Below are 72,089 nucleotides of genomic sequence, written 5' to 3' on the forward strand. Positions count from 1 at the left end.
GACAGAGCACATCATGACATATTAAGAGACCCAGACATAGACAGCCGCACCATATGATATCCACACTCACACACACACACACAGACACCTCAGTGTTGACAGTGCTGGTTTTCAATGAGCCATTCCCTAACCCTGCACTTGAATGAGTGATATGATGTGGACACTCTAATTGTTTGAGGTATTGAGTTCCATTGGTGGGATGCTCTGTATGAAAAGACGGCCTGGCCAAATACACTTTTTTAGAAAGGGATTGTACAGTCCCCCCTTGCCGCACCTCTAGTGTTCCTGGTTGAGGCAGACTTGAGGTTGATGAAACCGGACAAAGGAGGAGGAGCCAATCCACACTTTATTTTAAAAACTAGACAGACGTTTTGATATAGAGTCAGGTTTTCCCAACTGAGTAGATTATATTTTTTTAGAATGTGACAATGATGGTACCTGAATGGTTTCTTGTCTAGAATTTTTATTGCTTGTTTGTATAGTGATTGAAGTGGTTTCAGAATGGTGGAATGTGAATTGGACCAGGTTATCAAACAGTATGTGATGTGGGAAAGAACCATTGAATGAAAATATAGCTTTGCTGCCTCGGTTGAAAGGAAGTTTCTTATGTACCTGAAGTTTGATAGGCTGAACTTTACCTTATTACAGACTTTTTTTATGTGATTTTTGAAGCTAAGGTTTGGGTAATCCTAAATACTTATATTCTGATACTGTAATTTCTGACCGGAGATAAAGATATCCTGCTCTGCAACTTCTCTGTGGCCCTTGGAGAAGAACATACAGACAGTCTTAGAGACATTCAATTGTAAACAGCTGTTCTTAAGCCAGGATGTGACATTCACCATGACATTAGACAATTTTGTTGCAACCTCTTCTGTGGTTTTACCGTGTGTAAAGATCACCGTATCATCAGCATACATCAGTACATCACATTGGCCACACACAGAAGGCAAATCGTTAATGTACATGCTGAACAGGATTGGACCCAAGACAGAGCCATGCGGGACACCAGTTGACAGACAGATGGCAGTAGATTTATGATTTTCAATGTTGACAAGTTGGGAACGGAATGAAAGGTATGATTTGAAGAGGTTGAGGAACTCTATGGAGAAGTTGAAATTTACCAGCTTTTGGAGTAGAATAGTATGGTTAACAGTGTTGAAAGCTTTCCTTAGGTCAAGGAACACAGCCCCCACAACCCCACCCCTGTCCATTGAAGCTTTAACTCTCTCTAAAAAGAAGCATGTTGCTGTTTCTGTTGAATGGTTAGCCCTGAATCCAAATTGCATTGGGTGCAGTGGGAAGGAGCTGTTATTGAGATGATCAGTGACCTGTTTGACAATCAGTTTTTCAAACACCTTGGACACTATGGGTAGAATACTGATGGGTCTGTAATTGGATGTCATGAGAGGGTCACCACTTTTAAATAAAGGGACCACAACTGCAGGCTTCCATGGGTTAGGAAAACTCCCTTGATTGAAACCCATATTGATTATATGGGTCAGTGACTTCACTATAGAGGAGTTTATCTCTTTCAGCATGAGTGTGTCCATGCCATATATATCCTTAGCTCTTGAGGATTTGAGGGATGTAATTATATTTGCAACGTCTATCTCAGTGACTGATTTTGGTACGACTGCTGGTTCATTAATATTGACAGTAGATGGCAGATTAGGAGTACTGTCTTGAACTGCGAAGCTTTGGGCTATTGCGGCCACAGACCTTCAGTTCAATTGGCTTAATTGCAGCTTTGTTTTGACCAGTTAATTTCTTGATCTGACTCCATAACCTTTGAGTTACCGTGGTCATTTTCAATAATTGAGATGAAGATATCTGCTTTTCCTTTTCTCAGTTCCCTTGTTGTTTTGTTTCTCAACATTAAAAATGTTTGTCTATCGTGAGACAGCTTTGATTTTGTGGCAATTTTTAAAGCATTGTCCCGTTCCTTCATTAGTTTCTTGACCAAATCTTCTTGATAACTCCCTATACGGGTGGAACGACCAGTGACGTCAGACTACACCTCCCTATTGAGATACAAACGTACTGGGCCAGTTTAGTTCCGTCAAAAACCAGTCTGCTCTCCAGATGCCAACTGAAACAAAGCATGTTATTGACCAACAGCTCAACAGATGACTCCGGTGTGGCTACTGCCTCGTTAGTCGACAATGGTCGACATTTTGGCTCAAACCGGTGAGTCAATTGTCCCTCAGCCTGGGGGCTCTGTTTGATTCCAGATAAAAACACATTCCTCTCATTTGGAAATATCAATTGTTTTTGTCATTTAGCTGAACACGTTTGTCCAAAGTGACTTACAAGTTCTGTACAACAATTCAGCAGGAAGGGTACAACTCTGGCAGCTAAGGGTCAGTGAGATTGCCTATTTTGTTTGATTCAGGCTGTGAGCACAGCAGGTCTTTGATTGATTGAAAATTGGATTAACAGATTGCAGAATGGGACAATACAGTACAGCTCAATACAATTGTTAAGGGGATGCAGACCAGAGAAAGACTTTCGTCTTGTTTACATCAGGGTCCCCCATTTTCAATTCATCTTAACACATATGAATGAATAAAAACGTTATTTAACAGATTGCAGAATGGGTACAATACAGTACGGCTCAATACATACAATTGTTAAGGGGATGCAGACCAGAGAAAGACTTTCATCTTGTTTACATCAGGGTCCCCCATTTTCAATTCATAGTGACATTTATGACATACACAACATATATGACATCATGACATTTATGGCATAGGGACACATGACATACAAGTATATAGTACTGTTACATTTGTGACATATACGATATGCAAATATACAGTACTGTTACCCATTGATCCTGACAGAGTATATACATATGATGGGTAGGGGACTGTACATTAGGAGGGGGTGGTGGGAGAGAAATATACATACGGTGGGGAGAGAATATATACATACGGTGGGGAGGAGACATACATGACATACAGATAGACAGTACTGCTACATCTATACATTTATGACATACCAGATTTACAAATACAGTACTGTTTGTAATACAAAAAGAGTCTAAAAAAGAGACTATATACATTTGATGAAGAAACTGTATATTGGAGGAGGTTGGGTAGTTGGGGTGGAGGGGGGGGGTGTACATTGGATGTGGTTGGGTGGGTGGGGTAGGCGGGGTAATCTACACCTACACAATGCAGTAATGGTTCAACCCCTTTCGGTCCCGACAAGGTATTTGTGTTACACAACCTGAACCCGTGTTTGATCCCTTTGGGAGGAGATATATTCAAACAGAGAAAAGGTCAGTAGAGGCGTGTCTTTCTGGGCCTAATAAAAAGGAGGAGGAGGAGAACACAGGTCCAAGAAGAAGAAGAAGAAGGAGAACACAGGTGTGAACAGATCAACTCAGAAGGTAAGACATGAAACTTTCAGGAACTTTTGCAGCCAATTTTTGTAGGTCAGGTAATGTTACCAAAAGAATATTTGACAGAAACATTTAATGACTTACAAGGGACTGTTTTTGTTGTTGTTTGTCTTCAATCATGCTACTTGGCTGTGTTCACTGTGTTCTCAGTCTTGTACTGGTGTTGTTTGTGGATAATTGAGCTTTGAATTATTGGTGATTAATTATTGGTTCCCATCACAGTCAGGACAGCTGAAACCACCACAGTCAGGACAGCTGAAACCATCACAGTCAGGACAGACAGCTGAAACCATCATTATTTGTTCCCGTCACAGTCAGGACAGCTGAAACCACCACAGTCAGGACAGCTGAAACCACCACAGTCAGGACAGCTGAAACCACCACAGTCAGGACAGCTGAAACCACCACAGTCAGGACAGACAGCTGAAACCATCACAGTCAGGACAGACAGCTGAAACCATCACAGTCAGGACAGCTGAAACCACCACAGTCAGGAAAGACAGCTGAAACCACCACAGTCAGGACAGACAGCTGAAACCACCACAGTCAGGACAGCTGAAACCACCACAGTCAGGACAGACATCTGAAACCACCACAGTCAGGACAGACAGCTGAAACCACCACAGTCAGGACAGCTGAAACCACCACAGTCAGGACAGCTGAAACCCGGCCAATTTTTCAACTAAAAACACATTTCTTCCAAACATATCTGGTAAAAAACCCATAATTGTACTATTATATAATACCCCTCTACTATGCTTCTATACTTATACTACTACTTCTCATGGTAATTATGTCTATGCTACTATGCACTCAACACTGTAGCACTCAAGTTCAACATTGTTTGACTCTTTGGATAAACGTGTTCAGCTAAGTGACTAAATGTAAGTCTCTTTGGATAAAAGCATTCAGCTAAATGAATAAATGTAAGTCTCTTTGGATAAAAGCATTCAGCTAAATTACTCCCTCCCTCTTGCAGAGACCAGTCGCATATCTTTTTCCTCTCCCTAGACCTTCAAGGTCGTTCCTCTCGCCGGCCCTAACTGCCTCCCTGTCGGTGTGGATTCTACTTTCTTCAACAGACTTGGCTCCCTACTCAACTACAATGGATCAACTAGTAAGCTGGTCATTTGCAGCAATTGATCGAATTTTCTCTTCAAAGAAGCAGACCGCACCTGAATCGGGTTGGAATAAATGGTGCTCAATATGCCTTGTTTCTCTTGGAATTGAGGATGTTGATCACATCATGTACATCATCACAATCCTACTGATCGGCTTGGGAGCGATCGCAATCTGGATTTGTACAAGAATAATCGGGAAAAGAGACGAACAAAAGGATGATAACCGTGTGGACCGCTGCCTGACAGATGTGGCCAGACTGGAAGTCTCCGACATGGAACTTGTTAAAACCCACAAGGAACTTGTTAAAAGAGTCGCTGTCCATTCATCTGACGAACAATTGAGAGGTCAAGTCCAGCTGGGGGTCGCGCAGGACATTAAGGAATCATTGTCTACTACTCAGTGGCGGTTGGAATGCCCCACGGGCCCTGAGGCGAGATTGACAGCTCTTGACAGCTCGGGCCAGCTCGGGCCCCCCCCCCCCCCCACCCACACCACCTGACCCGGCACCGGGACATCCCTCCCTCCTCCCACGTGTGCGCAATACGGACATTAATAAGAACGCTTCAATAAGGAAAGTCACGGAGCATGGAGGGTCACCGGGACATCCCTCCCTCCTCCCACGTGTGCGCAACACGGACATTAATAAGAACGCTTCAATAAGGAAAGTCACGGAGCATGGAGGGTCACCGGGACATCCCTCCCTCCTCCCACGTGTGCGCAACACGGACATTAATAAGAACGCTTCAATAAGGAAAGTCACGGAGCATGGAGGGTCACCGGGACATCCCTCCCTCCTCCCACGTGTGCGCAACACGGACATTAATAAGAACGCTTCAATAAGGAAAGTCACGGAGCATGGAGGGTCACCGGGACATCCCTCCCTCCTCCCACGTGTGCGCAACACGGACATTAATAAGAACGCTTCAATAAGGAAAGTCACGGAGCATGGAGGGTCACCGGGACATCCCTCCCTCCTCCCACGTGTGCGCAACACGGACATTAATAAGAACGCTTCAATAAGGAAAGTCACGGAGCATGGAGGGTCACCGGGACATCCCTCCCTCCTCCCACGTGTGCGCAACACGGACATTAATAAGAACGCTTCAATAAGGAAAGTCACGGAGCATGGAGGGTCACCGGGACATCCCTCCCTCCTCCCACGTGTGCGCAACACGGACATTAATAAGAACGCTTCAATAAGGAAAGTCACGGAGCATGGAGGGTCATAAAAAAATAAAGTGATCAAATCGCTTTTGTCTTCTCTCTTCTACTGTGAAGCCAAGCTTGGTCATGCAGGTCTCTCTCCTATGATCCCAATATCTCTCACACACAATTCTGGAAATTCCTGGAATAGTGGAATAAAACAGGAAAAACGTTTCAGCACCACGGAGAGTGTTCTCTGCACTGCAGCGGCGGTATATAAAGCAGGCCCCAGGCTCGCCACAACAGTGGATTTAAAAGCCTTTCATAGATAATTCATTTGTATCGCAACGGAGTCATGGATCTAGTCGTGCCACGTAGCATTATGTCGAATAAATTCAAATAGAATAAACAAGTCTAAAACAAAGACTTTTAAACGAAGTTTAGCCTATTAAATCATTTTATAAGCGTTCGTTTATTTGTGGTCTGCGTGAGAACACTGAAGCAACAATCTGCAGAACACCAGCCCAGCCCAGCCCTCCCCTCCCCTCTCCTCTCCTCTCCTCTCCTCTCCTCTCCTCTCCTCTCCTCTCCTCTCCTCTCCTCTCTCTGTCCCCACGCTGTCAGGCTTGATTGATTGATTGAAAACTTTATTAACAGATTGCAGAATGGGTACAATACAGTACAGCTCAATACACACAATTGTTAAGGGGATGCAGACCAGAGAAAGACTTTCGTCTTGTTTACATCAGGGTCCCCCATTTTCAATTCATCAGGACATTTATGACATACATGACATACAGATAGTCAGTACTGCTACATCATGGAGGAGAGGAGAGGAGAGGAGGAGAGGAGAGGAGAGGAGAGGAGAGGAGAGGAGAGGAGAGGAGAGGAGAGGAGAGGAGAGGAGAGGAGAGGGCTGGGCTGGGCTGGTGTTCTGCAGATTGTTGCTTCAGTGTTCTCACGCAGACCACAAATAAACGAACGCTTATAAAATGATTTAATAGGCTAAACTTCGTTTAAAAGTCTTTGTTTTAGACTTGTTTATTCTATTTGAATTTATTCGACATAATGCTACGTGGCACGACTAGATCCATGACTCCGTTGCGATACAAATAAATTATCTATAAAAGTGCCCTATCTTTTAAATCCATCCACTGCTGTGGCGAGCCTGGGGCGAGCCTTTATCGCTACCGGGAAAACATAGGGGGAACATAGGGGGCCCGGAGAACATAGAACCCTTTTGGAACATGGGAAACATAGGGGGCCCGGGGAACATAGGACCCGGGCCCCGGGGCATGGCGCAATGCAGTCTGTCATCCAGTCCCACGAACGAACGGCAACTCCATTCAGTCCCGGGCCGGGCCCGGGCCCTAGACCCCCCGCGGGCCCTAAGGCGGCTGCCTCAGTCGCCTCGCCTATAAATCCGCGGCTGCTACTACTGCACCCCCCCCACACTCTCAAGTCTGGTGTAGAATTGAGGAATGCCAAGGTCTGTGCACGTGGCCCCGAAAGGGGAGTCAGACAAGATAACAACTGGAATGCGGCATTTCCCTTACCCAACATCTCACCTCCCCCACCAGATCTGGCTCGGCACTCCCACCCCCCCCACCCCCAACCTCCACCCAGACCTCCTCCCCTCTCGTGTGTACGCCTAGCGCCGTAAGAACTTTTCTGGACGGCTGCCAACAGTATGCGTATTGTAGGAGTGGATCCTAATACTGTCTCCCGATCCCGCCCGTCCATCCATCCCTCCCTCCCTCCCTCCCTCCCTCCCTCCCTCCACCTGGCGCGACGACACTTTGTTTAACTACTCAGTTGTTGATGCAGCCTGACTATCGCATATGGCGTCTCAGGCATTCTGTAGATGACATGTGTCAACAAATGTACATGTCTGTGTGAATTTATGCTGTGCCGTTGTTACTGTAAAAATTTAATGATTGTGATGTTGTTATTATTATTAATGAGACGATGAGCTGTATGTGTGTGTCGCTGGAATTTCCCCAAGGGGATTAATAAAGGAATATCTTATCTTATCTTACTAAATGTAAGTCTCTTTGGATAAAAGCATTCAGCTAAATGAATAAATGTAAGTCTCTTTGGATAAAAGCATTCAGCTAAATGAATAAATGTAAGTACATTTTTGTAAATATTGGACCAGAATTAGCGGGAAAAATCCCAGATCCAGTGACTCCTGAAGACATAAAAGACAATTATATTGAAAGAAATCCTAGTTCAATGTTTCTGGAAGCGGTAGATGAAAATGAAATGATAGAAACGACTAATACATGTAAAAACAAGACATCTACAGACAGTAATGAAATAGATATGAAAATAGTAAAAAAATTCATTTCAAACCACTCACGCACATCTGCAATTTATCATTCAAAACTGGTCGATTTCTGAATAAAATGAAAATAGCAAAAGTCATACCTCTGTTCAAGACTGGAGATAAACACCACTTCACAAATTATAGGCCTGTTTCTCTACTTCCTCAGTTTTCAAGAATATTAGAAAAACTCTTCAACAACAGATTAGATAAATTCATTGATAAACATAATTTACTCACCGATAGCCAGTATGGATTCAGAACACACCGGTCAACATCACTAGCATTAATAGAACTCATTGAAAAAATCACAAATTCCATAGATAAAAAAAAACATGTAGCTGGAGTATTCATTGACCTAAAAAAAGCATTTGATACTATTAATCATGATATATTAATCAGGAAATTGGAGAGATATGGGATCAGGGGGGTAGTATTGGACTGGGTGCGAAGCTATCTAAATAAAAGACAACAATTTGTGACAATGAGATTATAAATCTGAATGTTTGGACATTGCTTGTGGTGTCCCCCAGGGGTCAGTGTTGGGTCCAAAACGGTTCATCTTGTACATTAACGAGATATGTAAAGTATCCAATATATTTAAATGTATTTTATTTGCGGATGACACTAATCTTTTTTTTTCTGGTGAGAATGTCCAGCAGCTTTTAGAGGTCATCACATCTGAAATGAAGAAATTGAAGGAATGGTTTGATAGAAACAAATTATCATTGAACTTGAGCAAAACTAAAATTATGTTGTTCGGAAACTGTATATTGGATACTCAGCTACAAGTTAAAATAAATGTGATTATTGAAAGAGTTTATGAAAATAAATTCCTAGGTGTAATAATAGACCATAAAATCTGTTGGAAACCTAACATAAAACATGTCCAATCTAAACTCTCACGAAGCATTTCAGTCATGAGTAAAGTAAAGCACATTCTGGATAGAAAATCACTCTACATTCTCTACTGTTCACTAGTTTTACCATATTTAAATTACTGTGCTGAAGTCTGGGGAAACAATTATAAATCTACACTACAACCACTTTTTATACTCCAAAAAAGGGCCATAAGGATAGTTCACATTGCAGGTTATCGTGATCACACTAACATATTGTTTTTGGAGTCAAAGACATTGAAGTTAAATGATCTTGTGGAATTTAAAACGGCACAATTAATGTATAAAGCAAAAAGTCATGCACTTCCAAGAAACATTCAAGAATTGTTCTTTGATAGGGAGGGGGGTTATAATCTGAGGGGAGAACACAATTTAAAAGTGCTAAATGTACGCACTACCATGAGAAGACACTGCATCTCGATATGTGGAGTGAAACTGTGGAACAGTCTAAATGTGGTGCTAAAGAAATGTCCAAACATGAGACAATTCAAACTGATGTATAAGGAAATGATGTTCACAAGGTACAGGGATGAGAAAGGGACTTGATATTCACGGGTGTTTACATTTTTATTTTTATTTCTTTCATGTTTTACATATATAGTTTTTGTTTTTTTGTTTTGCATATATATATATATTTTTTTCTTTTTTATGTTTTAAAATAGTACACTCATTTGAGTGGAAAAGGGGTAGGATTAAATAAGTGTATATACTTTTTCCTACTCCTTTTCGAACATGTAGATTGAGTTGTATTTTGCTTTTGTTATTGTTTGTTTGTATTCATTGCATGTTCGAAATAAAGATTTAAAATTAAAAAAAAAAAGTCTCTTTGGATAAACACGTTCAGCTAAGTGACTAAATGTAAGTCTCTTTGGATAAACACGTTCAGCTAAGTGACTAAATGTAAGTCTCTTTGGATAAACGTGTTCAGCTAAGTCACTAAATGTAAATAATTCACCGGATTCCATTTGTAAGCAGCCTCTTCTCTTGTGATCTCCTTGCCTCCTTCCCTCCAGATGAATCCACTCGTCGTTGCGTTTGTGTTGTGTGCCCTCAGCGCCATGGCGCACGGTTCTGCAGAAGACATAGGTAGGTAATAATGGAACCACTAACGGTTCGTACTCATTCATCCATGTTGGAAGACAATGTCACATTGAAGTGAGTGAGAAACACAGTAATGACGATGCCTCTCCTTCCCCACAGACTGGTGTTACCATGAGACAAACTGCAGTAAGTACCTTTACCTGCTTTCTTTGTTTAAAGGACCACGGCAACTTTATGGTCTGTATCCACTTCCATTCATTGTGCTAAGCTAGGCTAGCTGGTTTGTATCTGCTTCCATTCATTGTGCTAAGCTAGGCTAGCTGGTTTGTATCTGCTTCCATTCATTGTACTAAGCTAGGCTAGCTGGTTTGTATCTGCTTCCATTGGGAGCATGTCTAAGTTCCCCGGGTCCTATGTTCCCCTGTTCCCCGCTTGATTGATGTTTGACCATTTTAAACCACCAGCCCCGATTCCAAACTCTAACCTTAACCAACTTCGAAAGAGGGCCTAAGCTTAACCAGTTCGAAACAAGGCGGACATTAATAATTAATAAAATAATAAAAATGTATAAAATGTTCAATCAATTAATCAATCAAGCAAGGGGAACATAGGATCCGGGGAACATAGGACCAGGGGAATTTAGGGATGATCCCCTTCCATTCATTGTGCTAAGCTAGGCTAGGCTAGCTGGTTTGTATCTGCTTCCATTCATTGTGCTAAGCTAGGCTAGCTGGTTTGTATCTGCTTCCATTCATTGTGCTAAGCTAGGCTAGCTGGTTTGTATCCACTTGCATTCATTGTGCTACAGTAAGCTAGGCTAGCTGGTTTGTATCCACTTGCATTCATTGTGCTACAGTAAGCTAGGCTAGCTGGCCTGTTCTTTTTCCATTCATTGTGCTAAGCTAGGCTAGCTGGTTTGTATCCACTTGACTTCATTGTGCTACAGTAAGCTAGGCTAGCTGGTCTGTATCTGCTTCCATTCATTGTGCTAAGCTAGGCTAGCTTGCCTGTTCTGTTTCCATTCATTGCGCTAAGCTAGGCTAGCTTTCAGCAGGATATCTTTCTACTGAACGCACAGAGAGAAAACTGGTTTCTATCTTCTTGTCTGACTCTGGAGAAGACGATAAGATAATTTCCCATAATGTTGGCGCGTTCCACTTTAAACACTCACTCTTTAACATTCACTTTAGACACACATTTTTTTTAACACTCCATCATATAATATAGATGTATTACTAAACTATACTATATTTTGTATCCAGGTGACAGCCACTGGCCCACTATCGCCCCAGACCATTGCAATGGTTCCAGACAGTCTCCCATCGACATCATGTCGGCTAATGCCATCGAGGACTCTGCCCTCACTGCCTTCTCCTTCGTCAACTACGGCAACACCTCTGCCCTGTACGAGATCGAGAACACCGGCAAGACAGGTGAGCAACGATGGGGACCCTGTATTGAGAAAGGATAGGGACTGTATTGAGAAAGGATAGGGACCCTGTATTGAGAAAGGATATGGACCCTGTATTGAGAAAGGATAGGGACCCTGTATTGATAAACTATATGGAACATGTATTGATATACGATCGTATTGAGTCACATAAAAAGGAACAAAAATAAACAGGATAATTAGTAGTAATTTAAGTACTTTACTGTACATATAAAACCATTGAAACAATAGGAAAAAAATGCAGGTGCGTTGAAAAAGGAGTCCAAAGAAGTGGGCGCAGACGAGTGTTTTGAGCCCCAGATGTTCATTAACCCCTGCATCGCTTCCCCTCAGATGCACATCGTGAACCTCAAGTCGTCCTAGGCTGGCTGCCCTCGGCTTCTTCATCGAGGTGAGGGTGTGTGTGTGTGTGTGTGTGTGTGTGTGTGTGTGTGTGTGTGTGTGTGTGTGTGTGTGTGTGTGTGTGTGTGTGTGTGTGTGTGTGTGTGTGTGTGTGTGTGTGTGTGTGTGTGTGTGTGTGCGAGAGAGAACAGGGTACAATAGACTCGGCGCTAAACCATGACTGCGTTTTGACAGGAAATGTCTGGAAATGCGACTAACTCACCTGCCAGTTGGAACGCCTTGACCGCCCACCTGAGCAACGTCGCGCTGAAAGGTAAGAGGATGTTTCGATAAATCATCTCCTATCAGGCTGTCTGTAGGTTCAACAAGTTAAATCATCTCCTATCAGGCTGACTGTCTGCAGGGTTCAACAAGTTAAACCAAGACCTTTTAAGGCTTTAAATGGAGAATTATGAACGTAATACTTTTTAAGACGTGTTACCCCTTTCACTATCACACTACAGACGGTTAACCCTTTCACTATCACACTACAGACAGTTAACCGGTCTGCGTCTCTGAGGATGTGTGTCTGCGTCTCTTTTCTGAGTGTAGCCGGTGTGATCTTGTCTGCGTTGTGTTTAGTCGATTCGACCCCTGTTAAGGGATCGCCCTGAGTGGGAGTTGAACCCCGGACGCCCGCGTTGCGGGCGACATCACAGACCACTAAGCAAGAAGTGAATTCAATTCTTGCTTCCGGGTCTGGATGCCTCTGGGGAGTGAGTTTACTTGCAGTACCGCTTACCATCCACAGCCACGTCACTACTTGTACCCGTGACTGTGGATATACTGCAGTACCTCTGTTACACTCACCCCCCTAAACTCACTCCACCCAGGGCATCCGGGTCTAACGGCACCACATGTAGCCGGTGTGATCTTGTCTGCGTTGTGTTTAGTCGATTCGACCCCTGTTAAGGGATCGCCCTGAGTGGGAGTTGAACCCCGGACGCCCGCGTTGCGGGCGGCATCACAGACCACTAAGCAAGAAGTGAATTCACTTCTTGCTTCCGGGTCTGGATGCCTCTGGGGAGTGAGTTTACTTGCAGTACCGCTTACCATCCACAGCCACGTCACTACTTGTACCCGTGACTGTGGATATACTGCGGTACCTCCGTTACATGAGGATGTGTGTCTCTTCTGTGAGGATGTGTGTCTGTGTCTCTTCTTCTTTGAGGACGTGTGTCTGCGTCTCTTTTCTGAGGATGTGTGTCTCTTCTTTGAGGATGTGTGTCTGTGTCTCTTCTTCTTTGAGGACGTGTGTCTCTTGGTCTCTGAGGAAGTGTGTCTGTGTCTCTTCGTCTTCAGGTCAGCACACGTCCCTGCCAGCAGGCATTTCGCTGGACGATCTGCTAGAAGGAGTGGATCGTACCAAGTACTACCGCTACCTGGGCTCCTTGACCACCCCCGCCTGCAACGAGGCTGTGGTTTGGACCGTGTTCAAGGACTCGATCAAAATCAGCAAAGATTTGGTGAGGTTTCATTTCATCATAGATGTTAGCTAGCTGGCACCACAAGTCTCAAGAGAGATGTAAATGATCGACCACAGGAAAAAAGGTACATAATGTACATTATGTTATATCCTCAATACGTCTTGTATAAGTCAGCAAAAGTCAAAAAGTTACCAGGAGTCGAACCAACAATGATTGTAGTTGTGGGTGAGTGCTCTCACCACTTGACTAAGCCTCCCACCCTGAAACAAACAGCTCTCACCACTAGACTAAGACAGCCACCCTGATACAAACACAGCTCTCACCACTAGACTAAGACACCCACCCTGATACAAATACAGCTCTCACCACTAGACTAAGACACCCACCCTGATACAAACACAGCTCTCACCACTAGACTAAGACAGCCACCCTGATACAAACACAGCTCACACCACTAGACTAAGACACCCACCCTGATACAAACACAGCTCTCACCACTAGACTAAGCCTCCCACCCTGATACAAACACAGCTCTCACCACTAGACTAAGACACCCACCCTGATACAAACACAGCTCTCACCACTAGACTAAGACAGCCACCCTGATACAAACACAGCTCTCACCACTAGACTAAGACAGCCACCCTGATACAAACACAGCTCACACCACTATGAATGAATGAATGAAAATGAATGAAAACTTTATTTAACAGATTGCAGAATGGGTACAATACAGTACGGCTCAATACATACAATTGTTAAGGGGATGCAGACCTGAGAAAGACGTTTGTCTTGTTTCCATCAGGGTCCCCCATTTTCAATTCATATAGACATTTATGACATACACAACATACATGACATTTATGGCATAGGGACATATAGGTATTTAGTACTGATACATTTGTGACATAACGGTATTCAAATATACAGTACTGTTACCCCTAGATCCTGACAGAGTATATACATATGATGGGGAGGGGACTGTACATTAGGAGGGGGTGGGTGGGTGGGAGGGAAATATACATACGGCGGGGAGGGAATATATACATGCGGTGGTGAGGAGACTGTCTATTAGGAGGTGGTGGGGGTTTTGGGCATTTACGGTGGCCAGTTTCGAATTGCAGCCTCCCGTAGGTGCTCTTTAAGGGCGGTTTTGAATGTGGGCAGGGATTCACATTCCTTTACAGCTTTGGGTAGGGCGTTCCACATTGTTGTGGCATAATTGCGAAACGTGTTTAGTCCCTTGTTTGAGCCGAATCTGGGTTTAACATGATTTGTTGAGCTTCCTCTGGTGTAGTGGTTGTGGTATTCACTGACCCTTGGGAAGCACTTTGACATGGGCACCCTGGTCGTATAGTGTATCCTGCAGACCAGGCCCACCGCAAGTTGCTGCACTCTGTCGTCTACTCCAAGCCATCCCAGGTTGGCAAAGTGGGCAGGGGTGAGGTGGGTTCTGGGGTTCAGGTCAAGTAGTAGTCTGACAAGTTTGTTTTGTGATGTTTGTAATTTTGTTTTAAGCGCCTTTGAGGTGCTTTGGTACCATGAGGTGCACGCATAGTCATAGTACCCCTGAATGAGTGCTCCTGCCAGAGTCTTCAGGGTATTCTTGTTTACCAGAGAGGAGATCCGGTACAAGAATCTAGTTCGTTGGTTGACTTTTTTTATTACATTGGATGCCATCTTGTCACAGGAAAGATTTGCCTCCAGGATGGAACCCAGGTAGGTAATTTCGTCTCTCCTTGTGACAATATTGTCACCCACTGCAACTGAGAATCCGTCGGTCTTGCTGAGTTTGTTATTTGAACCGAAGAGAATGGACTCTGTTTTGCCCATGTGTAATGATAGTTTGTTATCAGCGAGCCATATGCAGATTTTGCCTAGTTCCGTGCTGAGGGTTTTTTCAACCTGCAATTTGTTCTTGTCAGAGACCAGCAGGGCTGAGTCGTCCGCAAACAGGAACAAGTTGCAGTCACAGGCTGATGACATGTCATTTGCATAAATTAGGAAGAGTAGCGGTCCTAGTATGCTTCCTTGTGGAACACCACAGCTCACTGTGAGGGGGGGGGATAGAGTACCGTTTACCTCTACCATCTGTTCTCTCCCCTCCAGGTAGGATTGCATCCAGCTCACTGATAAGCTATCAAAACCAATTGCTTTTAGCTTGTCCATTAGAATGGAGTGCTTGACAGTGTCGAAGGCCTTTTGTAGGTCCAGCATGACCATGCCGCAGTATTTGCCCGCGTCCACCTCTTGTTTGATGTGGTCGTTCAAATAGAGGAGGCATGTGTCAGTGGAGTGGGACGTTCTGAAGCCAGATTGGAATTCGTAGATTAGATTTTTTTTTTTTTTTTCTTTTTAGACTAAGACACCCACCCTGATACAAACACAGCTCTCACCACTAGACTAAGACACCCACCCTGATACAAACACAGCTCTCACCACTAGACTAAGACAGCCACCATGATACAAACTCCGCTCTTGGTGGTCAATTGTGTTGATGTTAGTTTTGTTTCATCAACAAATCATCAACAAATGAGGCAGAACACACAGTGAATGTATCCGTTTTTTGCTTATTGCACTTTATTTCTTGCTGAAAAATAAATGCTATGTGGCTAAATGGCTAACGCGAGGTATTTAAAGATGGTGACTTTGTTGTTTTTAAGCAGGAAGTGTAGTGAGCGTTCAACCTTTTCTGATTGGTTGAAAATGGCCTTCATGTCTGAACTACATCGCCGCCTACTGCTTTGGCATTGTACTACATGTATATAGTAGACGAGACAAAACGACGTCTGACTTAACTCTTACTTGCCTGCCAATACGCAGCGCTCTAAAAGCGAATGAAACTAAACGAAAATGGCCCTGTGTGTAACCGCAGCCTAAGACACTCACCCTGATACAAACACAGCTCTCACCACTAGACTAAGACAGCCACCCTGATACAAACACAGCTCTCACCACTTGACTAAGACACCCACCCTGATACAAACACAGCTCTCACCACTTGACTAAGACACTCACCCTGATACAAACACAGCTCTCACCACTTGACTAAGACAGCCACCCTGATACAAACACAGCTCTCACCACTTGACTAAGACAGCCACCCTGATACAAACACAGCTCTCACCACTTGACTAAGACAGCCACCCTGATACAAACACAGCTCTCACCACTTGACTAAGACAGCCACCCTGATACAAACACAGCTCTCACCACTTGACTAAGACAGCCACCCTGATACAAACACAGCTCTCACCACTAGACTAAGACACCCACCCTGATACAAACACAGCTCTCACCACTTGACTAAGACAGCCACCCTGATACAAACACAGCTCTCACCACTAGACTAAGACACCCACCCTGATACAAACACGGTTCTCACCACTAGACTAAGACACCCACCCTGATACAAACACAGCTAACAGTTATGGTTAGGGTTTGGTATTATTAATTATTAATTAAAGGTAACAGTGTGGTTAGGGTTCTGGTTAGGGTTTGAGGGTTCTGGTTAATGTAACAGTGTGGTTCTGGTGTCCTGGTGTCTTGAAGCCCCAGGTTCGCTCTCCAGCAGGGGAACTCGAACGTTTTCTGAGAACGTAAAAGAAAATTATAATAATATGTAATATAATGTACTTATTTGTAATATGTACACATTGTAAATGTTTTATAAAATACGTTGATATACTACTCAGTACTCATGGCTATAACGTAGTTTTACTAGTTCATATTTACATGTTTGAAGTGAGATGGGGCTGTTGCTAGGTAACGCTTGTGAAGAAAAGGCTAACAGCGGCGCTGTCCCACAATCCTCTCTGTTTGCTAACCGCCTGACCTCTCCCCGGCCTCCAGATTGACCTCTTCAGCAGTCAGCTGCATGTCGGGAACGTGTCCTCCACACCACTGATGACCAACATCTTCCGGCGCGTCCAGCCCGCTCAGCCCGTCACCACCACCGTCACCACCAACACCACCGCCCCCACCCCCACCACCAGCTCTGGCTCCAGAGCCGGCTTCTCGCTGGGCCTCATCGTCCTGAGCCTGCTGCTGAAGACTGTCTCCACCTAGAGGCTGCTGTGAGGAGTGTCTCCAACTAGCAGACAAACACTCAACAAACACTCAACAAACAATGACAACGAGAAGAGATGGTGGCTTTGTGCCTAATTTAATTTAATTGGATGAAAGGTGGTATTTGTATTTGTATTGTATTTTGTATTTATTTATTAACACAGTTAAACAAAAGTATAAAGTTGCATACATTTGCATAAATAAAAAAAATATTTGCATATTTCTCAGTAGCATACGTAACAGATCTCAGTAGTATACGTAAGAACGTTTCAGTAGCATACGTGACAGCTTTCAGTAGCATATGCGACAGTGTTTGTATAGCACAAGCTTTTCACTAGCATACGTGACAGATTTCAATGGTATACGCAGAACTTTTTCAATAGCATACGTATGATTTAAGTGACGGTATATGGCCTAATCGGCCCCTCATATGTGTGTGTGTGTGAAGACGCAGTTTATCAGCAATTGCATACATAATATGGTTTATAAACACAATAAATAAGAATAAACTAAAGTGAACCTTCAGCTTCAGAGTCGTGTGTGTGTGTGTGTGTGTGTGTGTAGTGGTGGGTGGTGCTGTTGTCACACATGTCAGGCTGAAAACATTGAAAAAGCACTTCACAGTAGGCTAACAAACACTGATGGGTTAGCTAACATCAAGAATAGTAAAATGCGCAAGAATCAAAACACAAAACTGGATGAGCTGGAAACGCTTTACTCAACGTTATTTAATTCTCTGAAATACAACAACTCAACTCGACTAGAAAATCAAGTTAACGTACTAAAAATAGAGATCAATGACATATACAGACAACAATCGGAAATACAAATACGCAGCACAAGACAACAGCAGTACTCTCATGGTTCCAAACCCAGCCACCTATTAGCCATGCGATTAAGAATTAATGCAACATTTGCAGATATAACTACCATTAGAGCACAACAAGTACTTGTAACAGATCCGGTAAAAATAAACGATACATTCAAAGTATTCTACTCCGATTTATATAAATCAGAAATGACCTTCGATCAAAACAAAATGGACACATTTCTTAATCAAATTATTCTCCCTAAACTTTCAGAGGATGACGCTAAACAGTTAGAAATACCGATCACACTAGAGGAACTCAAGATGGCCATAACCGCAATGAAAAGTGGTAAGGCTCCAGGAAGAGACGGTTTCCCATCAGAAATGTACCTTTCTTGTTGGGACATAATTGGCCCCTTATTACTAAATATGATCTTATACTCAGTCAAAGAGGGGAACTTCCATAAAACCGACAATATTGCACTCATAACAGTCCTCCTTAAAAAAGACAAAGACCCCAACGAGTGCGGTAGTTATAGACCTGTAAGCCTCCTCGGAACAGATATCAAACTGTACTCTAAGGTATTAGCCATCAGATTACAAAAGCATATGACGTCTTTAGTTCACCCGGACCAAACTGGCTTCATAGGAGGCCGCCTGATCACTGAGAACATAAGACGTATACTGCACGTACTTGATGCCGACAAAGAGGATACCATACCTAAGGCGATACTGTCCCTGGATGCTATGAAGGCCTTTGACAGGCTGGAATGGTCGTATCTGTGGGCAGTGCTAGAAAGGATGGGGTTAGGAAAAGGATTCATCGATATGATTAAAGTATTATACAAAGACCCATCGGCCATGATTATAACAGGCACAATCATCTCCGATATCTTTCCGGTATCGCGCTCAGCCAGACAAGGTTGCCCTCTTAGTCCCGGTCTGTTCAATCTATCATTAGAGCCGTTAGCACAATATATAAGACAATCCCAATCCATAGAACCTATCGTAATCAAGGGCACACAACAAAAAATTTGTTTATATGCGGACGATGTAATATTGTTCATGAAAAACCCCAACACCACATTGCCTCATCTGCTCAAGTTGATTGAGGACTTTGGTGATTTATCGGGATTTAAGATAAATTGGCCGAAGTCGGCTTTCCTTCCACTTAACACCCCTGCAAAAAAAGATACAACCCTCCCAGGACAGATACCGATGGTAAAACATTTCAGATGCTTGGGAGTGGAAATATTCCCTACCATAAGACAAACGGTGAAGCACAACTACACAAAAATCCAAAACAAAATCAAAGACGACCTTGATAGATGGGCAAAACTTAAGAACACAGTACAAGCACGGATATCAATAGTTAAGATGGATGTACTACCTAAAATCAACTTCTTCTGTTCAATGCTACCGTTACCCCCTCCAGAGGGTTACTGGAAAAGATTACACTCCTCCACATACAAATTTATTTGGAATAACAAACCACCACGTATAAAAAGATCCACCGCACAGAGAAATAAAGCAGATGGTGGCATGGCATTTCCAGATTTTTTCCTATATTTTAAGGCGTACTCATTAAGTCCATTGACAACATGGTTTGACTCCCAAGCATTAGCATCTTGGAGGAAAATAGAAGAAAGCATAGTAGCCCCACATAGACTGAAGGACATAGCACACACTAAACTACCAATCAAGCACTGTGAACGAAAATTTGGCCCCATAATTACTCATGCGATCCGGATATGGCGTGAATCACAAAAAAAAAATCCTAACCCACAAGAATGGCACAACCATACTCCCTTATTCAATAACAATGCTCTCTTAATTGGAAAACGACCTATAAGATTCCCTATATGGGAAAAGCAAGGCATACACTCATTAGGGGATATTTTTAACAAACAGGGTTTTTGTAGTGATAAAGAAATACGCAAAAAATTTAATCTCACCAAGTCCACATGGCTTTTTCACAAACAGTTAGAGCTATGTTTGAAGTCTCACGGTGTTCCATTAGACAGACCAATTGAACACCACAGATACCACAAATTCTTCTACTCAAGAGAGACATCGAGAGGTTTTGTTTCAGAATTTTATCATCAATTACTAACGTCCTCGTATGAAACCCTCCAACTTGACTCTGTCTGGAGGAGGGATATACCAGACCTGGAAAATGACTTTGATTGGCAAGGAGCCTGGGCAAATGTCCGACTTACATCAAGGAACCCGGATCATCAACAAATCAATCTTAACTATATTCACAGGACATACTTGACTCCTATAAGACTGTGCCGAATGGGGCTCAAACAAGATTCCAAATGCACCCAATGTACAAATGGGGATGAAGGGACATTTATGCACATGTATTGGGACTGCTCACCAGTTAAGGCATTCTGGAAAGATGTGACCCAACAAATATCAAAACTCGTATCTTGGAATATACCTGTACACCCCTCGGTATTGCTGTTGAATGATGTTTTTGAGTTTGCAGTGAATCCACAGCTAAAGAGATTGGTTTTATCGGGTATCACAGTAGCCAAAAAGCTGATCGCATCACGCTGGTTTCAACCGGAAAAAATGTGCCGTAAAGTTTGGTTTCTTACATATCTCGATGTAATTTACCATGAAATATCTACAGCAAGAATTCTGGGTCTCAATGAATCCAAAATGTCAATGTGGTTAGAAGTGGTGGAGAGAATAAAAGCTAGCTTATAATGGTAGTGTCTGGTTAGGTGCGAGGGATAGTGGAGGTACTTCTCAAGGTGGGGTCCGGGAGGGGGGGTTTCGAGCTGAGCATATGTATGTAGGGTTTTTTTTTAGATAACAGGTATTATGGGTATATCTTATATAAAACAACTAACCAAAATGTGATCTCATTGGATGTGCCCTGACAATTAATGCTTGTATATCTTATCGTGTGTTGTCATGTTTGTTTATATGTTTGTTTTAAAAAAGAATAAAAAAATAAAATACAAAGAATAGTAAAATAGACAAAACAGACATTCTTGATGGTTAACTTTATAGTCCCTAGATGGGCGCTACACCAGAATGCTGCATGTAGTACTTAACATCAACAAGGATGAGCATGTCACCAATGCAAACCTGTATGGGGGGCCGCTAAGGTTGAGTGAGAAAGTAGCAGTCAGGAGAATTAAGCTGGCAGGTCACTGCCAGAGACACACTTGTGCTGTGGGAGCCAACACACAGGCATCGACAGCTGTAATGTGAATCACTACCCACCTTCAAAACCACTCTAAAAGAGCACCTACACCTACCTAATTCAAAACTAGCCCCCGTAAATGTCTAAACCCAACCCCCTCCAATGTACAGATAAACTCAGGATTTCAAGGTGCGTATTAATCACAAACTAAATGAACATTAAAAGGCGCGTATTAATCACAAAATAAATGAACATTAAAAGGCGTGTATTATAATCACAAACTAAATGAACATTAAAAGGCGCTTATTAATCACAAACTAAATGTACATTAAAAGTGCCGTATTAATCACAAACTAAATGTACATTAAAAGTGCCGTATTAATCACAAACTAAATAAACATTAAAAGTGGCTTATTAATCATTAACTAAATGTACATTAAAAGGCGCTTATTAATCACAAACTAAATGAACATCAAAAGTAGCTTATTAATCACAAACGAACTGAACATTAAAAAGGGCTTATTAATCATTAACTAAATGAACATTAAAAGGTGCTTATTAATCATTAACTAAATGTACATTAAAAGGGGCTTATTAATCACAAACTAAATGAACATTAAAAGGCGCTTATTAACCAGAGAGGTGTATTAACTATCTTGGTATAAACCATTTACAGTCATGTAGCTGAATGCTTTTATCCAACGCGACTTACAAGTTCTATACAACAAGTCAGCAGGAAGATACAACAAGTCAGCAGGAAGATACAACAAGTCAGCAGGAAGGTACAACAAGTAACCAGGAAGGTACAACAATTGTTAAGGGGATGCAGACCAGAGAAAGACTTTTGTCTTGTTTACACCAGGGTCCCCCATTTTCAATTCATCATAACATATATGACATCCATGACATACCATAGACAGTACTGTTAGATCTATACATTTATGACATACCAGATCTACAAATATACAAAAATAGTCTAAAAAGAGAGTATATACATTTGAGGGGGAAGAAACTGTACATTGGAGGAGGTGGGGTGGGTAGGGGGGGGGGGAACTGTACATTGTTGGGTGGGGGGGGGGGGGGGGGGGGACTGTACATTGGAGGGGGTTGGGTTTGGACATTTACAGGGGCCAGTTTCGAATTGCAGTCTCCCGTAGGTGCTCTTTGAGAGTGGTTTTGAAGGTGGGTAGTGATTCACATTCCTTTACAGCTGTGGGTAGAGCGTTCCACATTGATGTGGCATAATTGCGAAACGTGTTTAGTCCCTTGTTTGAGCCGAATCTGGGTTGAACATGATTTGTGGAGCTCCCTCTGGTGTTGTGATCGTGGTATTCACTGATGATGGTGCACCGCATCACAGTCACCAAAGGGGCTACCTGCTCCTCTGACATTGCGCCACTGAATGATGTTTCCTGCAGTGATTTAATATATACTAACTAGACTATCGTTTCGTTTTCCCGAGATCTCGAGAAAATGATCCCGTTATCACGAGAAAACAAATTAAATTAACTCGTTATCACGGGAAAACGGAGTAAATTAAATGTATGAATGTATGGCCTCTTAGGGCTTCAGTACTGTAAGCCTTTTCTTCTTTGTTAAAATCAGTGGTCTACATGTTCAAATAATAGCTCTACATTCTGACCGCCATCATCAGAAAATAAATTTCCTGGTATCCCGTTCCCACTTCACACAGAGAAGTTGCAGAGCAGGATACAGTATCTTCATCTCTGGTCAGAAATTACAGGTAGTATCAGAATACAAGTACTTAGGAGTACACATTGACCCAAACCTTAGTTTAAAAAATCACAAAAAGTCTGCAATAAGGTTAAGTTCAGCTTATCAAACTTCAGATACATCAGAAAAAAAGGCAGCAAAGCTATACCTTCACTCAATGGTTCTTTCCCACATTACACTGTTTGATAACCTGGTCCAATTCACATTCCACCATTCTGAAACCACTTCAATCACTATACAAACAAGCAATATAATCTACTCAATTGGGAAAACCTGATTCTTTATCAAAACGTCTGTCTAATTTTTAAAATAAAGTGTGGGTTGCCTCTTCCTCCTTTGTCTGGTTTCATCAACCTCAAGTCTGGTTAACCAGGAACACTAGAGGTGCGGCAAGGGGGGACTGTAGGCCTACAATCCCTTTAAAAAAAGTGCATTTGGCCAGGCGGTCTTTTCATATAGAGCATCCCACCAATGGAACTCAATACCTCAAACAATTAGAGTGTCCACATCATATCACTCATTCAAGTGCAGGGTTAGGGAATGGCTCATTGAAAACCAGAATTGTCAACACTGAGGTGTCTGTGTGTGTGTGTGTGTGTGTGTGTGTGTGTGTGTGTGTGTGTGTGTGTGTGTGTGTGTGTGTGTGTGTGTGTGTGTGTGTGTGTGTGTGTGTGTGTGTGTGTGTGTGTGTAAGGTAAGGTAAGGTAAGGTAAGGTAAGGTAAATTTGATTTATATAGCGCTTTTCCAGATTAAAATCACAAAGTGCTTTACAGGCAGTTACATCACATACAAGATTGTAGAATACTTCAAAAATAAATAAATTAAAATTCAATCACACATACACACATGTTATACCACATACATGATCAATTAAAAGCCTCTGTGAGGGCTCGAGGGGCGAGCCAATCAATCAACGTCACGCACCTGAGATTGATTCACAATCAGCTCTTCGGGAGGGTTCATATACGCTGACTGCCTGCCACTCGTTCGGGTCGTTTTGTGTTCACTCATCCTTCTGCTGTACTCCCGAGGTCTCCTGCGCGAGACGCTCGCTTCCCGGCCACTCCGAGGAGTTTAGCTGTTAGGTCTCCTGCGCGAGACACTATCGCTTCCCGGCCACCCTGAGGAGTTTAGCTGTTAGGTCTCCTGCGCGAGACGCTATCGCTTCCCGGCCACCCCGAGGAGTTTAGCTGTTAGGTCTCCTGCGTGAGACGCTATCGCTTCCCGGCCACCCCGAAGAATTTAGCTGTTAGGTCTCCTGCGCGAGACGCTCGCTTCCCGGCCACCCTGAGGAGTTTAGCTGTTAGGTCTCCTGCGCGAGACGCTCGCTTCCCGGCCACCCTGAGGAGTTTAGCTGTTAGGTCTCCTGCGCGAGACGCTATCGCTTCCCGGCCACCCCGAGGAGTTTAGCTGTTAGGTCTCCTGCACGAGACGCTCGCTTCCCGGCCACCCCGAGGAGTTTAGCTGTTAGGTCTCCTGCGCGAGACGCTATCGCTTCCCGGCCACCCCGAGGAGTTTAGCTGTTAGGTCTCCTGCGCGAGACGCTATCGCTTCCCGGCCACACCGAGGAGTTTAGCTGTTAGGTCTCCTGCGCGAGACGCTCGCTTCCCCGTTGGACCTGTGCTTTTGTTTACCTTAGACGTTGCCCCTGGTGAGTCTTTGATAGGACTTTTTCCCCTGAACATTATCCTGGACTCTGGGCTTTCGTCCGCCTTCGCTTGTTATTCCTAAATCCCTTGGAGGAAGTGTTTAATTTCTTCGTTACTGGACTGGGCCCCGTGCTATTGATATTTTCCCTTAAAGGGGACGTTCCTATTTTTCCCCCTCAATTCTCTGGACGGCTGTTTTTTCTCCAATGCATTTTTTGTCCTTAAAGGAACAGTTTTGCACATTTCCGTTGTAGAATTAAATACGCCCTTTGTGTTTGGCTAACTCTGATCTACCTGTCTGTGTTGTGCTGTTGGGGTCTCATACAAATCATAACAGCCTCACTGTATAAAAAGGTTTTTAGACCTTGTTTAAAAGACTCCACACTAACAGCAGACCTGATTTCATAAGGTAGCTTATTCCATAGCTTGGGTGCTACGACTGAAAAAGCCCGGTCAACCTTGGTTTTTAGTTTGGTCCGGGGGACGATGAGCTCTCCTTGGTCGGAGGAGCGGAGAGCCCTATTAGGGCAGTAAGGGGTTATAAGCTCAGCAATGTAGCTTGGGGCTTCACCCTTTAAAGCCTTGTAGGTGGTGAGTGCAATTTTAAAATCAATCGTGTATTTTACAGGTAGCCAATGTAGCGTGGCTAATACAGGGGTAATGTGTTGATTGAATGAATGAATGAATGAATGAATGAATGAATGAATGAATGAATGAATGAATGAATGAAAACTTTATTTAACAGATTGCAGAACAATTGGGTACAATACAGTACGGTTCAATACATACAATTGTTAAGGGGATGCAGACCTGAGAAAGACGTTTGTCTTGTTTCCATCAGGGTCCCCCATTTTCAATTCATATAGACATATATGACATACATGACATACAGATAGTCAGTACTGCTACATCTATACATTTATGACATACCAGATTTGCAAATACAGTACTGTTTGTGATACAGAAGGAGTCAAGAAAACGGAGTATATACATTTGACATAGATTCTCTGCGTTTGGTTCTGGTTAACAATCTGGCGGCCGCATTTTGAATGATTTGAAGTTTAGCCAAAGCTGCTTTGTCAAGGCAAGTGAACAGAGAATTGCAATAGTCAATTATTGAAGAAATAAAAACATGAATAACCTGTTCAAGACAGTGATATGGGATATTGTGGCGCAATTTTGCAATATTTCTTAGTTGGAAAAAACAAGACCGGGTTAGTGACTTTAAGTGTTCGTTAAAATTTAGAAACTGATCAAAGATGACCCCCAGATTTCCTGAGCTTGGCTTCAGGTAAGCGGCTAGTGGACCAAGTGCAGTTACAACATCAGCTTTTTGTGTGTCAGGCCTGAAGTATAGTAACTCTGTTTTTCCCTTAATCAGCTGTAAGAAATTACTATCCATCCATGAATTTATCTTGGAAAAACAATCAACAAAGAGCTGGCAGTTTATGAACATTTTGGGGTTTAAAATAAAAATATAACTGGCTGTCGTCAGCATAAAAATTATAGCAAATGTCTTTAAATGAGCTGATAAGCTGTCCAAGGGGCAGCATAGATGGAAAACAACAGCGGCCCCAGAACTGACCCCTGGGGGACCCCACACGTCAGTGGAGAGGTGGCTGACACCTGTGTGTGTGTGTGTGTGTGTGTGTGTGTGTGTGTGTGTGTGTGTGTGTGTGTGTGTGTGTGTGTGTGTGTGTGTGTGTGTGTGTGTGTGTGTGTGTGCGTGCGTGCGTGCGTGCGTGCGTGCGTGCGTTTGTCTATGTCTGGGTCTTCTGATATGTCATGATGTGCTCTGTCCTTGTGTCCATGACTGTATTGTGCCCTGTATCCCTATCGTATGTTCTATGTGCTTTTGTTGTGTTTTTATTCTTGTAACGGCCAAAATGGACTTAATGTGCAATGGATTTATGTGACCAGGGGGTGGCGCTTCTTTTATATAAGCGTCAGGTACACCTGTAGGAGGAGGAGTTTTGACCCGGAAAAGGCAATGGTTTTTGACCGCACGTACGACGCAGGTCTCAGGTCGAAATGTTTGTATCCAATTAGGTTTATTTAATCAGTTTAAGGAACAAAAAACAATGATATTCTGTTTGAACGGTGAAGCAAATAAATATCATTTTCCAAGAAAGCTGCCTGCATTGTGTCATTGGGACAAGGACTGTTTGGTATGAGACCAGGAATATAACGGCGCGTCAGCCAGTCTAACTGGGGATCAAGATTTCTCAGTAGCTCCGTATAAGACGGGAGCTCCTTTAATAATTATAATGTTATTTATCTTGATTTTATTCTGTTTTTATTGCTAACCCTTTTTTCACACAGGATTTTAGCCTGTACCTTCTGGCAGGGGGACTGCCAATGGAAATTAGCCTTTTGGCTAAAACTGGGTGCATTTACATTTGTAAAATGTTTTATTAATGTACGCTGTCCCCCTTGATCAAATAAAGTAAACCTAAACCTAAACTTCATACAATCAGAGAGAGAGAAAAATAAGAAATAAAAACGGATATTATGTAATAAGTAAAATAATCTGCCAGCTAATTTGGCTTGGCAAGATTTCTTGAAATAAGTAAAAAAGAATATCTAGGGTTCTCTATCTTGATTGGATGAAGTGGGAAGGGATACTATCACATTTACTTTGTGTTTACTGCAGAGTGGAGGGACCCATGTTACTGAGTGACCAACCACTATACTCTATATCAGTGATGACTGTCAGAATGTAGAGCTACTTAACACTTATTTTTATAAACAAATACCACTTATAGCACAAGTTATATCAAGTGTAAATGGAATCAATGAGGAATGAGTAAATTTCTTCTCCAAAAGGACTGAGTTTAGATTGTTAAGCCTTGAGGTCCCCCCTGCTTTTCTTTATCATAAATCGATCAATAGAGACCGTATTAGATCCCCAATTATCATATCATGGGCCATATCATTGGAAAGCCACACTCATTGGCTACAACCCTGTGCAAAGATTTTCGAGATCGCCAAATGATTGACGGAGCTAGAGCCCCGGGAGTCGGGGGTGGTAATGTGTACTTTTGCGTACTTTGGGGCACGCCTCACATATCGGCATGTAACTCGAGAACCGCTGAACGGATTTTGTCACCTGAAAGGGCAATCGACAGGCAACAAATAGGGCTTTAATTCTATCTATATTGTAATAAAAGAAATGCACACCCGAGCCACTAGAGGTCGGCGAAGAATCGTCCACATGTGGGCACAATGTTAAGAGATTAATGTTTAAAAAAAAAGAAATGATCGGAAAATACTAATTATCGTAAAAAACACAAGGAAATGACTAAATCCTGATTCAACCCTGCCATTGGAAAGAGGAGCATTTTCCCTATCCATAGATGTATGATTTGGCCATAATAAGGTCAAGTTCAAGGTCAAATATTAATTTATAATTAAAATCGATTATCATTAATTACTGTATCTACAAATCCTTCTGTTTCATCATCTCAATAAGGTGGTGAATGAGCTCAGTGAGCATTTTCTCGTACCCTGCAGATTTAACATGATCAAAGATGCAAAAATCATAAATCATAATTTATATTCTCCTTTTCTTCATTACAATTTACTCAGCCTAGTAACATACACAATATTTCTGACACTGGAAATACATACCCCCAGGTCCCTAGATGTTCCTAGATACCAAGAACATGCAAATTGACCTTGCAGAAGTGGAGCAATCTTCCATTTACTTAGGCATGTACCTTTAGGCGAAATATTCCTACAGCTTAAAGGACTATAATGTGAAAACACCCTTCAAGAAGTCTTTATTTGTCATGCAGATTAACGAGATGGGCGACAAACAACATAGGGAGGTGTAGTGGTTACGTCATTGCCGTTTTTCGTGTTCCACCCTCTGTCCAACGCAATGTATTTCCCCATTGCCCATTTCTAAATTGTCTCGTTTAAAACAAATAAAGCATAAACATTTGCATGGTGTACCTTTCTGTGCTTATTCATACACAATCTATAGATCAACATGAAAATATTCGCAATTAATCATAAAAAAAAATCACAACATTTTATTTCAACCAAAAATGCTTAAACAATAATGTTAGTGATAGAAGGGAACTCATTTTGTGCACAAATGGAAAGCTTTTCAATTTCCATGCAGCAGAATTGTTACAATAGCCGATAATCCATTTCCCCAATGATAGGTTTAGGTTTACTTTATTTGTTCAAGGGGGACAGTGTACATTAATAAAACATTTTACAAATGTAAATGCACCAAATTTTAGCCAAAAGGCAAATTTCCATTGGCAGTCCCCCTGCCAGAAGGTACAGGCTAAAATCCTGTGTGAAAAAAGGGTTAGCAATAAAAACAGAATAAAATCAAGATAAATAACATTAGAATAAAAACACAACAAAAGCACATAGACATACGATAGGGATACAGGTCACAATACAGTCATGGACACAAGGACAGAGCACATCATGACATATTAAGAGACCCAGACATAGACAGACGCACCATACCCACACACACACATACACACACAGACACCTCAGTGTTGACAGTGCTGGTTTTCAATGAGCCATTCCCTAACCCTGCACTTGAATGAGTGATATGATGTGGACACTCTAATTGTTTGAGGAATTGAGTTCCATTGGTGGGATGCTCTGTATGAAAAGACGGCCTGGCCAAATACACTTTTTTAGAAAAAGATTGTACAGTCCCCCCTTGCCGCACCTCTAGTGTTCCTGGTTGAGGCAGACTTAATAATAATAATAATAATGCAGGACCTGTTGCAGAGGTCTTTATTCGGCATGCAACGACACTCAATGTTTTTAGTGGTACACACAGCAGTTAGTTTAGCACACACACCGGAACACACACGCATGGTCCCCAAGCGGGTATCGAACCCTGGACCTTCTTGCTGTGAGGCGACAGTGTTAACCACTACACCACCGTGCCGCTTGAAGTTGAGGTTGATGAAACCGGACAAAGGAGGAGGAGCCAATCCACACTTTATTTTTAAAACAAGACAGACGTTTTGATATAGAGTCAGGTTTTCCCAACTGAGTAGATTATATTTTTTTAGAATGTGACAATGATGGTACCTGGATGGTTTCTTGTCTAGAATTTTTATTGCTTGTTTGTATAGTGATTGAAGTGGTTTCAGAATGGTGGAATGTGAATTGGACCAGGTTATCAAACAGTATGTGATGTGGGAAAGAACCATTGAATGAAAATATAGCTTTGCTGCCTCGGTTGAAAGGAAGTTTCTTATGTACCTGAAGTTTGATAGGCTGAACTTTACCTTATTACAGACTTTTTGTGATTTTTGAAGCTAAGGTTTGGGTAATCCTAAATACTTATATTCTGATACTGTAATTTCTGACCGGAGATAAAGATATCCTGCTCTGCAACTTCTCTGTGGCCCTTGGAGAAGAACATACAGACCGTCTTAGAGACATTCAATTGTAAACAGCTGTTCTTAAGCCAGGATGTGACATTCACCATGACATTAGACAATTTTGTTGCAACCTCTTCTGTGGTTTTACCGTGTGTAAAGATCACCGTATCATCAGCATACATCAGTACATCACATTGGCCACACACAGAAGGCAAATCGTTAATGTACATGCTGAACAGGATTGGACCCAAGACAGAGCCCTGCGGGACACCAGTTGACAGACAGATGGCAGTAGATTTATGATTTTCAATGTCGACAAGTTGGGAATGGAATGAAAGGTATGATTTGAAGAGGTTGGGGAACTCTATGGAGAAGTTGAAATTGACCAGCTTTTGGAGTAGAATAGTATGGTTAACAGTGTCGAAAGCTTTCCTTAGATCAAGGAACACAGCCCCCACAACCCCACCCCTGTCCATTGAAGCCTTAAATCTCTCTAAAAAGAAGCATGTTGCTGTTTCTGTTGAATGGTTAGCCCTGAATCCAAATTGCATTGGGTGCAGTGGGAAGGAGCTGTTATTGAGATGATCAGTGACCTGTTTGGCAATCAGTTTTTCAAACACCTTGGACACTATGGGTAGAATACTGATGGGTCTGTAATTGGATGTCATGAGAGGGTCACCACTTTTAAATAAAGGGACCACAACTGCAGGCTTCCATGGGTTAGGAAAACTCCCTTGATTGAAACCCATATTGATTATATGGGTCAGTGACTTCACTATAGAGGAGTTTCTCTTTCAGCATGAGTGTGTCCATGCCATATATATCCTTAGCTCTTGAGGATTTGATGGATGTAATTATATTTGCAACCTCTATCTCAGTGACTGATTTTGGTACGACTGCTGGTTCATTAATATTGACAGTAGATGGCAGATTAGGAGTACTGTCCTGAACTGCGAAGCTTTGGGCTATTGCGGCCACAGACCTTCAGTTCAATTGGCTTAATTGCAGCTTTGTTTTGACCAGTTAATTTCTTGATCTGACTCCATAACCTTTGAATTACCGTGGGCATTTTCAATAATTGAGATGAAGAAATCTGCTTTTCCTTTTCTCAGTTCCCTTGTTGTTTTGTTTCTCAACATTAAAAATGTTTGTCTATCGTGAGACAGCTTTGATTTTGTGGCAATTTGTAAAGCATTGTCCCGTTCCTTCATTAGTTTATTGACCAAATCTTCTTGATAACTCCCTATACGGGTGGAACAACCAGTGACGTCAGACTACACCTCCCTATTGAGATACAAACGTACTGGGCCAGTTTAGTTCCGTCAAAAACCAGTCTGCTCTCCAGATGCCAACTGAAACAAAGCATTTTATTGACCAACAGCTCAACAGATGACTCCGGTGTGGCTACTGCCTCGTTAGTCGACAATGGTCGACATTTTGGCTCAAACCGGTGAGTCAACTGTCCCTCAGCCTGGGGGCTCTGTTTGATTCCAGATAAAAACACATTCCTCTCATTTGGAAATATCAATTGTTTTTGTCATTTAGCTGAACACGTTTGTCCAAAGTGACTTAGAAGTTCTGTACAACAATTCAGCAGGAAGGGTACAACTCTGGCAGCTAAGGGTCAGTGAGATTGCCTATTTTGTTTGATTCAGGCTGTGAGCACAGCAGGTCTTTGATTGAAAATTGTATTAACAGATTGCAGAATGGGACAATACAGTACAGCTCAATACAATTGTTAAGGGGATGCAGACCAGAGAAAGACTTTCGTCTTGTTTACATCAGGGTCCCCCATTTTCAATTCATAGTGACATTTATGACATACACAACATATATGACATCATGACATTTATGGCATAGGGACACATGACATACAGGTATACATACTGTTACATTTGTGACATATACGATATGCAAATATACAGTACTGTTACCCATAGATCCTGACAGAGTATATACATATGATGGGTAGGGGACTGTACATTAGGAGGGGGTGGTGGGAGAGAAATATACATACGGTGGGGAGAGAATATATACATACGGTGGGGAGGAGACATACATGACATACAGATAGACAGTACTGCTACATCTATACATTTATGACATACCAGATTTACAAATACAGTACTGTTTGTGATACAAAAAGAGACTATATACATTTGACGAAGAAACTGTATATTGGAGGAGGTTGGGTAGTTGGGGTGGAGGGGGGGGGGCTGTACATTGGAGGTGGTTGGGTGGGTGGGGTAGGCGGGGTAATCTACACCTACACAATGCAGTAATGGTTCAACCCCTTTCGGTCCCGACAAGGTATTTGTGTTACACAACCTGAACCCGTGTTTGATCCCTTTGGGAGGAGATATATTCAAACAGAGAAAAGGTCAGTAGAGGCGTGTCTTTCTGGGCCTAATAAAAAGGAGGAGGAGGAGAACACAGGTCCAAAAGAAGAAGAAGAAGAAGAAGAAGGAGAACACAGGTGTGAACAGATCAACTCAGAAGGTAAGACATGAAACTTTCAGGAACTTTTGCAGCCAATTTTTGTAGGTCAGGTAATGTTACCAAAAGAATATTTGACAGAAACATTTAATGACTTACAAGGGACCGTTTTTGTTGTTGTTTGTCTTCAATCATGCTACTTCGCTGTGTTCACTGTGTTCTCACTCTTGTACTGGTGTTGTTTGTGGAGAATTGAGCTTTGAATTATTGGTGATTAATTATTGGTTCCCATCACAGTCAGGACAGCTGAAACCACCACAGTCAGGACAGCTGAAACCATCACAGTCAGGACAGACAGCTGAACCCATCACAGTCAGGACAGACAGCTGAAACCATCATTATTTGTTCCCGTCACAGTCAGGACAGACAGCTGAAACCACCACAGTCAGGACAGCTGAAACCATCACAGTCAGGACAGACAGCTGAAACCATCACAGTCAGGACCGCTGAAACCATCACAGTCAGGACAGCTCAAACCACCACAGTCAGGACAGCTGAAACCATCACAGTCAGGACAGCTGAAACCATCACAGTCAGGACAGACATCTGAAACCACCACAGTCAGGACAGCTGAAACCACCACAGTCAGGACAGCTGAAACCACCACAGTCAGGACAGCTAAAACCATCACAGTCAGGACAGCTGAACCCACCACAGTCAGGACAGCTGAAACCATCACAGTCAGGACAGCTGAAACCACCACAGTCAGGACAGACAGCTGAAACCACCACAGTCGGGACAGACAGCTGAAACCACCACAGTCAGGACAGCTGAAACCACCACAGTCAGGACAGACAGCTGAAACCACCACAGTCAGGACAGACAGCTGAAACCATCACAGTCAGGACAGACAGCTGAAACCACCACAGTCAGGATACAGCTGAAACCACCACAGTCAGGACAGCTGAAACCACCACAGTCAGGACAGCTGAAACAACCACAGTCAGGACAGCTGAAACCACCACAGTCAGGACAGTTGAAACCCGGCCAATTTTTCAACTAAAAACACACCTCTTCCAAACATATCTGGTAAAAAACCCATAATTGTACTATTATATAATACCCCACTACTATGCTTCTATACTTATACTACTACTTCTCATGGTAATTATGTCTATGCTACTATGCACTCAACACTGTAGCACTCAAGTTCAACATTGTTTGACTCTTTGGATAAACGTGTTCAGCTAAGTGACTAAATGTAAGTATCTTTGGATAAAAGCATTCAGCTAAATTAATAAATGTAAGTCTCTTTGGATAAAAGCATTCAGCTAAATTACTCCCTCCCTCTTGCAGAGACCAGTCGCATATCTCTTTCCTCTCCCTAGACCTTCAAGGTCGTTCCTCTCGCCGGCCCTAACTGCCTCCCTGTCGGTGTGGATTCTACTTTCTTCAACAGACTTGGCTCCCTACTCAACTACAATGGATCAACTAGTAAGCTGGTCATTTTGGTCATCAATTTTCTCTTCAAGGAAGCAGGACGCAGCTGAATCGGGACATATCGTGTACATCATCACAATCCTACTGATCGGCTTGGGAGCGATCGCAATCTGGATCTGGATTTGTACAAGAATAATCAGGAAAAGAGACGAACAAAAGGATGATAACCGTGTGGACCGCTGCGTGACAGCTGTGGCCAGACTGGAAGTCTCCCACATGGAACTTGTTAAAACCTGCGTGGTTTTAGAATTAAAATTGAGGAATATCATGTTCTGTGGACGCGGCCTCGAAAGGGGATAACAAGATAACAACTGGAATGCGGCGTTTCCCTTACCCAACATCTCACCTCCCCCACCAGATCTGGCTCGGCACTCCCCCCCCCCCCTCCCCCACACCCAACCCCCACCCAGACCTTCTCCCCTCCCGTGTGTACGCCTAGCACCGTAAGAACTTTTCTGGACGGCTGCCAACAGTATGCGCGTTGTAGGAGTGGATCCTAATACTGTCTCCCGATGCCGCCCGTCCATCCCTCCCTCCCTCCCGCCACCTGGCGCGACGACACTTTGTTTAACTACTCAGTTGTTGATGCAGCCTGACTATCGCATATGGCGTCTCAGGCATTCTGTAGATGACATGTGTCAACAAATGTACATGTCTGTGTGAATTTATGCTGTGCCGTTGTTACTGTAAAAATGTAATGATTGTGATGTTGTTATTATTATTAATGAGACGATGAGCTGTATGCGTGTGTCGGAATATCTTATCTTATCTTACTAAATGTAAGTCTCTTTGGATAAAAGCATTCAGCTAAATGAATAAATGTAAGTCTCTTTGGATAAAAGCATTCAGCTAAATGAATAAATGTAAGTACATTTTTGTAAATATTGGACCAGAATTAGCGGGAAAAATCCCAGATCCAGTGACTCCTGAAGACATAAAAGACAATTATACTGAAAGAAATCCTAGTTCAATGTTTCTGGAAGCGGTAGATGAAAATGAAATTATAGAAACTACTAATACATGTAAAAACAAGACATCTACAGAGAGTAATGAAATAGATATGAAAATAGTAAAAAATGTCATTAGTGGGATTTCAAAACCACTCACGCACATCTGCAATTTATCATTCAAAACTGGTCGATTTCCGAATAAAATGAAAATAGCAAAAGTCATACCTCTGTTCAAGACTGGAGATAAACACCACTTCACAAATTATAGGCCTGTTTCTCTACTTCCTCAGTTTTCAAAAATATTAGAAAAACTCTTCAACAACAGATTAGATAAATTCATTGATAAACATTATTTACTCACCGATAGCCAGTATGGATTCAGAACACACCGGTCAACATCACTAGTGTTACGATTAGTACGCTTCTTTGTCATGTTGGACCCAGATGGCAGAGTATAGATTGATGAGACAGAACGTGACGATTAACAGTTTACTTCACAACACTTACACGTACACACACAGGTAACATTTAACAATGATCGCGCCCAGCACGGCAGGACAGACAAGACTAAATACCCAGACTAATTAACAAGACACTGAGGACACAGAGGGTAATCTACAAACAAGACACAGGTGTGGTAGACAGAAACAATAGAACACAGAGTACTGGGAAAACGATAACAAACAACCAGACTAAAACATAATTACAAACCACAGACAGGGGAACACAAGACTAACACAGTGGAGACAACAACAACAACAACAACACAGATAGTACACATAACAGACACAACTGACAATAAACAATAATGAGTTGGTGTGTGAGCTGATGCCAGATCGGCATCAGCCCACCGGTTGGAAATGATGACTGAGAGTTATTGTTATTGATGGGAGGTTGTGAATATGACTGTCTGGATCCTGGCCCCATAGGACCAGGACCGGAGGAAGTCTTACACACTAGCATTAATAGAACTCATTGAAAAAATCACAAATTCCATAGATAAAAAAAAACATGTAGCTGCAGTATTCATTGAACTAAAAAAAGCATTTGATACTATTAATCATGATATATTAATCAGGAAATTGGAGATATATGGGATCAGGGGGGTAGTATTGGACTGGGTGCGAAGCTATCTAAATAAAAGACAACAATTTGTGACAATGAGAGATTATAAATCTGAATGTTTGGACATTGCTTGTGGTGTCCCCCAGGGGTCAGTGTTGGGTCCAAAACTGTTCATCTTGTACATTAACGAGATATGTAAAGTATCCAATATATTTAAATGTATTTTATTTGCGGATGACACTAATCTTTTTTTTTCTGGTGAGAATGTTCAGCAGCTTTTAGAGGTCATCACATCTGAAATGAAGAAATTGAAGGAATGGTTTGATAGAAACAAATTATCATTGAACTTGAGCAAAACTAATGTTGTTTGGAAACTGTAGATTGGATACTCAGGTACAAGTTAAAATAAATGATGTGATTATTGAAAGAGTTTATGAAAATAAATTCCTAGGTGTAATAATAGACCATAAAATCTGTTGGAAACCTCACATAAAACATGTCCAATCTAAACTCTCACGAAGCATTTCAGTCATGAGTAAAGTAAAGCACATTCTGGATAGAAAATCACTCTACATTCTCTACTGTTCACTAGTTTTACCATATTTAAATTACTGTGCTGAAGTCTGGGGAAACAATTATAAGTCTACACTACAACCACTTTTTATACTCCAAAAAAGGGCCATAAGGATAGTTCACATTGCAGGTTATCGTGATCACACTAACATATTGTTTTTGGAGTCAAAGACATTGAAGTTAAATGATCTTGTGGAATTTAAAACGGCACAATTAATGTATAAAGCAAAAAGTCATGCACTTCCAAGAAACATTCAAGAATTGTTCTTTGATAGGGAGGGGGGTTATAATCTGAGGGGAGAACACAATTTAAAAGTGCTAAATGTACGCACTACCATGAGAAGACACTGCATCTCAATATGTGGAGTGAAACTGTGGAACAGTCTAAATGTGGTGCTAAAGAAATGTCCAAACATGAGACAATTCAAACTGATGTATAAGGAAATGATGTTCACAAGGTACAGGGATGAGAAAGGGACTTGATATTCACGGGTGTTTACATTTTTATTTTATTTATTTCATATTTTACATATATAGTTTTTGTTTTTTTGTTTTGCATATATATATATTTTTTTTCCTTTTTTTTATGTTTTAAAATAGTACACTCATTTGAGTAGTGGAAAAGGGGTAGGATTAAATAAGTGTATATACTTCTTCCTACTCCTTTTCGAACATGTAGATTGAGTTGTATTTTGCTTTTGTTATTGTTTGTTTGTATTCATTGCATGTTCGAAATAAAGATTTAAAAAAAAAAAAAAAGTCTCTTTGGATAAACACGTTCAGCTAAGTGACTAAATGTAAGTCTCTTTGGATAAACGTGTTCAGCTAAGTCACTAAATGTAAATAATTCACCGGATTCCATTTGTAAGCAGCCTCTTCTCGTGATCTCTTTGCCTCCTTCCCTCCAGATGAATCCACTCGTCGTTGCGTTTGTGTTGTGTGCCCTCAGCGCCATGGCGCACGGTTCTGCAGAAGACATAGGTAGGTAATAATGGAACCACTAACGGTTCGTACTCATTCATCCATGTTGGAAGACAATGTCACATTGAAGTGAGTGAGAAACACAGTAATGACGATGCCTCTCCTTCCCCACAGACTGGTGTTACCATGAGACAAACTGCAGTAAGTACCTTTACCTGCTTTCTTTGTTTAAAGGACCACGGCAACTTTATGGTCTGTATCCACTTCCATTCATTGTGCTAAGCTAGGCTAGCTGGTTTGTATCTGCTTCCATTCATTGTGCTAAGCTAGGCTAGCTGGTTTGTATCTGCTTCCATTGGGAGCATGTCTAAGTTCCCCGGGTCCTATGTTCCCCTGTTCCCCGCTTGATTGATTGATTGATTGAAAATGTTTGACCATTTTAAACCACCAGCCCCGATTCCAAACTCTAACCTTAACCAACTTCGAAAGAGGGCCTAAGCTTAACCAGTTCGAAACAAGGCGGACATTAATAATTAATAAAATAATAAAAATTTATAAAATGTTCAATCAATTAATCAATCAAGCAAGGGGAACATAGGATCCGGGGAACATAGGACCAGGGGAATTTAGGGATGATCCCCTTCCATTCATTGTGCTAAGCTAGGCTAGGCTAGCTGGTTTGTATCTGCTTCCATTCATTGTGCTAAGCTAGGCTAGCTGGTTTGTATCTGCTTCCATTCATTGTGCTAAGCTAGGCTAGCTGGTTTGTATCCACTTGCATTCATTGTGCTACAGTAAGCTAGGCTAGCTGGTTTGTATCCACTTGCATTCATTGTGCTACAGTAAGCTAGGCTAGCTGGCCTGTTCTTTTTCCATTCATTGTGCTAAGCTAGGCTAGCTGGTTTGTATCCACTTGACTTCATTGTGCTACAGTAAGCTAGGCTAGCTGGTCTGTATCTGCTTCCATTCATTGTGCTAAGCTAGGCTAGCTTGCCTGTTCTGTTTCCATTCATTGCGCTAAGCTAGGCTAGCTTTCAGCAGGATATCTTTCTACTGAACGCACAGAGAGAAAACTGGTTTCTATCTTCTTGTCTGACTCTGGAGAAGACGATAAGATAATTTCCCATAATGTTGGCGCGTTCCACTTTAAACACTCACTCTTTAACATTCACTTTAGACACACATTTTTTTTAACACTCCATCATATAATATAGATGTATTACTAAACTATACTATATTTTGTATCCAGGTGACAGCCACTGGCCCACTATCGCCCCAGACCATTGCAATGGTTCCAGACAGTCTCCCATCGACATCATGTCGGCTAATGCCATCGAGGACTCTGCCCTCACTGCCTTCTCCTTCGTCAACTACGGCAACACCTCTGCCCTGTACGAGATCGAGAACACCGGCAAGACAGGTGAGCAACGATGGGGACCCTGTATTGAGAAAGGATAGGGACTGTATTGAGAAAGGATAGGGACCCTGTATTGAGAAAGGATATGGACCCTGTATTGAGAAAGGATAGGGACCCTGTATTGATAAACTATATGGAACATGTATTGATATACGATCGTATTGAGTCACATAAAAAGGAACAAAAATAAACAGGATAATTAGTAGTAATTTAAGTACTTTACTGTACATATAAAACCATTGAAACAATAGGAAAAAAATGCAGGTGCGTTGAAAAAGGAGTCCAAAGAAGTGGGCGCAGACGAGTGTTTTGAGCCCCAGATGTTCATTAACCCCTGCATCGCTTCCCCTCAGATGCACATCGTGAACCTCAAGTCGTCCTAGGCTGGCTGCCCTCGGCTTCTTCATCGAGGTGAGGATGTGTGTGTGTGTGTGTGTGTGTGTGTGTGTGTGTGTGTGTGTGTGTGTGTGTGTGTGTGTGTGTGTGTGTGTGTGTGTGTGTGTGTGTGTGTGTGTGTGTGTGTGTGTGTGTGTGTGTGTGTGTGTGTGTGTGTGTGTGTGTGTGTGTGTGTGTGTGTGTGTGTGTGTGTGTGTGTGTGTGTGTGTGTGTGTGTGTGTGTGTGTGTGTGTGTGTGTGTGTGTGTGTGAGAGAGAACAGGGTACAATAGACTCGGGCGCTAAACCATGACTGCGTTTTGACAGGAAATGTCTGGAAATGCGACTAACTCACCTGCCAGTTGGAACGCCTTGACCGCCCACCTGAGCAACGTCGCGCTGAAAGGTAAGAGGATGTTTCGATAAATCATCTCCTATCAGGCTGTCTGTAGGTTCAACAAGTTAAATCATCTCCTATCAGGCTGACTGTCTGCAGGGTTCAACAAGTTAAACCAAGACCTTTTAAGGCTTTAAATGGAGAATTATGAACGTAATACTTTCTAAGACTTGTTAACCCTTTCACTATCACACTACAGACGGTTAACCCTTTCACTATCACACTACAGACAGTTAACCGGTCTGTGTCTGTGTCTCTGAGGATGTGTGTCTGCGTCTCTTTTCTGAGGATGTGCGTCTCTTCTTTGAGGATGTGTGTCTGTGTCTCTTCTTCATTGAGGACGTGTGTCTCTTCGTCTCTGAGGAAGTGTGTCTGTGTCTCTTCGTCTTCAGGTCAGCACGCGTCCCTGCCAGCAGGCCTTTCGCTGGACGATCTGCTAGAAGGAGTGGATCGTACCAAGTACTACCGCTACCTGGGCTCCTTGACCACCCCCGCCTGCAACGAGGCTGTGGTTTGGACCGTGTTCAAGGACTCAATCAAAATCAGCAAAGATTTGGTGAGGTTTAATTTCATCATAGATGTTAGCTAGCTGGCACCACAAGTCTCAAGAGAGATGTAAATGATCGACCACAGGAAAAAAGGTACATAATGTACAGTATGTTATATCCTCAATACGTCTTGTATAAGTCAGCAAAAGTCAAAAAGTGACCAGGAGTCGAACCAACAATGATTGTAGTTGTGGGTGAGTGCTCTCACCACTTGACTAAGCCTTAACCCTAACCCATATATTATCTCCCCGCCTTATGTATATTTCTCTCCCACCCACCCACCCCCTCCTAATGTACAGTCCCCTCCCCATCATATGTATATACTCTGTCAGGATCTAGGGGTAACAGTACTGTATATTTGAATGTATATTTCTCTCCCACCCACCCACCCCCTCCTAATGTACAGTCCCCTCCCCATCATATGTATATACTCTGTCAGGATCTAGGGGTAACAGTACTGTATATTTGAATACCGTTTATGTCACAAATGTATCAGTACTAAATACCTATATGTCCCTATGCCATAAATGTCATGTATGTTGTGTATGTCATAAATGTCTATATGAATTGAAAATGGGGGACCCTGATGCAAACAAGACAAACGTCTTTCTCAGGTCTGCATCCCCTTAACAATTGTATGTATTGAGCCGTACTGTATTGTACCCACTGATAACAAACTATCATTACACATGGGCAAAACAGAGTCCATTCTCTTCGGTTCAAATAACAAACTCAGCAAGACCGACGGCTTCTCAGTTACAGTGGGTGACAATATTGTCACAAGGAAAGACGAAATTACCTACCTGGGTTCCATCCTAGAGGCAAATCTTTCCTGTGACAAAATGGCATCCAATGTAATAAAAAAAGTCAACCAACGAACTAGATTCTTGTACCGGATCTCCTCTCTGGTAAACAAGAATACCCTGAGGACTCTGGCAGGAGCACTCATTCAAGGGTACTATGACTATGCGTGCACCTCATGGTACCAAAGCACCTCAAAGGCGCTTAAAACAAAATTACAAACATCACAAAACAAACTGGTCAGACTACTACTTGACCTGAACCCCAGAACCCACCTCACCCCTGCCCACTTTGCCAACCTAGGATGGCTTAGAGTAGACGACAGAGTACAGCAACTTGCAATGGGCCTGGTCTACAAGATACACTATACGACCGGGGTGCCCATGTACATGTCAAAATACTTCCCAAAGGTCAGTGAATACCACAACCACTACACCAGAGGAAGCTCAACAAATCATGTTAAACCCAGATTCGGCTCAAACAAGGGACTAAACACGTTTCGCAATTATGCCACAACAATGTGGAACGCCCTACCCAAAGCTGTAAAGGAATGTGAATCCCTGCCCACATTCAAAACCGCCCTTAAAGAGCACCTACGGGAGGCTGCAATTCGAAACTGGCCACCGTAAATGCCCAAAACCCCCACCACCTCCTAATAGACAGTCTCCTCCCCACCGCATGTATATATTCCCTCCCCGCCGTATGTATATTCCCCTCCCACCCACCCACCCCCTCCTAATGTACAGTCCCCTCCCCATCATATGTATATACTCTGTCAGGATCTAGGGGTAACAGTACTGTATATTTGAATACCGCCTATGTCACAAATGTATCAGTACTAAATACCTTTATACAACGGCATGCAAATTTCTCGATTCTGATTGGCCATTCACACGTCTTTATTGGTAACAATCCACGGTCCTGGGCTCAGGACCCGCCCACAACCAAATCACATAACCCTCCCCGGCTCACTCCGGGAGAAAACAGGATCGCGGAGATCAAATGGTTATGTTGAAAGCACCATAACGACTAAATATGAAGCGATTCTGTCAAGGGGAATGTGTTAGTATTTTAAACAATGTTGGATGATGTAATTGATGGGTCTTGACTCAATCTAGAACAAAAGAAAAATCGCGGATTGATTGATAGATTAATTGATTGATTTAAATTTCTTCCTTCCTACTTTTTTGCAGCGTTCTCTCTCACACTGTCCGACGCTGGCGTACCCACAAACACACACACACACATACACACACACACACACACACACACACACACACACACACATACACACACACACACACACACACACACACACACGCACACACACACACACACACTCCTGTCTGCAACAGCGGGGGAGTCAGACTGAGAGAGAAGCAGCGCTGTTTTAAGTGAGCATGGTCTATTGAATTGATTGATTGGTTGATTGCTAATTTTATTACTGTACCCCTGGTTTCCAACTGGTTAAGTTTAGGCTAAAAGAAATAAATAAAAAAATAGGGCGAAGAAAACGTTTTTTTCCTATAGGGCAAAGAAAACGTTTTAATAAATTTTCAATCAATCATTCCAATAATACACAGTTGGATGTGTTAGTTGGTTGGATGCACTTCAAGCTGCTTCCACATGAGGCAACTTCTCTCAATCATTCCAATAATACACAGTTGGATGTGTTAGTTTGGTTGGATGCACTTCAAGCTGCTTCCACATGGAGTTGTGGGAACTACTTTTTCTGGCGGATGGTTTTTTCAATAAATCTTCGATTAATGTGTGTTTATTGTATAGAAATAAGGTTGGATGAATCTGGCAGTTGTATAAAAGCTTTACACCACGTGCAGGAGTGATTTGTGACCAATAAACCATGCCTAGGGGGGTCTAACGACCCTCGGCTGCGCCTCGGGCCTAACAACCACCCCTAGGCATGGTTTATTGGTCACAAACCACTCCTGCGTGTGATGTAATGCTTAAATATGTCCCTATGCCATAAATGTCATGTATGTTATGTATGTCATAAATGTCTATATGAATTGAAAATGGGGGACCCTGATGGAAACAAGACAAACGTCTTTCTCAGGTCTGCATCGCCTTAACAATTGTATGTATTGAGCCGTACTGTATTGTACCCATTCTGCAATCTGTTAAATAAAGTTTTCATTCATTCATTCATTCATTCTGCAATCTGTTAAATAAAGTTTTCATTCATTCATTCATTCAAACAAACACAGCTCTCACCACTAGACTAAGCCTCCCACCCTGAAACAAACAGCTCTCACCACTAGACTAACAGCCACCCTGATACAAACACAGCTTGTATCAGGCTTGCACCTCATGGTACCAAAGCACCTCAAAGGCACTAAAAAACAAATTACAAACATCTCAAAACAAGCTAGTCAGACTACTACTTGACCTGACTCCTAGAACCCACCTCACCCCTGCCCACTTTGACAACCTAGGATGGCTTAGAGTAGACGACAGAGTACAGCAACTTGCAATGGGCCTGGTCTACAAGATACACTACGCGACCAAGGTACCCATGTACATGTCAAAATACTTCCCAAAGGTCAGTGAATACCACGATCACAACACCAGAGGGAGCTCCACAAATCATGTAAAACCCAGATTCGGCTCAAACAAGGGACTAAACACGTTTCGCAATTATGCCACATCAATGTGGAACGCCCTGCCTAAAGCTGTAAAGGAATGTGAATCACTACCCACCTTCAAAAACACTCAAAAAACACCTACGTGAGACTGCAATTCGAAACTGGCCCCTACAAATGTCCTAACCTAGTTGTACAGTAAATGACCAAGTAAGGCTTTGTCAACATTCCAATGTACAGTGTAAAATGTGTGTGTGTCCCCTACCCAACCCCCCCCCCCCACCTCCAATGTACAGCCCTCACCCAACCCACCCAACCCCACCCCACCAACCTCCTCCAATGTACAGTTTCTACGCCAAATGTATATACACTCCTTTTCTGGACACTTTTGTATCACAAACAGTACTGTATTTGCAAATCTGATATGTCATAAATGTATAGATGTAGCAGTACTGTCTATCTGTATGTCATGTATGTCATATATGTTATGATGAATTGAAAATGGGGGACCCTGGTGGAAACAAGACGAAAGTCTTTCTCTGGTCTGCATCCCCTTAACAATTGTATGTATTGAGATGTACTGTACTGTACCCATTCTGCAATCTGTTAATAAACTTTTCAATCAATCAATCAATCAATCAGCTCTCACCACTAGACTAAGACACCCACGCGTGTATCACTTCCGCAACGGATTTGATTTCCGGGGTTGGCCTGATTGGCCGCGTGGCCGTCGCGGCCAATCAGGCCAACCCCGGAAATCAAATCCATTGCGGAAGTGATACACGCGTCCCGACTCCCGACTCACGGCTGCCTGTACGTTAATGCCAAGCAAGCAGTGCAAAAATGCTTCCGCATTCGTCACCGCACGCTAGTGCGGTAAAGCGCCCTTCTTTTCAGACAAATGCTACCGTGCGTGCACCGGCGGCGGCGTGCTCGCTCAGGTGCGTGCGTGCGCCGGCGTGCTCGCGCGAGGTGCCCGCGCATGCGACACGAGCGGAGCTCAATATATATAAGTCACCGCCCCTTATTCAGTATCCAACAAATAGCTCAATTGGCAAGGACACATGGCTGTGGATCCTATGGCTTGTTTGCTGGCGAGTTCGAATCCCATCGAAAATATTTTTTAACGTGATTTTTTTTTAACGTGTATTCTTTCGCCGATTAAGGTTAGGCATTGTTTCGGAGTTGGTTAAGGTTAGAACGGTTAAGTTTAGGCGCTGTTAAGGAGCTGGTTAAGGTTAGAGTTTGTCAAAGAGAATGGCAATATAATTTCTATGGTTAAGGTTAGGCATGGTTAAGGTAGGTTAAGGTTAGGCATTGTTTCGGAGTTGGTTAAGGTTAGAACGGTTAAGTTTAGGCGTTGTTAAGGAGCTGGTTAAGGTTAGAGTTTGTCAAAGAGAATGGCAATAGACAGCCTATTTCCGCGAAAATGAAAGGCGCATTACTGCATGCCACTACGGTAAATTTTTGCACTGCTTGCTTGGCATAAAGCTACACGCCTCACGGCTACTGGCGCTCTCTGCTATTAGACAGATCCCCCTCGGGAGTGGAGTGTGCCTGTGATGTAAAGTTCAACACGTATTTGGAGTAGGTGTTTTCAGATTCATCCAGTAGAGAGAACTATAGTGCTGTCAATAGATACATTTTTTTTTACTAATTAATCTCACAATTTTCTGTAATTAATCTGGATTAATCTAGATTAAAAATAGCATTTTTCTACTTAAGACCGAAGCTTGTAACAGATATTTTACTTTAGTAAAATCATGGAATTAATGTAAAATCAACACAAAGAAAGTATATTTAGATTCAAAGACTATTTTAATAGCTTTCCTTGAATACAGTTTTTCTCCTGTGAAATACAAATGTTCAACAAAACCATCAACATTGACTCAGCTAGACCTCTTTCTTATATCCGCAGCGCTAAGATTGAAGATTTTTCACTCCATAGATTAATTTATTTTAATGCTAATTTAAATCATTTAAATTAATCTCCAAAGTTAAAGCATTAACTTTGACCGCCCTAGAGAGAACACATGTTTGAATTGACCTTTTGCATTTGATTAGGTTGCTGCCTGATGCAGATTTGGAATGACTCTGAAAATAGACAAATTGACCCCCCCCCCCCCTCACTACTTTTAAGGACTCTATCACAGAGTTGTTTACACACACAGGTCTGCAGCCGTCACCCAGACTTTGAACTGTGATGTCTCTGTTCTGCTTCATGTATTACATACCCTGTAATTTTATTTGGTTTGTTTGATGTGTGTTTTGATTATTTCCCTTACATCTGTGATGTATGTATCGTCTGTCTCTTTTCTATTTTTATTTTGGTCCCCTTTCCCTAAGGCACAACATCTAAGCTATACGTTTAAGAGCAGAAATGACAGAACTATAGGTCTCTCTCTGGTGGAAATGACAGAAGTATAGGTCTCTCTCTGGTGGAAATGACAGAACTATACGTCTCTCTCTGGTGGAAATGACAGAACTATATAGGTCTCTCTCTGGTGGAAATGACAGAATTATAGGTCTCTCTCTGGTGGAAATGACAGAACTATAGGTCTCTCTCTGGTGGAAATGACAGAACTATATATGTCTCTCTCTGGTGGAAATGACAGAACTATATGTCTCTCTCTGGTGGAAATGACAGAACTATAGGTCTCTCTCTGGTGGAAATGACAGAACTGTAGGTCTCTCTCTGGTGGAAATGACAGAACTGTAGGTCTCTCTCTGGTGGAAATGACAGAACTTAGACTATATGTCTCTCTCTGGTGGAAATGACAGAACTATAGGTCTCTCTCTGGTGGAAATGACAGAACTATATGTCTCTCTCTGGTGGAAATGACAGAACTATAGGTCTCTCTCTGGTGGAAATGACAGAACTGGGTCTCTCTCTCTGATATAAATCACAGACAGACAATACTCTCAATAAATACAGGCAATACATTTTATCTGAATATATAGGTGCAGTATACACAAGGTACCGAAGACAGACGGCTTCTCGGTTACAGTGGGTGACAATATTGTCACAAGGAAAGATGAAATTACCTACCTGGGTTCCATCCTAGAGGCTAATCTTTCCTGTGACAAAATGGCATCCAATGTAATAAAAAAAGTCAACCAACAAACTCGATTCTTGTACCGGATCTCCTCTCTGGTAAACAAGAATACCCTGAAGACTCTAGCAGGAGCACTCATGCAAGGGTACTACGACTATGCTTGCACCTCATGGTACCAAAGCACCTCAAAGGCACTAAAAAACAAATTACAAACATCTCAAAACAAGCTAGTCAGACTACTGCTTGACCTGACTCCTAGAACCCACCTCACCCCTGCCCACTTTGACAACCTAGGATGGCTTAGAGTAGACGACAGAGTACAGCAACTTGCAATGGGCCTGGTCTACAAGATACACTACGCGACCAAGGTACCCATGTACATGTCAAAATACTTCCCAAAGGTCAGTGAATACCACGATCACAACCACGAGCTCCACAAATCATGTTAAACCCAGATTCGGCTCAAACAAGGGACTAAACACGTTTCGCAATTATGCCACATCAATGTGGAACGCCCTACCCAAAGCTGTAAAGGAATGTGGATCACTACCCACTTTCAAAAACACTCTCAAAAAACACCTACGTGAGACAGCAATTCGAAACTGGCCCCTACAAATGTCCTAACCTAGTTGTACAGTAAATGACCAAGTAAGGCTTTGTCAGTATTCCAATGTACAGTGTAAAATGTGTGTGTCCCCCCTACCCAACCCCCCCCCCCCCCCCCCCCCCCCACCTCCAATGTACAGCCCCCACCCACCCACCCAACGCCACCCCACCCACCCAACCTCCTCCAATGTACAGTTTCTACGTCAAATGTATATACACTCTTTTTCTGGACACTTTTGTAGCAGTATTGTCTATCTGTATGTCATGTATGTCATATATGTTATGATGAATTGAAAATGGGGGACCCTGATGTAAACAAGACGAAAGTCTTTCTCTGGTCTGCATCCCCTTAACAATTGTATGTATTGAGCCGTGCTGTACTGTACCCATTCTGCAATCTGTTAATAAACTTTTCAATCAATCAATCAAAACCCTAACTGGCATGATATACGTCATACGTTGTTGTCCCTGCAGGTGGTTACTAGGGGGTGTAACGGTACACAAAAACCACGGTTCGGTACGTACCTCGGTTTTGAAGTCACGGTTCGGTACGGGTTTTCGCTTCGGTACAGTGGGGGGAAATTTGGCTTTCCATGTTCCACTCAGGGGTGATGTAGTGTGCAGTAGCAGTAACTAATTGTACTTGTAGGGCTGTCAACGAATATTCTATATTGAAATTAATAATTAATAATTAAAAATGAAAAGAGAGAATTATGTTGAACGAACACCCGGCCCTTTGCGCAAATTATATGTTGGGAAGAAGGGGTGAACTTGGAGTTTTGAATACAATTCTGCACGCAAAAAAAAAGTTCTGGCCGTGCGGTCGTTAGTAGTTAATGTACCGCTGTATTCGTTCGGTACACAGCCGTACTGAACCTAACGGTTCGGTACGGATATGTGTACCTTTACACCCCTAGTGGTTAAGAGTCAGACACACTTTACACAGAAACATGAACAGTAAACAAAGGTGCAGATGGGGGTCTGCGTGCCCTATCTCCAGGGGTGTAGCTCCAGATTCTGGGCCCCATGAAAGAATGTATTTGTAGGCCCCCAGTGAATGCGAGCGCGCGTACGCTTTTTTTTAGGTTTTTACCTATACATTCGTATCAGCAGTTCAGCACCTGCACTGTTGGTGGGTGAGCCTAGTAAAGGATGTCGCATTGCGTTCATCTTCAATGAATGGACCAATGCAATAGTCTACCAAAGCCCCCCCCCTCTCTCTATATATCTCACACACACACACACACACACACACTTCAGAAACAAACATAGTATCAATGAGAGCATCAATAATACACCTGAGTGATGTCTAGTAAAAGAAGAAAAAAATCTTTATTTTTCTGGGCCCCCCCCTCTGTGCTGGGCCATTGGAATCATCCTAAGCTACCCCCCCCCCCCCCCCCCCCCCCCCCCAGCTACGCCCCTGCCTATCTCTGTGCCCTATCTCTGTGTGCCCTATCTGTGTGCCCTATCTCTGTGCCCTATCTCTGTGCCCTATCTGTTATAATATATGTTACCCTCAATAGATATAGGCAATACAAACTTGAATATACTATGAGTAAGAGTATAGTTCAAGTTCAAGTTCCAAGTTTTGTTTTATTTGTCACATATATAAGCTATACAGTGAAATGCTTGGTTCTGTATGAGCCTCCTCCATGAGATTGTGCTGCATACAGTGAAAGGGTTAACCTGCTGTATTGTAGCGGTGAAAGGGTTAGCCATTTGGTAGTGTGGCAGTGAAAGGGTTAAGTAAAAGTATACAAATACACAGATAAACGAGTACTCTGGTAAAAATTAAAAGTCCTCCATTCAAATTCTACTTAAGTAAAAGTAGAGTAAAGTATATTTGCAATTTAATGTACTTAAAGTATCCCCCTGGGAGGGCGGCTACGTGGCGTAGTGGGCAAGGCGCTCGCCACGAAATGCTGGAGACGCTGGGCTCGTCAGTTCGAGCCCAGCGCTCCACATTTGCTTTCAGTTTAGCTGGTCGTCCGTACTAATACACATTGGCCGTATTAGGGGGTGGGAAACTGATGGGTGGGGATCGGCCGTTGTGGACAGCGACTCCTACAGGTCGGTTGGTGCGCCTGCGCAGTAGAATCAGGAAGTGTCGGGGGCAGCGTGAGCCTCCCACGCGTTACTCCTCGCCACTGAGAGATCGAGCTGCGCAGGTGAAAAGATGCGACTGCTGTTACCTCAAGTACCGGAGGGGACTTGTGCTATGTATGACTTAGTCCACATTGCAGCCGGCTTGTGGGAGGCAAGAAACAGCGTCCGTGACAGGGGAGGGTTGAATTGGATGATGCGAAATTGGGATGGGAGAAAATATAGAAAATGGGAGAAAAAGTGGATAAAAAAAAAAAAAAATCCCCCTGGGGAAATTCAGGTGTAAAAGTAAAGTAAAAGTATGCATTCTACATGACGTTTGTGTGTTCCAATGCTTGGGAGCGTTCAAACCTCTGTCCACTGACGTCTAAAGGTTCATGTTAAATCGGTATGTGGTCCAGTGCTGCAGCCCTGATTACGTCCCCTTGAAGTCGACAGGCTTCAGATTTTGAAAGTACATTATCTTCATACATTTTTGCCATGTTTTCTATGCAAAAAAATCTTTCTCTTCAAAGTAACTAGTAACTGATGGGTTCAGATAAATGTAGTGGAGTAAAAAGTTAAATAGTTCCATTGAAGTGTAGTGGAGTAAACGTATAAAGTTCCCTAAAATAAAAATACTCACGTAAAGTACAAGTATAGCTCGAAATTGTACTTAAGTACAGTACTTGAGTAAAAATACTTAATACTTAGTCTGTCACACGAAGGGAGCAGACACACCAAGTGAACAGATATAGAATAGAAATCCTTTAATAATTCCGAGGGAAATTCGGCACGATACAGATCGCTCACATTGAACAACAATAAACATTTAGGTAAGTCAATAGGACTAAAATACGAATATAATAATATTAAAAATAAGAATAAAATAGAATAAAGAATTTAAAAAAAAACGGCCCGGGATATACATTCTGATGGTATGTATATATACATTCTAAAATCTTAAATATAAACTATCCAGCCAGAAGGTTAATTATATTTTATTTATCTTAGTTGATTTTATTTCATTTTAAGGTATTTTATTAGGTTTTGAGGGGTATATTTTTTATTGTATTAATTGTCTTTTATTAGATTCTTTGCTTATTTGATTGATTATTTACTGTATTTTATCTCCCTATGTTTCCCTCCCCCCCTGCGTGGTGGGAACACCCACACTTTCTACCCACAGGCTCTGACAAGTGCATGTTGTATCATGCACTCGTACTCTCATACACCTACACACATCCAGGCATACATACACTCACCGTCACCAGTGCATATTATACTCACAGACATCTGAAGGACCGCAATGGAAATAAGCTGTAAGCTTTCTTGCGCTTTTCTCCTTTTGATAATGGTATATATGTATATATATATATGTTCATTATCAATAAAGATCTCTATATCTATCTATAGATAATAGAATAATAGAACATAGAACAAAGTGCCAGTAATAATGACAATAGTGATACAGTGAACAGTAGTGAGTGGCATGCAGGATTCAATCAAACCGTAGTAATAGTGATGATGGTACATGGTCCAAACCGTAGTAACACACTGCACCAGAGACCCTGCTGTGTTTATTATCAAGTGTCAGATAGTCCTAACAGTTCTCAAGTTCACCAGCTGTTAGTTCTAGAGTAATTGCCAGCAGTTAGCTCGGTTGTGTAGCCCGATGGCTACTGGTAAGAAGGACTGACCGAATTGAGTATTGATAACATAACCTTTGGTAAACTCTTCAGCACAAGGTACAGTATAAGGTCAGTCCGGCCATCCTAAAAATAAAAACCGCTGTGTCATCACATGATAGAGATATAAAATGTGCTACAATGATAGTTAGGCTTACTGGTTAGATTAGAATGTATTGTCATTATTATACAGCACATATACAGCACAAGTACAGTACAATGAAAGGAAGCTTGACATCTAACCAGAGTGCAAATGTAACAGTAAAGTGTAATAGCAATATACAATTGAAGATACACTACAGGTAATTAAACTGGAGTATATATAAATGAGTACAACTGAGTATTAATGTTAATCAGATGTATGTACAGTGTTGTAGTATTAATATCATATGTACAGTGATACAGGTATAAAACACTATGGTAGTAAGTCATACTGACCAGCGGTATAACTAGTAAGAGTAGGTAAGGAATATGTACAGATATAGATATACTGTAGATATAGTATCTATAGGTATATAAAAGGGGTTACATGCAGGTATATATACAGACAGATGTGGATAAATATATATATGGTAAATATAATATATATATATATATATTTATATATTTACCATATATTATATATATATTATATATAATTATATATATTATATAATTATTATATATTATTATATATTATATATATTATTATATATATTATTATTATATATTTATATATATTATATATATATTTATCCACATCTGGCGCTCTCTGCTATTAGACAGATCCCACGCGGGAGGCGTTTTCCTTAATGATAAGCAAGCAGTGCAAGAATGCGGAAGCAATTCTACCGTAGTGTCGTGCGGTAATGCGCCTTTCATTTTCCGCCGCCCAGCGCCCGTGCGTGCATCGGCGGCGGCGTGCTCGCTCAGGTGCGTGCGTGCGCCGGCGTGCTCGCGCGAGGTGCCCGCGCATGCGCATGAGATCCCGCCTTGGTTCGACACGAGCGGAGCTCAATATATATAAGTCACCGCCCCTTATTCAGTATCTAGAAATAGCTCAATTGGCAAGACTACATGGCTGTGGATCCTATGGCTCGTTTGCTGGTGAGTTCGAATCCCATCGAATATTTTTTTTTTAACGTGATTTTTTTTTTTAACATGTATTCTTTCGCCGGTTAAGGTTAGGCATGGTTAAGGTTAAGGTTAGGCATTGTTTCGGAGTTGGTTAAGGTTAGAACGGTTAAGTTTAGGCGCTGTTAAGGAGCTGGTTAAGGTTAGAGTTTGTCAAAGAGAATGGCAATATAATTTCTATGGTTAAGGTTAGGCATGGTTAAGGTTAAGGTTAAGGTTAGGCATTGTTTCGGAGTTGGTTAAGGTTAGAACGGTTAAGTTTAGGCGCTGTTAAGGAGCTGGTTAAGGTTAGAGTTTGTCAAAGAGAATGGCAATAGACAGCCTATTTCCGCGCGACAGCTCCCAAAGCGGGCCTGAAAAGAAAGGCGCTTTACCGTAGTGGCGTGCGGTGACGAATGCTTCCGCATTTTTGCACTGCTTGCTTATCATTAAGGTAGACGCCCTCGGGAGTGGAGTGTGCCTGTGATGTAAAGTTCAACACGTATTTGGAGTAGGTGTTTTCAGATTCATCCAGTAGAGAGAACTAGTGCTGTCAATAGATCATTTTTTTTTACTAATTAATCTGCCTCTTAGTCGAATGCAAAGAAATATATATATACAGCATATTATTATTATTATTATTTTTTTTTTAAATCATTCTTTCCAAAAGCAAAGAGGCCTAGAGGCGTGGCTAACGCTAATGGCGCACATACCAGCGAGGCTAACTGCCTAAGAAAACAGGCACAAAGCCACTGAAAGAGGATTTCACATAATTTTTTCATCTCTGTTTTAGGTTAGGGCAGGGCATGTGCTAAACCTTGCCCGGCAGCTGGCTTCGCGGGATCATGAGAGATCATGAGATCACAACATCACATGAGAATCCATCTTGTCAAGCTTCAGATGATGTACTTGTCGCCCGAACCGCAGTGGCTACGGCCGTGGTTTGGATCCAATCACCTGCCAAGTGCCGGCCCTCCTCCAAAGAGGTTCAAAGCACGACTTCCCAGATGGCTCTGTGTTACAGACCATCAGGCGGGTCAGGTTAGCATGAGGTGTCCATCACCGGCGACCTTAACCCTCGGTTCAACCTTTAAAAAACCCACTATCTGTCTCCCTAGTGACCGAAACTGCGATCTCAGTAAAAACATATCTTTTTCATGTATTGTTCCAATTTTCTTTCATGAATATCATTATTAACTTCAGTCCTCACCATACATATCGAATATTTATTCATTTTCATTTCTTAAATTAGGGTTAGGGTTATATGTATGTCATATATGTCCTGATGAATTGAAAACGGGGGGGCCCTGATGTAAACAAGACGAAAGTCTTTCTCTGGTCTGCATCCCCTTAACAATTGTGTGCATTGAGCCGTACTGTATTGTACCCATTATGCAATCTGTTAATAAAGTTTTCAATCAATCAATCAATCAAGGGTTAGGGGGTTACCTTAACCCTAACCTGTCCAGTTCTGCGACTAGGGTGAAAGGTGTGACACTTAATAGTCACGCGCTTAATAGTGATTGTTTTTAAAAAACAAACAGGGATTATTGTAATGTGAGTCCAAGATGTGATACTGAGCTACTTTCCATACAAAAAAAATATAGCCAACGCTATCCAAAAACACACCCTAACCCATTTGACCAGAACTGCGACAAGGGTGACAGGAGGGTTAAGGTTCAAGGGGCCCGTTTCAAGATCAAATATGGGGCCCTTATCTTATATTAACACCCCCCCCCCTCCATGTACATTTACAGGAGAATGTAAAGCGGGCATTGGACATAAACTGAAACTCTGACGCAGAAATTCACTCTCTCTGACTTAAATGTGTAACTGCTCTCTCTCTCTCTCTCTCTCTCTCTATCTCTCTCTGCTCTCTCTCTCTCTCTATCTCTCTCTGCTCTCTCTCTCTCTCTATCTCTCTCTGCTCTCTCTCTCTCTCTATCTCTCTCTGCTCTCTCTCTCTCTCTATCTCTCTCTTCTCTCTCTCTCTCTCTCTCTCTCAAACACACACACACACACACACACACACACACACACACACACACACACACACACACACACACACACACACACACACACACACACACACACACACACACACACACACACACACACACACACACACACACACACACACACACACACACACACACACACACACACACACACACACACACACACACACACACACACACACACACAGACACAAACCAGTCATTCTCAAACTGTGGGGGGTGCAAGCAAACATGACACCAATCAGCCAGATGCAGGTGCTATAGTCAAAGGTCAAAACGTAAAACTTTGAAAAGCCATAAATTGTACATGTCAAGGCTAGATTGGTTTTTTCTTCCTCCGTTTTTAAAAATAAATCCCACACAACAGTGTTTTAGAAAAGCTCTCAGTCCAGTACACGACGCAAATCACGTGAAATGACCTGGAGGGGAAACTGCAGGGACCTCTCTGTGGTCCTGATCGCAGAGAAATTACTTTAAAAATAGAATCTGTGGGCGGTCAGGTGGCGTAGCGGAGATTGCGCTCGTCACCAATGCAGGAGATGCTGGGTTCGAGCCCAGCTCTCTGCGTTGCCACCAGCTTGGCTGGTCGTTCATACTAATACAATTGGCAGTATTAGGGGGTGGGGAAGCTGGCGGGTGGGAATCTGGCGTTGTGGACAGCGACGCCTACAGGTCAGGTCTCGGCGCTTGCTCAGCGGGGGCAGGACTTGGTGGAGATAGCGTGCCCTCCCACGCGTTACACTTCACCAATGAGAGCCCTCGCTGCCAAGTGAAAAGACGTCACTGGCTGTCGGCGCACGTCTCGGAGGAAGCGTGCGATCGACTCGGGACGCCCTTGTACCGACTCGTAGGAGAACATGCATACGGGCAGCCAGGTAGGGGAGGGGGGAGGAATTGGCACAATGACTAATTGGGACGGGGAGAAAAATCAGAGAAATCAGAAAAAAAAGAAAAGAAAAGAAAAGAAAAAAATAGAATCTGTAGGCGGCCGGGTAGTGCAGCGGACTAAGCGTCTGTCTACCACCACAGAGACAGTGGGATTGAATCCAGCTGTGGTGCTTCCGGGTTGGTCGGCCGTCCATGCTAACACAATTGGCAGTGTTAGCGGGTGGGAAGCCGGCAAGGGTGGGTCCTGGTCGTTGTAAACAGCGACTCCTACAGTTCGGTCGGGGCGCCTGCACAGCACGGGAAGGATCTAAGAGAGGTAGTGTGACCTTCCACACGTTACACTCCCCCAGTGAGAGTCCGCGCTGCCAGGTGAAAAGAAGCGGTGGGCTGGCTACACATGTGTCGGAGGAAGCATGTGATAGTCTCCGCCCTCCCGGACCGACGGTATAGGGGGTAGAGTGCGCAACGACCAGGAAGGGGATTGGGAATTGGCATAACGACTAACATTGGGATGGGAGAAAAACGGAAAAAAGAAGGAGGAAAAAGATAATAATTTTTTTTTTATGAATCTGTATACGTGTGGATGGGGACAATAGTCATGATGTTAGCATTTTCTGTTAAATAAATAAGTAAAATGGTGCTTTTATCCAACGCGCTTTACAATTTTGTTCCTCACATTCACTCACCGATGGCGGAGGCGACCATGCAAGGTGCCAACCTGCTCATCGGGAGCAATTAGGGGTTAAGTGTCTTGCTCAAGGACACATCGCGACACTCTGCCCGGGAGGGGCAGGGAATCTCTTTAAAAGGTCCAAAGTACCCAGCTAGTCAAAGCAAGGTCGTGTTATTACTCCCCTACTGAGAACCCAGTTTGTTTATACTTTCATCATCATATCTGATGTATAATGTTACGTCTTGCAAGTGTGTATAAACTATGTTCTGCCCAGACCTCTTGGTCACTTTGCTGGTCAGATTCAGTGTGTGAACACATGTTGTCTCTGACTGTAAACTGAACTTTAATTTTGTGGCCACAGATGAAATAAACTATGTTTCTATTTTTTAATAACGACTCAGACTGATTTATACAAACGGCTCATCGTTTTGTCCTTTAACATTTCCCATAACACTATTTTATACTTATTTTATGTCTGCACTTTTTTTGGTAGATTTTGTGCTAATTTTATGCCAATTTTATGCCCGGGGTTGGTAGAGGGGAGGGGGCAGGGGCTGACCTGGGAAGGCTATAAGAGGGTGTGGCACCTAGGGTGCGGCCTCTTGGGGCATGGGAAGTTGTCAGCCCATGTCTCCCCACTTCTCAGGGACCTGCACTGGCTCCCCATGGCCGCACGCATCCGCTTCAAGGCCCTCGACCTGGCATATCGTGCGGCGAAGGGAACGGCTCCCGCCTACCTCCGGTCAATGGTCTCTAACTACACACCCTCAAGACCCCTACGCTCTGCATCTTCTGGACGCCTCAGACCTACTCCTCCTATCCGAGCTCCGGGAGGGTCATCAAAGAGAAGTCGCCTATTCTCTGTCCTTGCCCCACAATGGTGGAACGAACTTCCCACCACAGTTTAGGACAGCCGAAACCTGTCCAATCTTTCGCCGTCGACTAAAGACGCACTTCTTCAATCGTTATCTGAAATTAAAGAAAAAAAAACTCTAACCCTAACTAACCTTACTGTCATGCACTTGTCCTAATATACTAACCTACACTGTAGCACTCAACACTTTGATGAACATTGTTACTCAGCTGATAGAGTTGTACCCTTCCTGCTGTCTTGTTGTACAAAACTTGTAAGTCGCTTTGGATAAAAGCGTCAGCTAAATGACAAAATGTAAATGTAAATGTTGTAGCAATGAGTCACTGGTACCGAAGCTGTATCTGAGATGTTGGAATAAAGAATGAAGTGAGAAATAACGTCTGCCTCGAGAGTCGTCAATAACAAACAATAAAGTGGGTTTGTTACAATATCAAAGGATCTGCATCAAATGCAATAAACAATTTTCCAAGGGTATATGAGAGCTTTTCTTCTTCTGACCGGAAGTGCTGGAAATTCTTATTTATCCTTTGTTTATCCAGGAATGTCCCATTGAGATACAAGATCTCTTCTTCCAGGGATCCTGACCAACACGGCACACAACAAGTTTCAACATTAAAAACAGGGCATATAGAATATACAGTACATTAAACAAAAAAAACATACAAATCAAATACTACACAGAAGGCCATTTGTGCAGTGGCAAGACGCATAATCAAATCAGCAATAGCATCAGGTAAAAACAGTTACATGTTTCATGAAGGGCTAGTCATAGCATACCTTTAAAAGCATTCACAGTAGACTACAAAGTTTCACTTGCAGCGTATTCCATAAAAAGGGAGCATATAGTAGGAGAATGCAGCATTACCAACAAGCTCTGACTGCATCAAAGGAAAATTTTTACAATGCAATCTTACTCACTGTGCCTTGTATATATTATATTGATCTATTTGTACCTTATTTTCTAGCACTCGCTTGTATTTAAATATGTTTAAGTTAAGTATTGTGTGATTTTGTGTGAAGGGCGGACTAGCAAAGTAAGAGTTTCATTGTATGGCAAACTGTCTATTTAACGGTGCACATGACAATAAACCATCTTGAATCTTGAATCTTAAAAAACATCCCATTTGCCACCTCCAATGTACAGTTCCCCTATGCTGCTTGCTGCTTGTGACACAGGCTCTCTAAAGATAGGTTCACCACGCACGACTCCTCCACAGACAGAGCCCACATCACTAGTCTCTGTGCTGCTGGACGCGTCTGCGTCTGTGATGATGATGTAGTTTAGCTGGAGAACAACCAGAGAGACAGAGAGAGAGACAGAGACACTGCTGCTGCTGCTGCTGCTGCTGCGGACACAAAATGGCTGACAGGTTCTCTAGGTTCAACGAAGAGCGTGATTTCCAGGTAATAATAACGTGTGCTGCGAGGTAAACAGGCTATAGCCTGCGTGGTGGATATTTGGCAATTGTTTTATAAGATTTAAAAGAGCAGTTGGAGGGGGGAGATTAATAAGAACTAGCCGCATGCTGCTAATCAGGTCTGTTGCACTGCAAGCTAAGCTAACAGAGCTAGCTAACGTGAGCTAAGAGGAGCTAAGTGACGTTAGCTAGCCGTGCTAACAGTGTGTTATAGTACTGCGGCTCTTCTCGGGGACAATACTTCAATTCAACCGAGTAATATTAATAATATTGTGCGATATGCACCATTTAGTTATCCTGTAGTTCGACCCACTGGCTTTATAGCCAAACCAACTTAGCTGATGTAAATCTAGCGAGCTAGTTAGTGACCTTGGGATATATTGGTTGTTTTATGGGCATTTAAAGCATTAAGATAGCTAGCAGCTTTAGCCGAATAGCTATAATAATAAGTGACTGGCTGGTAAGTTATAAACCCAAGCTATATAAAAACGTTCAACCGCATAGTATCATCAGGTTGGGAGAAGAGAAGAAAAGAAAAAAACATACAGTAGCAGGCCAGAGAAAAGAAATGCTCCCCGGGCAAGTTACAAACAAGTAATAATCAGGGCATTAAGATGACTTGAAAATGGGCGACCCTGATGTAAACAAGACGAAAGTCTTTCTCTGGTCTGCATCCCCTTAACAATTGTGTGTGTATTGAGCCGTACTGTATTGTTGTACCCATTCTGCAATCTGTTAATAAAGTTTTCAATCAATCAGGCAATGGATGGAGTTTGCCTTCTGGTTGCCAGTGTTTATGAAAAGTGTTTATTTTCCCATTTAGTTTGAGTGTTTTTTCAAGAGACTGGTGGGAAGCAACCTTATTTTGTTCGTTATTCACACACACAACATACACGAGATATGATCTGTTCATAAACACCCCCATCCCCCCATCTCTCTCTCTCTTTCTCTCTGTCTGTCTGTCTGTCTGTCTCTCTCTCTGTCTGTCTGTCTGTCTGTCTGTCTGTCTGTCTGTCTGTCTGTCTGTCTGTCTGTCTGTCTGTCTCTCTGTTTGTCTGTCTGTCTCTCTGTCTCTCTCTGTCTCTCTCTCTGTCTCTCTCTCTGTCTCTCTCGCTCTCTCTCTCCATCTCCTACATGCAAACACGCAGCAGCTGTCAGATCTGCCTTTTGTTTTACACCCTGACCCTGTCACAGCTGGCTCCCTCATTCACTGTCAAATCTCTGGTTTTGTTGTTAGCAACGTGCTAACTGCTGCTACTCCTCAACACTATGTTATCATCATCATCGAATTAGTTAGCTGGTAAATTAGGCGTGTATGAACATTGACAAATGTGTTGGCATATTAGTTGTGTGTACAGTTACGTTTTCTTAGCTATTTCACATAGTTGGGATTATTGTTGGAGCTTGACTTGTGTGTGTGTACTAGTCCAAGTCTCTAGTCCTTGTTATAAGACATGTTTACTTGTAATGTTATGATCATGCAAGTATTATGTGTGTGTGTACTAGTCCTTTGTCCTGTTTACTTGTAATGTTCTATGTTATGATTCAATTAGTATTATGTTGCACGGCCTGGCAGCATCTATATGATTCTTTTTACAATTACATTTATCGGGGCAAGTGAACATGACCTTTGGTCTAGTTAGTAGAACATGACCTGTGCTTGCCCGATGGGCAAGAGCTTAATTGAGACCTTAGTGTCAGCCACTAGACTTCAAAATTACCTGCTCGTCTTTGTCATTACAATACAGTAGTCCCTCACTCGATCGTTTGCGAAGGGCAATGTTTACTCCCAGCACTGTTTGCATATGGCCTTTCCTCAAACAGAGCTACGTAATGTGACATGTGACCGCATTTGTAGGCCATGCCAAAATAAGTGACCTGGCTGGTAACTTCGATTAGGGAAACTCTGAGGAAACCTTTTATTTTGGCATGGCAAATCACCTGCTAACGCAGCCAGATTAAGTAGCTCTGTTTGAGGAATTATACACATTGCCCCGGCCCTTACAAATGATCACGTGGATTCTGTGGTATTGTAAAGCCAACAAAGTAGTTTTGAAGTCATTACATTGAGTCCCAACTCTTTGACTGGCATTCTGTTGTATTATTTCCTCGTGATAAAACACAAACATTTGCTTTTTGGTTTATGGTACTTTCTCCCAGCCTCGTACTATGCGGTTGAGTATAGGTTGGGTATACCAACTATAACTGACATTGTTGTTGTGCTGTACAGCAGAAGACGTACAGTTTATGGGTAACGTTAGCCCTGCTCTGCAGATAACGTTACATTTGTTTGTGGAATAATGTTTTAATAATATCACTTGCTAGCACTAAGTTGCTGTTTGCTTTCTGCTGTCATGTACTGTGTACATACTTATTGCAATTAATTGAGGCAGCTTGATGTTAGCTACACTGTGAGGCAGGTTGACGTTAGGCATAACAAAAAATATTGTTTGTTTCCTGTTGGTTGTCAGTTAACACTTTGACGACCGTTCGGCGCCGTCTAATATGGTGCTAGAGGACCAAGGTTTGTTGACAAACCGATGTGTCTTTGTAGAGCTCTATTAGGCCTGCCACGATAACACATTTTGCTGGGCGATTAATTGCCCCCGAAAATATCGCGATAAGCGATATTATTGCGACCGGTTAGAGAATTTTTTTGAGAAATTTATTTCACAAAACTTTTATTTTGAAGCCCACCGCTCCGTCTTTTCCGGTGTTTAAGACTTTTATTTTGAAGCCCACCGACCGGACCGGAAGTATTGTTGTGATTATCCTAGCCGACAACTTGTCTCGTCCGGTTGTGTTTTTTAGTTTTAACGTTAGATGCAGCTACTACAGGCAATCAACGATGAGGAGGAAGCGTCAAACCAGTATTATAATAGAATAGCTGTGGTGCGTAGGCACTGCAGCACGACTCGAAAACGACCTGTTATAATAAATTAATTCATGTTTAACTTGTCCCCGTCTCCAGTCCTTTGACTAGCCCCACCCGTTCATTGTAAACAATGATGCATGTAATTGTATTAACGTTATTCTGTGTTATTCTAACGTTACACTACAAATAACGCTACTTGGTTAAAAGGAGCAACACTATTGAGAAATGTAGTTAAGCTATGTGGTGTTGCCCCACGGAGCTCCTGTGCTGTGCTGTAGTAAAGCCAGCGGCCCGCCTCCCAACACGGACAGTGACTGACAAGGGGCACTGGTTCCGCCTCATTAAAACAAACGCGCAAATAGCAATTAATCGCGTCCGTCAAAATCATTGCATTCATTTAAATTATCGCGGCAATTAATCGATTTATTGCTTATCGCGGCAGGCCTAAGCTCTATCTATACTTTATAGTATTGCTATCTGTCCATTCTCATTGTCACTTGAGTTCATAAAGAGTCCCTTCAAAATGGCTTAAAGAAAAAAAAATCCATCAATAGGTCGTCATTTTATAACGCCGTGAATATAAGCTTTATCGCAGATTTCGTCTCATATATTTTCTGGAAAGCTACTTATAGAGCTAAAGGCTACTAACGTTATATTCAACGGCATTTCTGTTGTATATATTCTAATGAAATAACACAAAATGCTTATGAACTGGACTATCCCATAGCATCTATGGATGAAAGGGCGGCGGCGGGGAACGTCTATTAGTATTATTGATTACCAATAGAATGTCCGTGGAAGTAGCCACATTCACTGATCGAATACTTGCTTGTCACAACAATGTTTAATCTGTCTGTAATTTAGGTGAATAAGGTCTTACCGTCACCCGGTGGGATCCCCTCCAGCATTTCCCCGTTATCGACCGGCATCTGGTAGATCGATATGTCCATTGGTTGATGATAAATGCCCTTATTCCATGGTGAAATTTGCGATTCGAAACGTGATCCACGGTGCATAGTGTTGCTTTGGGATCAGGGTAATATCAGGCTCCGTTGGAGGTAAAAAAAAAATCCAATCGCCCACAATGATACTGCAGTGGAGCGATGGCGCCCCTAAGAGGATCTGGCCGGTATTGCATGTTGGCGAGTCCACAGAGGAGGGTAATTCGGCAGAGCTGATGGGGGATGTTGATCCGGTTATTAATATGGAATAAAACAATAACAACTTGCCACGGCTATATACGTGGCTCTGGTCCACAACGCATGGCACCGAAACCCGTATAAACTTGTGGCTGGTCCTTAATGTGTTAACACTTTCAGTGCCGGCCGTGTTTTCCTTTTTACCCTGTTGAATGCCACTATCCACGGCCAATGTTAACGTTAATATCGCCTAATCTATGTTTTAAATTATGGCTATGTGTCTAATCTGCCCGTCGCTTATCAAAGACTCATTTTCCAGTCAACATTGGCAAGGCAGATTGTATTTTTATCGCTTCATTTCCGTTTGATAGCATTTTGAAAATCACCCGTTTTCCGGGGAAAAACAACAATAATCAACAAAAACAACAATAATCGCCTTTTACTGGAATATTCCAGAACGTTGTCATTTGTCGGCCTATTTATGAATCGTTTTCAAATAAACGCTAGATGATCGATAGTATATGTGTGCGCACGCTCGTGCCGTGCGCTGATAATCGCTGCTCTTATTTCCTCATGGCTTTTACAGTCAAAACAGCCATATCACATATCACATAAACGCTTATATATCCGTGAAAACGAGTCTGATTATCCTAACACTGATAAGATAGATTCCTTGCCTGAGGTCGGATGGTATCCAAATGGTTTATTCCAATTTCCGATCGCCATTCGAAAAAATTGATAAATGTATTGATCCATCGTGTGTACAGTATAACGCATGATCCGCGCGGCTCAGAGGCTCCAGAATGAACTCTGGTAGACCCCGGCTGCATCAGTGAGAAGTAAAATGTGGAGTCAGAAATCCGTTCTCCCATTCACTTTCATTGAGTCCATTCCAAAAGGGTGATTTATCATCTGGGAGACGATGCATGTACTCTTCCAGCATGTCTAATATCCATAATACTAAAGGTTTGACTAAGATTTATATGAAACTTTATTCAAAAACAAAAACAAAAAAGGATTTTTTTAACTCATAAAATATATTGGGTCGCACCTAAATCGGCAGGGTCGGTCGGCAACCGGAAACAAACCATTATTTTTTTTAAGCCTTAGCTACACTGTGAGGCAGGTTGACGTTAGCTACACTGAGGCAAGTTGACGTTAGCTACACCGTGAGGCAGGTTGACGTTAGCTACACCGTGAGGCAGCTTGACGTTAGCTACACTGTGTGAGGCAGCTTGACGTTAGCTACACCGGGAGGCAGCTTGACGTTAGCTACACCGGGAGGCAGCTTGACGTTAGCTACACCGGGAGGCAGCTTGACGTTAGCTACACCGGGAGGCAGCTTGACGTTAGCTACACCGTGAGGCCGCTTGTTGACATTAGCTACACCGTGAGGCAAGTTGACGTTAGCTACACCGTGAGGCAGCTTGACGTTAGCTACACCGTGAGGCAGCTTGACGTTAGCTACACCGGGAGGCAGCTTGACATTAGCTACACCGGGAGGCAGCTTGACGTTAGCTACACTGTGTGAGGCAGCTTGACGTTAGCTACACTGTGTGAGGCAGCTTGACGTTAGCTACACTGTGAGGCAGGTTGACGTCAGCTACACGGGAGGCAGCTTGACGTTAGCTACACCGGGAGGCAGCTTGACGTTAGCTACACCGTGAGGCAGGTTGACGTTAGCTAGACTGGGTCAAGGCACTTATTCTTTTTTTGTTTTGTTTTTTCCCCCTCCTTTTTTCCTCCGATTTTCTCCCATCCCAATGTTAGTCGTTATGCCAATTCCCAATCCCCTTCCTGGTTGCTGCGCACTTACCCCCCACAGTCGGTCTGGGAGAGTGGAGGCTATCGCGTGCTTCCTCCGACACACGTCTAGCCAATCAACCGCTTCTTTTCACCTGGCAGCGCGGACTCTCACTGAGCGGGTGTAACGTGTGGAAGGATCACACTACCCCCCTTAGATCCTATCCGCGCTGAGCAGGCGCCCCGACCGGACTGTAGGAGTCGCTGTTTACAACGACCCGGACCCACCCCGCCAGCTTCTCCCACCCTCTAATACTGCCAATTGTATTAGTGTGAACAGCCAGCCAAGCTGGTGACACGCCGGGAGCTGGATTCGAACAGGCGAATCCAGCGTCTCCGGCGTTGGTGACGAACGCAATCTCCGCTACGCCACCTGACCGCCCAAGGCACTTATTCTAACGTCCGCTTACTGATTTATTCTGGTACGCCGGAAGTCACGGTTATTTTCAGCCTGCTACAGTTGGGCTACATTTCTCCAGGCGTTCTCAAATGCTACATGCTAAAATGGACGTCTGTCTAAAGATATAATCTTATATTAGACCGGCTCTGGCACTGCTATTAACCTTCTACAGCTTTCAATAATATCTACCAGGCTGCTGACAACCCTCTCAGTGTATTCTACTCTGTTATTTTGAGTTTGCGCCATTTTTATAGTACCTATTAGTACCCCCAAAATCTGCATTATTGGCAGCTATGCATATATATATATTTTTTTTTACTTTAACTTACCAACCACTCGAGGCGTGTCAGCAAAAAATGCACCAGCATTTGCCTGGTGATCATCTCCTGCCCTAGTAGTCAAAATTCTATTCAAATGTTTCCTGGCAACAAGATGCTGAGGCAACACCTTGGACTCCAGCCAACTTTTCTGGCAACGCAGTTGGACAACAGTGCCCAAGGAATTGCCCCTCAAGTTCAAGTTCAAGTTCTTTAATAGTTGTCATACAGAAGTACAGAATACTTTCATACAAAATGCTTCTTACTGTTACGCTCCAGAGACTGTGCTAGACAAGATAGTATCAAATAACATAATAACACAATATAGCATGAATTTAGAAGAAAAAAATGAGGTCACAGTGTTCGGTATAGACATATGTACAATGTTCTGAGTTACCATATAATATACAATACACAATACTATGCAGTGTACTAATGTACAGTACTATCTAGTGCAAAGCAGAAATGGGATGAGGTACAATTTTAGGTACAATTTACAGTAAGGTGTACGAGTTGTAGTGCAATCCTTCATCCATGAATATAAAGTGTGGGGAGTGGGTGCTACAGTGTGTTTGTTTAAAGTGGGTGTGTGCTATAAAGTGTGTGGAGTGGGTGCTACAGTGTGTTTGTTTAAAGTGAGTGTGTGCGTGTGGATGTGTGTGCTATGTGCGTTTGGTGGTTGTTGTTGTGTAGTGTTCATTCATTGTTCGTTTAGCAGCCTGATGGCCTGGGGATAGAAGCTACTTCTGAGTCTTTCTGTGCTCGCCTTGAGACTCCTGTATCGCTTGCCTGACCGCAGCAGTTCAAAGAGGCAGTTGTTCGGGTGACTGGAGTCTTTAATGATTCTCTTAGTTGTTGTCATTCACAATGTCTTGTTGGCAGGAAGGGCTTGTAATAGACCATCTGTCTTACTCTTACCTGTCCAGTAATAATAATAATAATAATAATAATAATAATAATAATAATAATAATAATAATAATAATAATAATAATAATAGGCTTTGTTTGTATAGCACCTTTCATACAAGGATTGCAGCCCAAAGTGGTTCACAGCAGTAATGTAGACATAATACATATTGGGCATAAAATAAATATAAATATAGACGGGCATGACATGAGCAGATAATTTACATAAAATGAGCAGAGGATTTACATAAAATTAGCAGAGAATTGGCTAAATGAAAGCAATGCATGAAGTGCAGACATAAAATGAGTATAAAATAGACATTTAATCATAAAATAGACTACATGCATTCATACGTTATCACAATTGACCTGCGCTACGCGTCCTATCGATCGATCAATAATACGCTACGCATTAACAAGTCATACAGACGGTATCCAGTGCCCATCTATGTTACCTATAATAACCTTGTCTGATACACCACCACTCTTTCTCTCTTAGCTCGGGACCCCGCCCTGCACCTTGTCTTTTTATAGACGTGAGACCAGCCACTCTTATGAAACATGAATAGGCAATGTTCATTTTGGGACTAACGCCGCGTTCACATTTCAGAGGGATGTTTCATTTTGTCGAGTGCCAAACGGTCCGCCGAGGGGAGGGGGTGGGTCAAAGTTGAAATGATTTAAACTCTTAATAAAGAGTAGGACGTTGCGTGTCGCCTTGGCCCGCAAATAACTTTTTTTTAGGGAGGGGACCCGATGACTTCAATCCCAACAATCGGGCCCAGTTATCCCCATGCCGGTTGATGGACCGGTGCCCTGGTCTTTACTCTCCACAGAGCCGTCTCTGTCTGGCCGGACAGTGGGCTCACCGGGCAGCTGCCAGGGCCCTATTGATGCCAGAGAACGTCGTCACAGATACTAGGAACTCGGAACCATTGCAATAGAGATGTTATCTCTCCAATAGGGCTGTCCCTGAAGCCTGTTTTCGGGCTTCAAACTTGGTCAGGGTTTTTCCGAACGGACGTTTGAACTAGGGGTGCACCGATATATCGGGTATCGGGTATCGGTATCGGCCGATAAGTGCCTTGTTGACTGCCATCGGCCTATCGGACGATAAGCTCAAATGTGCCGATGGCAGTGGCCGATAAATATCCGTCAATTTGTGTCACGTCAATCTGGTCCACACGTTCAAACTTTGAAAAAAGTTTCAGTCAAGCGACCTGCACACACAAGCTACTGCATCAAAGTTACTTATGATTAACAAAGGCATTCGTTTTGTGGCATTAACGTTATATAGTTACACGTTCAATAACATCAGCATATTTACCCGAACATAGCAAGCATTACTCATTCATATCTCTCACTTCCTTCCTTTGCTCAGAGAGCCCGTACTGAATTGTACCCATTCTGCAATCTGTTAATAAAGTTTTCAATCAGACAAATGTATAGAAAAGCTTTTATTATAACATTCGTTGCAGTAAAATAAAATCATTATGCCTCGTTTGGTCATCCTGCAGAGCGCTGGTAGTCTACTCGTGGCCGGCGGGGAGCTAGCGTTATTAGTATTAGTTTGTTGTGGTTCTCGCATGCAGATCAATGGCGGACTTCCCGGAAGTAAAAAACGAATAAGCGCTTGCCGATTGGTGGTAAGAACAGCAGAGGCGGGTGCAAGCGGTGTGACGTAATTGGCAGAATCGACTGTCAATCAAAATTGTTCTGTTGCCATCTACCTGCATTGCTTTGGTTGAGAGAGATAGTGCTCTCTTATTAAAACTCATAAACTTTTTTGAAAGCCAGTGAGTATTGTATGACTCAGACTTCAGCAATAATCATGACTCATGAGCATTATAAAATAAAAACACACATGGCATGGTGGAATTAATACCATAAACATATTTCTTGATGTTTCCTTTTTTTAAGTAAGTAAAGAGGCCTATGTTCATATCGGTGAGCACAATTTGTAACACAACAAGAGAGACGTGTAGCCTATTTATTTATTTAATATTTTATTTATTCATTTTATTATTATTATTTTATTTGTTGCCATGCCTAAAATAATAGTCAAGCATAGGGCTAAAACATTTTCATAAACAATAATAAAAATCTTTGTTATATGGTTATAATAAAAGCTTTTCTATACATTTGTCTGATTGATTGAAAACTTTATTAACAGATTGCAGAATGGGTACAGTACAGCTCAGTGGACTGGAGGATGAAGACCAGAAAAATACTTCCGGTTTTTTACATAAGGGTCCTCCATTTTCAATTCATCAAAACATTTAGAGACATACAAATAATATACAGTAGTTTCATAATATATATATATATATATATATATATATATATATATATATATATATATATATATATATAAAATGATAATATATATATATATTTTTTTGCCACAAATATCGGTATCGGCCGATTGTGTTAGTTGAACTATCGGTGGCAAATTTTCATATCTGTGCATCCCTAGTTTGAACCTTCGTTTTTAATAATAATTCAAGAAAATTATTTCAAATATCTTTTAAGTTTTTTTTTATAAATATCCTCAAACTAAATCCTCAATTTTATTAAATCAACTTTCTTTAATGAAACTAACTCTCTGCAACTGTGAAGAAAAACTATTTAAAAAAAAAATTCGAATGTTGATTTAGAATTCGAATGCCAACGCCTTACTCTCCAATGTTGTCGGGCGGGGTGGGTGTCTTAACTCTCACACTGTACCAGTCTGTGCAAAGATTGTGCTAGTTCTTTGACATGTTTGTTTGTACAGAAGGAAGTTGTGTAGCCCCCTGGGCCGGCCCTCCCCCGAGTCCGTCTGTGCAGAGGACGTATTCGGGAAAGTTAATTGATCTGCAGAAAATATCATAGCACTTCGATTTGGGGAAACCCATAGGAAACCTTTATTTTTGCATCACCTGCTAACGCAGCCAGATTAGGTAGCTCAGTTTGAGGTAAATACATGCAGGCTGGGATTACCGTAATTCCTCTAATAGTAACCCCGGCTTGTATTTGTTTCAACTGTAGCGGGTACCAGGCTTGTATTAGGAGGAGGCCTGTATAAGAGGGAGGCCTATATTTCAAATTTTCAAACGGATCATAATGAATAAATCAACATTTTGTGTCAGTTTGAACCCAGTAAAATGTACTGGGTTCATTTATTGAAACCAAGTACTGTATGAAATAGTAAACAGTGCAATTACAGGTGGTCACTGGTCATTTCAACGTTTTCAAAGTGAAATCAAGTAACTAGCTCAGTATGCAGCTCAGTATATTAGTAACCCGGCTTGTATTAGGAGGCCGGCTTATAATTGCTTAGCTCAAGAGCGCACCCGGCCATTAATAGAGACCCGGCTTGTATTTGAGACCCGGTTACTATTAGAGGAATTACGGTATAAACGTTGCCCTTTACAAATGATCCGAGTGAATATTGGTGTCAATTAGCTCTCACTGCACCACCTGTGCAAAGTGTAGGCTGGTTCTCTGACATGTTTCTACAGAATGAAGTAGTGATGCACGATATATCGGCCGCCGATATAATATCGGCCGATATGGCAGTTTTTTTACACATCGGTATCGGTCCGATATCAAGATGGGGCCGATATAATTTTTTTTTTTTATTATTATTGTCTTATTTAATTTTTTTATTTTAATTTTTTTTATTATACATGTTTTGGCCTTAAATAGTTTCAAAATATCTGTTGTTTCTGAAAATAAGTTACAAAAGTAAAAAAATAAAAATAAAAATGCGTTTTGGAAATTGGTCTTTATTTTATTATCATAAAAAAGTGTTTTCTACACAGAGATATCGGCATCGGTAAATATCGGTATCGGCCAGAACAGCAATATTAATATCGGTTATCGGTATCGGCCACAATTTTCACATCGGTGCATCACTAGAATGAAGTCTGATAGCCCAGGCCCTCCTGGTCTACACTTCAGTTAGGGGTTAGTTAGGCCCTCCTGGTCTACACTTCAGTTAGGGGTTAGTTAGGCCCTCCTGGTCTACACTTCAGTTAGGGGTTAGTTAGGCCCTCCTGGTCTACACTTCAGTTAGGGGTTAGGCCCTCCTGGTCTACACTTCAGTTAGGGGTTAGTTAGGCCCTCCTGGTCTACACTTCAGTTAGGGGTTAGTTAGGCCCTCCTGGTCTACACTTCAGTTAGGGGTTAGTTAGGCCCTCCTGGTCTACACTTCAGTTAGGGGTTAGGCCCTCCTGGTCTCCACTTCAGTTAGGGGTTAGGCCCTCCTGGTCTACACTTCAGTTAGGGGTTAGGCCCTCCTGGTCTACACTTCAGTTAGGGGTTAGGCCCTCCTGGTCTACACTTCAGTTAGGGGTTAGGCCCTCCTGGTCTACACTTCAGTTAGGGGTTAGTTAGGCCCTCCTGGTCTACACTTCAGTTAGGGGTTAGGCCCTCCTGGTCTACACTTCAGTTAGGGGTTAGTTAGGCCCTCCTGGTCTACACTTCAGTTAGGGGTTAGGCCCTCCTGGTCTACACTTCAGTTAGGGGTTAGGCCCTCCTGGTCTACACTTCAGTTAGGGGTTAGTTAGGCCCTCCTGGTCTACACTTCAGTTAGGGGTTAGTTAGGCCCTCCTGGTCTACACTTCAGTTAGGGGTTAGGCCCTCCTGGTCTACACTTCAGTTAGGGGTTAGGCCCTCCTGGTCTACACTTCAGTTAGGGGTTAGTTAGGCCCTCCTGGTCTACACTTCAGTTAGGGGTTAGGCCCTCCTGGTCTACACTTCAGTTAGGGGTTAGGCCCTCCTGGTCTACACTTCAGTTAGGGGTTAGTTAGGCCCTCCTGGTCTACACTTCAGTTAGGGGTTAGGCCCTCCTGGTCTACACTTCAGTTAGGGGTTAGGCCCTCCTGGTCTACACTTCAGTTAGGGGTTAGGCCCTCCTGGTCTACACTTCAGTTAGGGGTTAGGCCCTCCTGGTCTACACTTCAGTTAGGGGTTAGGCCCTCCTGGTCTACACTTCAGTTAGTGTTAGGCCCTCCTGGTCTCCACTTCTGTTAGGGGAAACCCCAATCTGCGATGCCAAAGGAAGTATTCCGATATTTAATCTGCAAAAAGTAGCGCACAGGGCAAAGATGATAAACACGATCTTTCTCTCTTGCTTTATAACCCGAGAGATTCTTCCTCCCTATATATATCTCTCCTCGTCTTCTATTGTCAGTTTAGAGTGCCACATCCAACGGCTCCGTTTCCCATGTCATTGTGAAGGAGAACAAGTCCCGCTCCTCTTTATCCGTTACGCTAGGAGTAGATTAGGGGCCTGAACGCTTCCTCCTCTTTGAACTCCGGCCCGCAGGGAAGGTCCTGTCGTCGTCTCCCCCCCCCCCCTCCTCTCAGGAGCCCATTCCCCGCATTCTGCTGAGGGCAGCGTTTCCCTTTTATTATTTTCTCCAATCGCATCCCCATTAAAGGATACAGGACGTGAACGAGCACAATGAGACGACCGCGCGGTGGCCATCAGGCACACTCTGCGTTTGAGATTTGTTTTTTGAGAACGTTTTGGCTCGCGGAAAAAAAAGATTAGGCCACTTGTTCTTCGTGGCGTAGGGGAATGATTTAGGCCCCAAGTTGAACTTTGTATTTGTATTTATTGGTTTAAAATACAGAGCCAGTGCATATTAACACATTGGGTGCCAACGACGAGAAATCTCGTTGGTTGGCCGCCATGCGTTGAGTGCCAATGACGAGAAATCTCGTTATTTAATCGTTATTCATAAATCAGCCGGAAAATGACAACGTGTTGTGTGTATTCCACTAAAGAGCTATTATCGCGGAACTTTTTTTCTCTTCTAGACATCTCCACAACTATACTCGTATTCAAAACGGAAATGTACTGATGAAAAAACAATCTGTTTCGTACATGTTGACTGCAAGCAAGTCATTGATAAGCGACGGGCGTATTAGACACACAGCCATAATTTCAGATATAGTTTATGCATTCGCAAATGTGCTTGTCCGCTCATTGATTAGAGTGGTGGTACTCAAGCGATAAATCGCGCACCCCCTGCTGGCAACCAATGTGTAACATTTTACTGTAAATATGCGAGTTTAGCCAGGTGTTTGGCAAATTTTCAACTGTAGTCTCTGGGGCAGGTGACATGAGCACTACAATAATTAAGACGGTACAATAATTAAAACGCAGGAGGAATCAGTAGGTTACAATACACTAAAATACATTAAAATAAAATACATCACAATACATAACAACCCCTCAGTTAAAATAGTCGCACACTTGACCATCTCTCAACCATGATTTTAAGTTAGACTTAGGCCTGCCACGATAACACATTTTGCTGGGCGATTAATTGCCCCCGAAAATATCGCGATAAGCGATATTATTGCGACCGGTTAGAGAATTTTTTTTTGAGAAATTTATTTCCCAAAACTTTTATTTTGAAGCCCACCGCTCCGTCTTTTCCGGTGTTTTAGACTTTTATTTTGAAGCCCACCGACCGGACCGGAAGTATTGTTGTGATTATCAGGTACTTTTTGGGTACTTTGGGTACCAGAAAAGTCACGTGAAACACTGCAGACCACTGATTGGTCAGAATAGAGACGCGTCTCTAGGATTTCATAATCATTATGTTTGCAGCAGGCACAAGTGCAATAAACAAAGGATACAGTCACTGTGTATTCTGCCTCATTTATTGATTAAACA

The sequence above is a fragment of the Notolepis coatsorum genome, assembly GCF_963971535.1.
Source record: "Notolepis coatsorum genome assembly, chromosome: 14".
Lineage (NCBI taxonomy): Eukaryota > Metazoa > Chordata > Actinopteri > Aulopiformes > Paralepididae > Notolepis > Notolepis coatsorum.